General features: G+C 39.3%; 2 protein-coding genes across 2 annotated transcripts; both read left to right on the plus strand.

Moving 5' to 3' along the window:
- The first annotated feature begins 19,108 nt into the window (after positions 1–19,108).
- LOC127080966 (uncharacterized) lies at positions 19,109–19,960 on the plus strand. The gene has a single exon (XM_051021250.1). It carries the CDS (start codon positions 19,109–19,111, stop codon positions 19,958–19,960), a length of 852 nt encoding a protein of 283 aa, XP_050877207.1.
- A 105-nt stretch (positions 19,961–20,065) lies between these two features.
- Positions 20,066–21,382, plus strand: LOC127080967 (uncharacterized). The gene is made up of 2 exons (XM_051021251.1): positions 20,066–20,183; positions 20,406–21,382. The coding sequence occupies exons 1-2, from the start codon at positions 20,066–20,068 to the stop codon at positions 21,380–21,382; spliced, it is 1,095 nt and encodes a 364-aa protein (XP_050877208.1).
- Positions 21,383–72,089: the final 50,707 nt, after the last annotated feature.

Genomic DNA, 72,089 nt, shown 5'->3' on the forward strand with positions numbered 1-72,089 from the left:
TCCCCATTAAAACTGTACCACCATCTGTATTTTGGTAGGTAGTAAACCACTTCCTATTTGGGCACATATGGTGTGAAGCTTCTGAATCAAGCATCCATTTTCTAGAGATATCATGGTCTTGCTCTGAAACCGAGAAGCAATCATCCTCGCCATTTGAGACATAACTCGCCTCCTGCAAATCTTGTTGTTTACCCCTTGAGTTGTTTTCGTTGTTGGTATAATTTTTAAATAATACCCTCTTATTTGGACAATTTGCTTTAAAGTGCCCAAGCTCACCACATTTAAAAGCATGTTCTTTCCGCATGAGCTCTAGATTTTGATCTAGACTTGCCGCCCCTGCCCTTAGATCTTTCATTGTTCCTTCCCCTACTAGCAAATAACCCTTGTGCCTGTTCGTTATTTTCTCCACCATTACCAGACATCCCACTAGTAGCAATCTTTCGAAGATCATTCGCTAATAACGATGTTCTAGTCTCATCCATAGTTAGAGTATCACCCACAAGCATCAATGTTTGAACTAGATTTTCATACTTCTTGGTCAATGAAAGAAGCAACATAAGTGCTTGGTCTTTATCAAATTGTGGGAATAATTAGTCAAAACTAATTATGGCAAGATGCAACATTAGTAAGGAGCAATAATAGGAATAACATGACTTATATGTGTTTTGTAATATGCTTCAGTCATTTTATAGTATGTGGATTACTATATAAGATGAATCATTAGTTTGTATTAAAATCATCAACATACATAAAAATTCAATCTTTCTTCTTTATACACTTATATTTCTTCATACAAATTCATTGTTCATGTTATACTATTTTCTTGTTTAACTTTAAGAGAGTTGTATTCCATATTCGTCCAAAATTTGAATATTTCAAATTATGAACGAGGTGGAGAATTGTGGGAATAATTAGTCAAAACTAATTATGGCAAGATGCAACATTAGTAAGGAGCAATAATAGGAATAACATGGCTTATATGTGTTTTGTAATATGCTTCAGTCATTTTATAGTATGTGGATTACTATATAAGATGAATCATTAGTTTGTATTAAAATCATCAACATACATACTAATGATTCATCTTATATAGTAATCCACATACTATAAAATGACTGAAGCATATTACAAAACACATATAAGCCATGTTATTCCTATTATTACTCCTTATTAATGTTGCATCTTGCCATAATTAGTTTTGACTAATTATTCCCACAATTCTCCACCTCGTTCATAATTTGTAATATTCAAATTTTGGACGAATATGGAATACAACTCTCTTAAAGTTAAACAAGAAAATAGTATAACATGAACAATGAATTTGTATGAAGAGATATAAGTGTATAAAGTAGAAAGATTGAATTTGTATGTATGTTGATGATTTTAATACAAACTAATGATTCATCTTATATAGTAATCCACATACTATAAAATGACTGAAGCATATTACAAAACACATATAAGCCATGTTATTCCTATTATTGCTCCTTACTAATGTTGCATCTTGCCATAATTAGTTTTGACTAATTATTCCCACAATAATAGGAATAACATTAGTAAGGAGCAATAATAGGAATAACATGGCTTATATGTGTTTTGTAATATGCTTCAGTCATTTTATAGTATGTGGATTCCTATATAAGATGAATCATTAGTTTGTATTAAAATCATCAACATACATACAAATCAATCTTTCTTCTTTATACACTTATATCTCTTCATACAAATTCATTGTTCATGTTATACTATTTTCTTGTTTAACTTTAAGAGAGTTGTATTCCATATCATTATTAGAAGTCAAATTTCCGCTGCAACTCCAACAATTGGCATTAAAGCCTATAATGGCTTCTACTAGTGGAACCGTCAAGGTTGGGAAATATGAAATAGAGAAGTTCAATGGAAAAAGTGTTTTTTCTTATTAGAGGATGCAGATGAAAAATCTGCTTATATCACAAAAGTTGCATAAGGCGTTAGCGGGGAAAGAACAAAAACCTGTGAGTATGAAGGATGAGGATTGGGAAGATCTAGATCTTGAAGCACGGGCAGCGATAATCTTATGCCTTGAGAGGGATGTTGCTTTCTTGGTTAATGAAGAAGCAACAACTTCCGCCGTGTGGTCAAAGTTAGAGAATAATTTTATGACGAAAACTCTAACAAATAGGATCTACTTAAAATCTAAATTGTATACATGCAAGATGGAGGAAGGCACCTCAATCCGGGATTATTTTAATTGTAACACCCCTTTTTCTACCCCAAATTATTTAGCATATAATTAGAGTAAATAAGCACGCATATAAAGAAAAGGGCGTCACATCGACGTTTTCGAAACTTAAAACTTTCAAAAACCAACAATACACCTGGTCATTCAACATAACACATTTCATCATGAATATTCAAGCAATATGCGTTCGCAGCGGAAAACAAAGAATACTCATGTATTTCATAAAATGATTCATGTCCCATACCATGATCATCTCTCAATAATTACTCCAAACAAAATAAAACAATTAATGACATAAAGTATATCAAAATAAAATAGGAGTTCAATACCACTAATCTACCCAGTGTTACATGACCAGAGCATTGACTCATTACCTAATTTCAAACTAAATACGGAAACTCTCCAGCTATTCTTGAGCGAGCTACCGTCCACCTACTCCAGCAATACTACTCTGTAGTATCTGCACGATACCCATGTAAAGGTAACATTCAAACAGAAAGGGTGAGAATTCAAATCATCATGAAATAGCATAATAAGGCACAATGAATTAAAACACAATTTAAGAATTCATCACACTTGGTATAATCACGTCAATAATATTAACCAACAATCATCTCACATATTTCAAACGTACATCGCATCCACACCAATACATGCTTCAACATCCCAAGCTTAACACACGAAGACGTCGCTTCACAAACCAAACTCAAATCCCTAAATTGCTCCAACAATTCAAACTCTCGCATCATCAACATAGACATATGCAATGACTTCCTACTCAATGCATCGGCTACAACATTCGCCTTCCCAGGATGATAATTCAAACCAAAATCATAATCCTTCAAGAATTCCAACAATCTACTTTGCCTCATATTCAATTCTTTCTGATCGAACAAGTACTTCAAACTCTTGTGATCACTAAACACATCAAACCTCGATCCAAACAAGTAATGTCTCCAAAGCTTCAACACAAACACAACGGCGACCAACTCGTAGTGACCGTACCTTGTCCTAAAAGCAGTCTTCTGAATATCCTCAGCCTTTACACGAATCTGATGATACCCAGACCTCAAATCAATTTTGCTAAACACACAAGCTCCAACCAGCTGATCCATCAGATCGTCAATCCTCGGAAGTGGATACTTATTCTTAGTCGTCACTTTATTCAGTTGTCTATAATCAACACATAATCTCATAGAACCTTCTTTCTTCTTAACCAATAGCACAGGTGCACCCCACGGCGACACACTAGGACGAATAAACTTCTTCTCGAGTAAGTCTTCAAGTTGACTCTTCAACTCTTTCAACTTAGAAGCGGACATTCGATAGGGAGCCATCGATACAGGACTAGTTCCAGGAACTAAATCAATCGAAAACTCGATCTCTTGTTCCGGCGGTAAATCACTTATATCTTCCGGAAATACCTCCGCAAATTCACAAACTATTGGCAGTTCTTCGATCGTCCTCTTCTCCAGAATATCCAAAGTTGCCAACAACATAAACAACTCGGCACCATCTTGCACCGATTCATCAACTTGCTTAGCAGACACACACCAATCTTCCTTAGCATCAACCTCAGGAAAAATAATCGTTTTCTCGAAACAGTTGATATACACCCGGTTAACTTTTAACCAATTCATACCTAAAATCACGTCGAGTTGCTCTAACGGAAGACAAACTAAATCAATTCCAAAATCCCTACCAAATATACTCAACGGACAATTCAAACACACATAGGAAGTAGAAACAGAACCCATAGCAGGTGTATCAATAATCATACTTCTACGCATATCAGATAATATGAGATTCAGCCTCTTAGCACAATCCAAAGAAATGAAAGAATGTGTTGCACCGGTATCAATAATGGCAATCAAAGGTGTACCATTAATAAAGCACGTACCTTGGATTAGTCTATCATCGGTAGTGGTCTCCGCACCAGACAATGCAAACACTTTTCCCTTCAATTGCTCCTTCTTCGGCTTATCACATTGCGAACTAATGTGACCTTTCTCCCCACAGTTGAAACAAGTTACGTTCGAACCAACCCTACACTGGTTTGCTCTGTGACCCATCCTGCCACAATTGAAACACTTCCCAGAATCTCTACTACACTCCGTAGCACGATGGCCTTCCACACCACATTTGAAGCACTTAAGTGGAATAGAAGATACTCCCCCACTTGGCTTCTTGCCAACACTAGATTGTCTCCTCTTGTCATCATATGGTTTTCCCCGATCTTGGTTTTTCCCCTTCAGACTCTTGTAGACAGAAGCACTCTCCCTACTATCCTCGTCATAAATCCGGCTCTTGTTAACCAATTCTGTAAAACGAGTAATCTGTTGGTAACCAATGGCCTTCTAGATATCATGTCTCAAGCCATTCACAAACTTCAAACATTTAGATCTCTCAGCATTAGCAGTATTGTAATGAGGACAATACTTGATAAGCTCCTGAAATCTAGCAGCATAATCAGCAACGGTACCATTTCCTTGCTTCAATTCAAGGAACTCCACCTCTTTCTTCCCACGACAATCTTCTGGGAAATAGTTCTCCAAGAAGGTATCACGGAAAAGAGTCCAAGTAACTTCAATGTTGTCTTCTTCGAACCTCTAAAGAGTGTTATTCCACCAATCTTCAGCTTCCTTCTCAAGCATATGGGTACCAAACTGCACTTTCTGAGCATCAGTACAGTTCATGACTCTGAAGATCTTCTCAATTGCTTTCAGCCAAGCTTGAGCTTTCTCAGGTGCATGCTCACCCTCAAAGATAGGAGGATTGTTCCGCTGGAATCTCCCCAAAGCACGGAACTCATCATCATCTCCCTTTTGGTTACCGGCATTCGCATTCGCTTGATGGATCTGACCCATGGATTCCGCCAGCATCCTCAGCGCCTCAGCAATGGCATCGTCATTCCTGCCTGCAACCATTGTCCTAAACAACCCGTAACATCAAACAAACAGTATCGATTGTGTCAGATACACAAATCAAATACCACGGAAAACCTATTACTATTGACCAACTGGTCAACCAGGCTCTGATACCACTAATGTAACACCCCTTTTTCTACCCCAAATTATTTAGCATATAATCAGAGTAAATAAGCACGCATATAAAGAAAAGGGCGTCACATCGACGTTTTCGAAACTTAAAACTTTCAAAAACCAACAATACACCTGGTCATTCAACATAACACATTTCATCATGAATATTCAAGCAATATGCGTTCGCAGCGGAAAATAAAGAATACTCATGTATTTCATAAAATGATTCATGTCTCATACCATGATCATCTCTCAATAATTACTCCAAACAAAATAAAACAATTAATGACATAAAGTATATCAAAATAAAATAGGAGTTCAATACGACTAATCTACCCAATGTTACATGACCGGAGCATTGACTCATTACCTAATTTCAAACTAAATACGGAAACTCTCCAGCTATTCTTGAGCGAGCTACCGTCCACCTACTCCAGCAATACTACTCTGTAGTATCTGCACGATACCCATGTAAAGGTAACATTCAAACAGAAAGGGTGAGAATTCAAATCATCATGAAATAGCATAATAAGGCACAATGAATTAAAACACAATTTAAGAATTCATCACACTTGGTATAGTCACGTCAATAATATTAACCAACAATCATCTCACATATTTCAAACGTACATCGCATCCACACCAATACATGCATTCAATGACCACATAACTATAGACGACTCTATGCAAGACAATGTGACTCCATGCATGTGGTACCTCAATGTGAACTCAAAGTTTCACCGCTTTCCGATTCAATATCTAGAATCCAAGCCACGCTTCCGATCTGGACAAGACCAAAGCCCTACGTCTGTTTCCAATGAAGGATCACCGCTTAAAACTACGCCTAATCCTAATTAAGGATTAACGTCTGCTACGTCTGTTTCCAATGAAGGATCACCGCTTAATACTACGCCTGATTCCAAGTAAGAATCAACGTCTGCTCATGTGAACCCACAGTTTCACCACTTCCACAATGAAGTCAACTATGCTATGAATGAATGCACACATACCAACACATATGCAATTAAGACCATCTATACCGTCTTAACATTCCATATATCACCACGACTCACAATTGGTACATATACACATTCATCACCACACATCATTCATGATTACATATACACATCCATTACCATAAATCATTCACAATTCAATAATGGTATACATACATATTCATACAATATTTTATTCACCAATATATGCCAACCATCAAATAGGTACACATAGATTTCATTCCAAAACGCACACAACAATTAAATATCAATTTTTCAATATTATAACAGTGTTAACCGGTTAACGCCTTGGGCTAACCGGTTAACGCAAAACAGAATGCGCTCCTAGGAAAATTTTAACAGTGTTAACCGGTTAACGCCCTGGGTTAACCGGTTAACGCAAGACAGAATTCAATTTTTCATAAATTGTAACAGTGTTAACCGGTTAACGCCCTGGGTTAACCGGTTAACGCAAAATAGAAAGTTGTTCATGCGCTAACAACGAAACAGAATGCAGAATTCTCCGCATGTTTCATCGTTGGAGGACTTCCGGACCTCCGATTTCGATTCCGTAAAAAGCTACACGTTCAGAAAATTATGACTCATCCAATTATATATTCATTCACAGTTTTAGCATCATTTAATCATCACAATTCCAGAGTATTTATCAAACCTAATAATTCTAAAACCATGCCAATTAAGGATTTCAACCTAAAACATGTTCCTACCCATTGACCCAACATACTAATCCATAATAATAAGAATTTCCCCCCTTACCTTGTAAATCTGATGAAAACCCTGACTCCTCTTTACTTTTCCTCTCCTCTTTCTCTATTGCCTTCAGTGCTCAAGTAAATTCTAATTCTCACTTCCTTCACTCTTACTATTTATAATAGCATTCTAGTTGGGCTTAAATCATCTAATTTAATCACTAGGCCCGATAATACCTAATATTTAAATACTATATTTAAATTTAAATAATTAACCACTCACTATGCAACCAAGTTAATTAATCAATTCAATTATTTAATTATTTCTCCTATCCACTAGATAATGAATTAATACACCAATTAATTAATTAACACTCCACATAATTAAATTAAAATTATAATAATAATAGTATAATAATTCAATACTAAAAAAATGGGTTGTTACATTAACAAGTTTGATAGGATTATATCAGACTTGAAAGATATAGGAGTGAAGAAAGATTGAATTTGCATGTATGTTGATGATGTTAATACAAACTAATGATTCATCTTATATAGTAATCCACATACTATAAAATGACTGAAGCATATTACAAAACACATATAAGCCATGTTATTCCTATTATTGCTCCTTACTAATGTTGCATCTTGCCATAATTAGTTTTGACTAATTATTCCCACAGAAATTTTTGGTTGATAGTAGATAAGTAAACCGCTGTCTCTTTTATAGTAGATTATTTTGGATCGAATTGAATAAATAACTCATATGTTAATTCTTTCATTTTATCTCATTTTTTTAGTTTGTGATTTGTATATATTAATTTGATTGATTAATTATTAATTTGAATTGTTTAGTAATGATTCTGATTGTTCTTTGTCCCACACGTAAATTTTTTGGTGTGTCTTGAGCATTCTATTTTTCACAACAAGTGACACCTATCATGAGGAAAAAGTCTAAGTTTATAATTCAGTTCCGTGAGTTTTAAATGGGATATTAAGAAATTTTCTAGAGATAATAATTTTAGATTATCCCTTTTAACAAAGGCATCAAGTCCAACTTGCTATACCATAAAGTCCAACTACACTGGCATTCTGCATATAGTAATCATCATCGTATGAAATATCACATCTTCAAAACGTGTAACATATCCATCATGATGGAGTGTTAAGTCATATAAGTTCCAACATGCATACAAAGCATAAGCCATACTTGGTACCCTGTACGAAAGACCCTATTTCTTTCAAACACTCGTTTGTGTTGTCTCTACTTTTCCCGACATTCGTGTGTGTTAACCGTTTTTAACACTCGTCTGTGTTGACCTTTTTTCTAACACTAGTTTGTGTTGATCCTACACCATTCTGTTTTCAATACCCGCTTGTATTGATTTTCAACACACGTCCATATTGTTATTATCTTTTCAATACTCGTCCATTTTGATTTCCAACACTTGTCTGTGTTGACATTCTCTTTTCAATACTCGTTTGTATTGATTTCCAACACTCGTCCGTGTTGACATTCTCTTTTCGATACTCGTCCATATTGATTTTCAACACTCGTCTGTGTTGGTATTATCTTTTCAATATTCGTCCGTATTGATTTCTAACACTTCTCGTCAGTGTTAACATTCTCTTTTCAATACTCGTTCGTATTGATTTCCAACACTCGTTCATGTTGACATTCTATTTTTAATACCCGTCCGTATTGATTTACAACACTCATCTGTGTTGGCATTCTCTTTTCAATACCATTCGTATTGATTTCCAACACTCGTCTGTGTTGATCCTCTCTTTTCGATACTCGTCTATATTGATTTACAACACTCATCTGTATTGACATTCTCTTTTGGATACTCATCCGTATTGATTTCCAACACTCACCCATATTCACATTCTTTTTTCAATACCAGTCCATATTGATTTCCAACACTCGTTCATGCTAATCTTACCTTTTTCAATACTCGCCCGTATTGACTTTCGAAAGTCGTTTGTGTTAATCACTTTCCAACGCTTGTCCGTGTCAATTTATTTCCCCAACAAAACATTCCAGCCGATCCCCAACAAATGAACCTACAAAAGGTTTTACCTACCATTTCATATCCCCATAATACACTTAACTTACATTTCATCTACCACATTCTCAACGGACAAATTTTGGATGTTTTTGTATTTAATCCTCTTCTACCTCGAATTCCCAAAAAGTCATCGCCAATCGTGCATTCAGGTCCAAGATGATTAAATAGGGGCACCTGTCATACCAAAAAATTTTCCCTACCTCCTCATTCAATTCACCTAGTTTATAATTTTGTTCATTTGCAGACATTTGTCTATGTGATCATGAATTTAGGTCATTCATCGACATTTGCATATTGTAACAAACTTAGGTCAAAGGTTCAACAATAAAGAATTTACTTAGTTTAAGTGGATTTTTTGAGGCAGATATTATTTGGTAATTATTTGGGTTTATTTATCATATTGCTTATGGTGCTGATAATCTCTTTTCATGGATAGCTGTGAGATTGGAATGATTGTCACTTAATTTAGAGGTTTGCTTGGATTAAAGAAAATGGCAAAGTTGGAATAAAAGGAAGATTTCATTCATTTATTGAAAATTTACGGTACAATGCATATTTTTTAGATACAAATAAAAAGAATGGATTACAAGTAAATAGGGTAAAAAATTACATATTTTGGATACATGTGACTTTTATGTCAAACAATTGACTTTTTGGTCAACTGTTGACTTTTGTTGACTGTCGAACATTGACTCGATTTTGAATCCTGAATTTTCCTAGACCTATTATACAAGCATTTGATCAAAGGATTCATCATCATTCATCACAAATGACTTGTGTCATGATTATATGAAGTGCTAATTTTCAACAAATTTTATCTTTCATCAAATTTCACTTCCATGGCTTGTTCTTCACTTTCCAATGTTGCTTTAAGTTGATTTTTCCACCAAAATGTTCACTTTGCTACAAGAAAAAAGTAGGATCAAGTTAAACATTCATATCATGAAGTTGAATCATCCAAAAGTTATGGAAAAGTCATGGAAAACTTAAGAAAACTTAGAAAAATTATGCAATAAGTAGAAAGTTCAATACTTATTTTTTCAACACTTTCCAACATTATTTTAAGCCCAAAAATTCAGAATTTGATCTATGAGTTTACACCATTCAAAAGTGCTTATTTTTAACACAAAATCACTTTCCAAAAGCGCTTAAAGTCATTGACTAATTCATAAAAAATTCAAGGCAAAAGTGGTGAAAAACCAAAGGTAAAAGGATTAAATTCAAGTTAATTACTACTGATTCTTTGCTTTACATTCCAACTTGGTACTTTTCCAAAATCCAAACACCATTTGTCTCTAACCACCTATGCATCCACAAACCATTCACTTACCCAATTAACCATTAACTACCAAAACTACCAAACTAACACAATAACTTCCAAACAAACACAAATTCCAATTTCCATTTTCAATCAATTTTTCTTTCAATCCTAACTATTCTTAACAATTAATACAAGGGTTAAAATTGGTGATCTGCAACTAAAGGTTAAACTAAATTCCTACCATTGATAAATCTCTTACTTTGATCACAATCAAAGGATGATCATTCATTTACAAAGTCTATATAAACATGTCATTTGTCATAATTTTGAGGGAGTTAACTAACCTAACTTAGAAAAACTACCAAAACTAACATAATTCACCATTATTCTCTCAAATTCTCGCATAATTCTCTCTTTTCTTCACTCCCTCACCATCACCAAAGTTCATATTCATCACCATCTAGAACTTCACATTGAACTTCTGTGTTTGGTGGAACTTAGCCACAATCCAATTTCAACAAATTATCAATCAAGTATTCACACATTATCATTAATAATCATCATCCAAAGTTCATCAATTCAAGCATATTCATCAATATTCTATATTTAAGATTCATCTTCTACATTCATCATTTATATTCAACTATCATTATCAAGCAAAGATTAATGAGATTAAATGAACTTACTTTGAAGTTTTTTGGGTTTCTCTTTAGTAAATTCGATGACGATTCTTTGCAATAATAACAGGAGGAATCCTCCCCTCGGTTGGTAAGCCTTGAACTCCTTTCTGATTCGTTGCATATTTGTCGTTCTTGAAATTTCTTTGTCTTACTTGTGATGAATGAGTTAATTATGGTTCTCTTCTTCTTCTCCCTTCTTTTAATTTAATCATTCACCATAAAGAAAATTAATGAACTTCGATGCTAACCAACTACTCATGATCCAAAACAGCCACATGATTACTCATATCCTAAACAAACCGAAAGAAAAAAAAAGCCAAATCAATTCATGTCCATATCTAAAATTCCCTCCAAACCATAAACCATACCATACAATCTCATTCAAACTTAACAATGCCAAAAATTGCATCGGTATCAAGAGTCCAACCATAAACCATTTCCTAAAAACCAATTCAATTACCCTCACGTCACCATAACCATTACCGAATTCACCTTCATTTTCATTGTTTAATCTTTCTTCATTCAAAAATGCTCAAGCAATCATTGAATCATTTCAACGAAAATTTGATGTGCGGGTTGCAGAACGGCAAATACATTCAACAATTCACAAACCGTAAAATCAAGCACAAATCCAAACCGAAACTGAGTCATTCCAAACACAAAACAAAGTTCTGAATTGAATCAATTCTGAAACAATTCCAAACTGAACCGTAAAACCGAAGCAACGCAAAACCGAGCTGAACGGAAAGCAACTCTGAATCTCAAACATGATGCTGAATCAAAACCGAAAAAGCGTCGGTAGTATGGCTATGCGAATTGTCCAACAAAACTGCTGCCAAAATTATCTTAGAACCTTCTGTGGGGTTTAGAACCGCAACAGTAAAACCAACGGTAGGCCGTGATTTAGTTTCTACCAAGCTTGCCGATGCAGTTTGGAACATGGTTTCAAGAATATAAGTCTACTGTTCCCAACTTTCTACAAAGTGAAACATGTGACCACGATTGTTTTTCTTTATTCCATGTTATTGGTATCACACTCTTATTTTAATTATGACTTTTGTTTTACTTAATATAATATATTAATATAATATAATTACATTTCTAACTAATATTATATTAATTCTCTTTTTTAATATAATAACACTACATGTCAATTTTGGATTGTTAACTAAATTATGTTTAGAAAATGATTTTATACATATTAATCTAGTTTTGTAATAAAAATAGGATTTTAATTTTTTTCATTAATTAAGATTAATTTTCATAATTAGATTCAAGTAGGACTAGTTAGAAATTAAGGTTAACATGTTTAATTTCAATTTCTAATGTCATTGTTTTTCCTCATAATTTCATGTGCTTGTTGAATGATTCTTAGTATGATATTTTATTGGTTGATTAGTTGATCAAAGTCATTTTGATCAATTAATTACATGTTGTGAATTAGACTTGTTTTTGGACAACTTTAGAATAATTTGTATGCTCCCCTTAGGATTTTTATTCAATCAAGTGATCATAAGTCTCTTGATCATTTGATTGAATTAGACTTTTACATTTGCATTTACACGTAATCTACTAAGTCAAATTCTAATCCATTCATATTTAAGATCCTGAAGATAGAAGGACATCAAGAATTGATCATGCTGAGTTGCATCCATTCAAGCACACCTTGCTTCATCCTCTTCAAAACAAAAAGACTCTTATATCTTTCAAATACTTGTCAACTACGAGCCTTAAGTAGTGGAGAAGGAATAAGAGGGAGTATTCATATCCTTATTGTGAATATCTTTGGATACGGGGCGCCTGACCTAGTTGTTCAAAGTATCCACCTCCATTCATAGACTTTAGTGCAATCCAAATCAAATAATTGTCAAGTCTTATTTCCCATAGACAACAGTGCAACAATCAACATCTACAATACTTGTCTCTTTGGACCAAACACACATTTTCTTTGACATTCATACATTCTTTGGGTTAATCACCTTATGCTTAAACCCCCATCTCTGAATCAAACCCTTCTCATGCATTTCCCTGTAAAGTCTCGTGCTCTGACAACCTCATGCATTTCCCCGTGGAGCCATGTGCCATGGCAACCCTCATGCACTTCCCTGTGGAGCTCCATGCTCTAGGAACCCTTTTCTTGTAGGTCTTGATCTCCCTGGATCTAGACAAAATCCTACAAGTCTGCACTGGCAACACCATCTATTGGTTAACGCCACACTCTTTGGTCATATACAATGTCATATGGATACAAACAACACAATCCTGGTCCAAGTAATACTTCCACCACACCTCAACAACATTTTTATCATTTCACAACTCTTCTACACTTCAAGCAACTTTCTTTTCCCAATTCAAGCAACCTCTTTTTAATCCAATTCAAGCATCTCTTTTTAATTCAATTCAAGCAACTATTTATTTTCCTTTTCTCACACAACCCTTTTTCAAAACAACTTTCATAAAAGAACTGTTATAATCCGTTTCTTAGTAGCCAGACTAAAAGCTTAGAACATCCGAACAAGGATCAGAATCAACTAACGTCTACACACTTCTAAGATACGATTATAACTTTTCCCTAAAATCAACCAAAACATATGTAGTTTCTACCACAAACTACGAAGCTCTGATTTTTTCATTGCACTATGAGAATACGTAGGCACGAGGGTTCGAATCCTTGGTGAGCACACTAATTATAAACTTATTTTTTCCCCTTTCGCAAGTAACCTTTAGATGATAACACTCATCCGCGTAAAGAACAATCAAAATGGTTTTTGTTAAGTACAACATATGTGAGAGGTGTGAATACCTTCCCATTGCATAACCGAATTCTTGACCCTTTTTCTCTTTCCCTTGAGTTTTATCGATATTTTCCCTTTCCTTTTGGAATAAATAAAGTTTGGTAGCGGATCTTTTGTATCTTCGAGTGCGCGATGCGCTCAGATGTTTTTCGCGGCACGACATTGTCATGCTGATAAATTTAAAGGTAAATGTACTCAAGGTTTAAATGTTAAGTAAATGAAACGAGATGTAGTACTTGAAACACATTTCTATATATTGAATAATTTTAGTGTAGTTGAACCTTATATAGCTATACAAAAAAAAGTTATAAAGAACAAACATCCCCGAATGAATGGCAATTGGTTGTTGACACGACATAACAAGGAATTCATAAGTTGGTTTAATAATAGGATTTCTAATGATGATTTTGCATCCGAGACAGTTAAATGGTTGTCGTACATGCCAAAATTTACTATGATAACTTAGATGGCATATGACATTTCTAATTATTCTTTTTATACAAAAGCAAAAGATGATCGAAGTACAATGCAAAATATTGGGGTTATGGTTGAGGCCAAATCCATATATTTCTCTAGTTCAAAAGATAGAATCCTATTTTGGCAACCACCACATTCTACGGTGTCATTGAGGAGATTTTGGAGATTGATTATGTTACTTTCAAAGTGCATTTATTTAAATGCAGGTTGGTTCTCAATAACAATAACGTACAAACTAACGAGTTAGGATTCACACGGGTTAACCTTAGCAAGGAAACTTATAACATCAGACCATTCATCATGGCTACTCAAGCAAAACAAGTTTTTTATGTGACAGACCCTATGGACTTATCGAATAGATGGTCAATTATTCTCAAACGAAAACACATTCCTCATAGTGATGATGAAATTTTTGATATTTATTCCACTTATTCTTATGCAACACAAGTTCCTACTTCATATGAAGAAGTTGATAGAGATGATGTACATGCTATTTGTAACGATCATCAAGAGATTAGTCACCAAGACAATAAGATAGTATTATTTGATGTAATGATTTGTACATTGTAGGTTGTTTTGTTGCATTTTGGTTTTTAAATTCAAGACACCAAGAGACTAGTCACCAAGGCAACAAGATAATATTATTTGATGTAATGATTTGTACATCGTAGGTTGTTTTGTGCCATTTTGATTTTAATGTAATATGCAATTTTTGGTTTTTAATGGAATTGTGCCATTAATGTAATACAATTTTTGGTTCCTAATGGAATTGTGTCATTGATGTAATGCAATTTTTTGTCTAGTCCAATTCATAAATAAGTGTTTTATTGTTTCTGGTTTGATATGATTAAGAAATATTCTGGTTAAAAATTTGGGAATACTATAAAACTGAAAAATATATTTAAAAACAAACATATAATATCACAACGATTTTTAAATCAACCGTTGTTATACGTATAACGTTATCCATAGTAATAAAGCGCAAGAATGGCATTACAGGGTTTCAAACCCATAACCTATAAATTATTTCACAAAATGATTATTTTCTTTAACTGTTGTTATACGTAGCGCGCTACCTAACTTATAACCATGATCACTCGTCCGTTGTGGAAATCAACTTACATACAATCACACGCTACCTAACAACGGACGTGAAACCGTCATTATATGTGTTTTCCGTAGTAGTGAGGCAATTGTGTTGTGTAAGCTCGTGTCTATTTGTGCATATTTGTTGTATCTGGAATGTCTTTCTTCGTATATATAAAATATATCCTCACGCGTATTTCCTTCTTAGATGTTTATCTCATTGGTTTCTCTAGATTATCATTTATGTTGTTGGTTATCTTGCGTTTATGCTCATTAGCATTTATCTCTTTTTGATTTTGTTCAAGGGAGATAAGTTGTAACGTGAGTCTAGATTAGGTTTATGTGTTTTATGTTATTTATATTTTTGTGAAATGCTTCAAAGGGAGCACAAGAAAATGGAGGAAAACATTGATCACACTTTACTTCTGCTTAAAGTTAACTCATTTCTAATTACAAGCTTACCAAGCATAAAAAAGGGGGAGACTGAAGTTGCATGTCTCTCCTCATGGGTTAAATGTTTTGATTGCTTGTATTTTAGATTTTGGTTTTATTTATATCGTTATTGATTCTCCTCACTGATTTTTTATCTCATGGTTGATTTTAAAATATGTTTTTTTGCACGCATAAATCAAAGTGTTTGATTATAGTTTAATGCTTCAAGTCAATCTATTTAATTTTTGGATCAAGAACTATATTTGAGAATGGTTCAAGTAATGACAATGTAAGAATCTCCAAAAACACTTTAAATTTTTCAAAAATGAGATTCTGGAAGTGTGATTCAAATCACACTATTCACATGACTCAAATTAGGGTCACAAGGAGCTCAGCGACTGATTTTATGTTTTCATGATTCAAATCACAAGAATGTGTGATTCGAATCACAACACTTTGATTCATATCACAAGAATGTCATATTTGAATTACATTGAACTAAAAATTCCTTGTTTTGCCTATATAACTTTGATTCAAATCACCAAACTTCATGACTCGTATCATATGATTCAAACCATAGATGGTGTGACTCGAATCACACAAATGGGTTCTCATATGCTTTTGTTTCTTGATTTAAATCCTGTGATCTTTAGACTCAAATCATACGTCTTGCTTATGACTTGAATCATACACCATTTTTTACTCATTTTTATGCTAGACCTCCAACATATATAAAATCTTTTTCAATCAAAACCTCTCACAATGTTGGAAAATATACACTTCCACTATTAATTTGAAATTTCACAACACATTTGTTCACTCATTTTCAGAAATATTTTGAATCGGTTTTAAGTGTCCTTACAAATAATTTTTTTTATCTTCTAACTTATTATATTCCATTTTTATGTGGATCTAAATCTCATCTTTAGAGATTTGTGATTGTTGAGGAGATTTTGTTATTATGTCAATGTTTCTTTGAAGATTTTCTTGAGATCTCAAAGGTTTACAGTGTATGTGTGGTTGTGGATGGTTTTGACAAGTCCAACGAAAAAGAAGGAGGTTATTCTCTCCAAAATTACTTTGGTAGTGTTGTGTGGAAGACTATGGATAAAGTGGGAGTTCTTCTCAATCTTCAGACATACCAACACTTAAGATACCGATAGGATCTAGGAAAGATCGCTGCATAACAAAGACTTTGAAGCATAATTGTTGGGGCTGGAAGATTCAAGATGATTTCTAGTAAAGATTTCGCAAGGATTCAGTTTGGACACTATGTAAAAGTCAAGATAATTTTTTTTTATTTTTCAGCATTATTTGGATATTGAATTGTACTTAACATCGTGTAACTTGTCACAAACTATAGTGGAAGACCAAATTTTTTAATGGAAACTAATCAGTCTCCAATTCTACTTGTTTTCTGACACTCATTCGGCATAATTTCACGAAGTCTGTAACACATTAGTATACCTGTTTTGTCGTTCTATTTAGTAAATTAGATGTTTTGCATTGTTATTTCAATTTGTTGATTATATTTGGTTTGCATCGTTATACTCTATTTTATGTCTCTTTGTGGTAGTTTTACTGGTTTCATGTGTAAGCAAGAATACCAGAGGGATCACCAAGGGAATCAGATGTTCCGAACCCGTCGGAAGAGGAAATTGGACAACACAGTAATCCTGACACAGCCACCCGTGTTTCCCAACACGGCCCGTGTCAGGAGAGGAGAGTTAGGGCACTAAAACAGGGGGTTGACACGGGTGCCCGTATCAGATGACACGGCCCGTGTCAGTTGACACGGCCCGTGTCAGCCTCCCTGGAGGGGCGTGTCAAGGCCATGGATACCAGATAGCCAACACGGCCTGTCGTGTTGCCTGACATGGCCAGTGTTGGCTTGGACACCTCATTTTCCAGTTTTTGCTGTATTTTGGCACGACTGATCCCGGAGGGCATTTTGGACTTTTGCTACATAGAATTAGTGATCATGAACTATTTAGGGGATTTTTGAATATGGAGAAATGGGACTTTTTCACGATTATAGATTAGAGACGATAAAGATTGAAGCGGTCAAAAGCGACGAAGAACGGGGATCCTTCAAGAGCGGATGCGATTGAAGATCAACGGAATTCCCATACTTTTGTAATGTCTCATTTTTATTTTGTATCTTATTTGAATAATATGAGAGGCTAAACCCCACAATGCAAGGGGGGTGTCCCTGAATTGATCGTGTAATGACTCTTAAGTGATAATTTCATTAATATATGATGTTTGTTGTTAATTCCACTGTGCAATATTTGTAATGCTTTCTTTATTAGAAAAATTAAGATTCTTGTATGGTTAACAATTAGCAGGATTGCAATTGTTAAGGTTTTTATACAGTGAAACTATAGTAGATGTCACCTAGGGTTAGGGTTATGGTTACCGGTTTATTATTCATTAAATTGCAATTGATTGGTTTCATCATAATCGCCTAAGGACTTATAGGTTAGATTGAATGACCAAAGTTTTCCCTCTAAGGTCTTAGGGGGAAATAATCTTAAGATCTGGTAATTGAAACAATTATGATTATTAAGGAGATAAACACTCGAGGGTCATTACAGGAGATTTTCATACACCATCCTTGGAATATTATTATAAACTGTGAAAAGATTTGTTCTGTTTTACTTTCTCTTACAGTGACTTTTTACAAAACCCCAAGTATTAGTTTTGTTCAATTGAGTAACAATTTACACGTATATTACTGCGCAATCCTCGAGATCGATCTTTGGGAAACATCCTTATTATTACTACATCGGCAAAATAGTACACTTGCTATTTACTCGATAAAGTTTTTTGCGCCGTTGCCGAGGATTGCCAAATATAAAGTTTAAATTATCTCAATTGAAATTTTGTTGCTCTGCAACTCAAAGTTATTTTCCGTTATTTTAATAATTTATTTCGATTATATCAACTAATCTGTGTCTGATATTTGTATGCGAGGTAAAGCCTCAGCTGATTTTCCTTTTGACGCAGAAATCGAGAGAACCTTGCGGGCAAGACTCAGACAAGCTCGATTGGTTAGATTGGAATCAGACGAAGAACAACCTTCCATTCATTCAACTTCAGATTCAGGTTCCGAAAGAGAGATCGAAACAATGGTTGATGTTCCACCGCCACCAGAAAGACTATTGGGTGACTACGGAGGTGCAAATGCACCAACCGACAGATTAACCATTGTCAACAAACCAGTGAACGTGGCTAATTTCCAGTTGCATATGAGTACTATTAATCAGCTTGAAAGGAAGCGTTTTACTGGAAAAGTAAATGAAGATGCAAACAAGCATTTGTAGAGGTTTCCGACCATGAGCAACACTCTAAAAATTGATGGTCACACCGAAGAAGCTAAGAAATTGAGAATGTTCCAGTTCACCTTAGCGGAAGAATCCGGAGAATGGTTTTATTCTCTACCTGCCGGTAGCATCACATCTTGGGAAGAAATGGAAAAAGCCTTCCTGAATGACTATTTTCCAGCGTCGGTATTTCTACAAAAGAGGTATGAAATTCTGAATTTTAAGCAGAAGGACGGGGAAACTTTAGGAGACGCTTACAAGAGATTCAAGAGAGTCCTGGTCGCCTGTCCAACTCATAATATGGATTCAATCGAACAGATGCAGATGTTTGTGAATGGTCTCAAAATAAAGACCAAACAATTGATTGATACCGCAACTGGTGGCTCCACCAATTTTTCAACAGCCATCGGTATCAAGAAGATCATTGAAGCTATTGCTGCTAATGAGCACTTGGAGTTGTATGATAGATGTCAAAGAAAACCAGAAGGGGTTATAGATTTAAAGCTGGAAACTAATGAAATCCGTATCGAAGATACTCTAGCTACAGAAGTTGAGAAGAAGCTGAAGGCGATGAATATAGGTACCCAACAGGTGGCACAGGTCCAACCGGCTCCTACTATCTGTTGTGAAATTTATAATGCTCCGCACCAAACTGTATATTATTTTGCAACTCCTCAACAAGTGGAGGAAATCAAAATTTTGAAGCAGAACAATCCTTATTCCAACACGTACAATCCGGGTTGGAAGAATCATCTCAACTTCTCATGGAAAGACCAAAAAGGAACCGCTCCTCAACACGGTCAATACCAAACTCAATATCAACAACACCAACAACCACAACAAGCCCCTAAGAAAGCTGATTAGGAGATTGCCATTGAAAGAATGGAAGCTCATAATGTTCAATTTCAAGAAGAAACCCGGAACAATCAGAAAAACACCACAACATCCATAAAAAATCTTGAAGTCCAAATGGGTCAAATCGCTCAGCAATTAGCCTCGAGTTCTCAAGCACAAGGTGCTCTACCTAGTGCAACTATGACAAATCCTAGAGAGTATAATAATGTGAGCGTTGTCACAACAAGAAGTGGTAAATCTGATGAAGTAGTCGAGGAGGTGGATGAAGAGGAAGATCAATTGATCAAAGTGGATCTTGAGATCAAAGAAAATGAAGTTGTGAGGGAAGAAGTGATAACACCAAAACTAGTTGTGAAAGAAACAGTCATTGAGCCTAATCCGATTGGTAAGCTTCCCTTTCCCACCAGAAACAAGAAAAAGGGACAACATGAGAAAAACTTTGAAAAATTCTTAGAGTTGTTCAAGAAGCCTGAGATTAACATTCCGTTGTTGGAGGCACTTGAACAAATGCCTACTTATGCCAAGTTCATGCAGGACATCATTTCGAAGAGGCGTACCTCCGACACTAACCCAATTATTCTAACCGAAACTTGTAGTGCTATTTTGCAGGGTATGAAGATTCCAATAAAGAAGAAAGATCGAGGAGCCGTCACCATCCCTTGTACTATTGGAGATAGGTCATTCAACAAAGCTCTTATTGATTTAGGGGCTAGTGTGAGTCTCATGCCTTTTTCCATTTACAAGAAGCTTGGTATAGGGGTTGTGCAAGATACCAGAATGACACTCCAATTCGCAGATCATTCGGTCAAGAAACCATATGGTATTGTCGAAGATGTTTTGGTGAAAATCGACATGTTTGTAATTTCGGTGGATTTTGTAATTCTAGAAATGCCGGAAGATGAAGAGATCCCTCTCATTATTGGGAGACCGTTTTTAAAAACGGGAAGGTGCTTGATCAACATAGAAGAAGGGACCATGACGTTGAAGGTTTATGATGAGAAATTGAAGATCGATGTTCGAAATACCATGAGATACAAGGACAATATTTGTACCAGTCATACTATAGAGGTTCTGGATCATGTGATAACATATGATAGTCCTTTGAATGAACCACAGTCACCTTTAAAAAGAGTGTTAAGTTTGTCCATTTTTGATAGTGATAAAGAAATGGACAACGGGGAATCTCAAGTGCTAGCCTTGTTAGATGCACAACCTTCGCAGAAAGGATCTCGACCACACCGGTGGGAGGATTTACGCCTACCTCAATCTAGTGAGGAGGATGAAGAGCCAAAGAAGGGAACGAAGTTGAAACAACTTCCAGAGAATCTTAAATATGTCTTTCTCGATTCTGAAGGAAAATGTCCTGCTATCATAAACTCGAGCCTACAGAATATCCAAGAAGAAAAGCTCATCCAAGTCCTAAAAAAATAAAAAAATGTTATTGGGTGGGCAATTGAAGATTTGAAAGGTATTAGCCCTACTGTGTGCATGCATAAAATCCTCATGGAAGAAGACCACAAACCGGTAGTCCAACCACATAGAAGACTCAACCCAACAATGAAGGAGGTGGTTCGGAAAGAGGTGGTGAAATTGTTAGACGCAGGTCTTATATATCCTATTTCTGACAGCCCTTGGGTGAGCTCGGTGCATATTGTCCCTAAGAAAGGGGGGACCGCAGTAATAAGGAATGAAAAAAATGAGTTAATTCCTACTCGGACAATTACCGGGTGGCGTGTTTGCATTGACTATAGAAGGTTGAACACAACAACTAGGAAGGACAACTTCCCATTGCCATTTATTTACCAGATGTTGGAAAGGTTAGCTGGACATGATTACTACTATTTTTTAGATGGATACTCTGGGTATAATCAGATTGTAGTTGCTCCGGAAGACCAAGAAAAGACAGCACTCACATGCCCGTATGGTGTATTTGCATACCGAAGAATGCCATTCGGGTTGTGTAATGCTCCAGCCACCTTCCAACGGTGCATGACTTCCATCTTCGCCGACATGCTCGAAAAGCATATGGAAGTCTTCATGGATGACTTTTCGGTCTTTGGATCCTCATTTGATAATTGTTTAACTAATCTCTCTCTTGTTTTAGACAGGTGCCAGGAAACAAATTTAATTCTGAACTGGGAGAAGTGTCACTTCATGGTGCGAGAAAGGATAATATTGGGTCACAAAATTTCCTACAAGGGAATTGAAGTTGACCAAGCAAAAGTGGAAATGATATCTAAGCTCCCACCTCCTATTAATGAGAAGGGTATCAGGAGTTTCTTAGGACACACAAGTTTTTACCGCAGGTTCATAAGAGATTTCTCAAAAATCGCAAAACCACTGACCACTCTATTGGTTAAGGATAAGGCGTTTATGTTCAACAAGGAACGCACCATGGCCTTTGAGACATTGAAGAACAAGTTGATTTCAGCACCAATTGTTATTGCCCCAGATTGGTCTCTTTCGTTTGAGATCATGTGTGATGCTAGTGATATTACTGTAGTGGCAGTCCTAGGACAACAAAGAGAGAAGTTATTACATGTCATTTACTATGCTAGTCATGTGTTAAACCCTGCACAGATGAACTATGCAACTATTGAGAAATAGTTATTGGTCGTGGTTTATGCATTTGAAAAATTCAGGAAATACTTGTTAGGATCGAAGGTTATCGTTTATACTGACCATGTCGCTTTGAAATATTTGTTTGCTAAACAAGACTCTAAGTCGAGGCTTCTCAGGTGGATCTTACTCCTCTAAGAATTTGATGTAGAGATTAGGGACAAAAGGGGATATGAAAACACAGTGGCAGATCATTTATCCCAAATGTCACCAATTGAAGAAACAGAAGAAAAGAGACAGATAAAGGATGAGTTCGCTGATGAACACATCCTCATTGTTATCGATATCCCTTGGTTCCCAAACTACGCGAATTATTTGGTGGGGGGGTGTAATCCCTAACAATTTTGATTCTAACAAAAAGAAAAAGTTTGTTCATGATTGCAGGTTCTACTTGTGGGATGATCTATTCCTATACAAGAGAGGAGTGGATGGGCTGGTCAGAAGATGCATCCCGGAGGAGGAACAAAGGGATGCACTTAGAGCTTGTCATGACTCGGATTATAGAGGACACTTCAATGGTGACAGAACAACAGCTAAAGTTCTTCAGTCAGGTATATATTGGCCCACATTGTTCTAAGATGCTCAAGACATCGTCAAAGAATGCGACAAATGTCAAAGAATGGGGAATATTTCTAAGAGAAATCAAATGCCGCAAAACGCCATGCTGGAAGTTGAATTATTTGATGTTTGGGGAATAGACTTCATGGGGCCATTTCCCCTGTCATTTGGGAAGAATTACATCTTGGTAGCAGTAGACTACGTATCAAAGTGGTTGGAAGCGGTGGCATTGCCCACCAATGATTCTAAAGTGGTTGTGACCTTTCTGAAGAATAATATCTTTTCCAGATTTGGGGTGTCGAGAGCACTTATCAGCGATGAAGATACTTACTTTTTGAACAAACTAGTGTAGAATCTGCTGAAGAAATATAATGTTAAACACAAGATTGCCACTCCCTATTATTGTACCCCTAAATTTGCCCCCCCCTTCTCACCTATGCATCCAATCACTTGATCAGGAGATGACTTTCATACATTCATAACTCATCCACATGGATCATTCCTCATGGATTCAGAAGAAACTTGGGCCCATAAAGCTAGGGTTTACATAGACATCAAAGTCCAAAGGCATGGTCTAATTACATCATCAGCATAGGGGATGTTAAACCCTAATGAGGGTGGTGAAGGTTTGATTTCAACAAAGGTGTGGCCAGATAGTCTAGGGCCTTTAGAGCCCTAATTCCTCAAGGCATGACTTCATGGGGCTTCACCCAGGCCTTATCTTGGTCTCCAAAACCCTAATCAGAAGATGGGAATCAGATGAACTTGGTGGACTCATTGTGTACTCACGATCCTTCAATCTTTACCCTTTGTCTTTTTTTGCTTGGCCTAACCCTTCCTGGAGTATTGGTTTTGGTCCCAAGTCAATGATTCTATCCATATGGTTAGGGATATGCCTTTGGTCCTTATCATCTGACTATCCAAATTCCTTGTGCTTCAAGCCATTTGTTGGTCATGCCATTGGTACATGGACACTATGTCAAAACCCTAATCTTATGGTCTCATTTGATGGCTTTGTTCATGTATATTATCAGTCAAGTTATTTTTCAAAAGTTCAGGTCATAAAACAAAACAATTTGGAAACCAATTTCAAACCATTTGTTAATCCATTTCAATCCATTCCATGTCATTTTAAACCATTACATGTGATTCTACACAAGAAAATACAAAGTTTGACATTTTTGACCAATTGTTGACTTTGGTCAACTTTGACCAAAGTCAACCCAAATCCAGAAACCCTAAATTTCCCCCTAATCAATAATTCATTGTCTATTTACAAAGAAAACACCAAGAAAATGTATTTTTGATCATTTGTTGACCTTGGTCAACAGTTGACTTTTGGGTCAAATTTGACCAAACTCAACCCTCACTTGCTCTTGACTATCCAAACTTGGCATGGCCCTTTGCTTCAATGTGTTATCTAATCCTCATGTTTGTTGATGTTTTTTTTTGTTGCTTCCATTGCAAGCAATACATTTGGTGCACCATATCATTTTGGCTTTTGAACTATTGACTATTCGCCCTTGGCTTGCCCTTAATCAATGACCAATGAGTCATCTAACAGTCCAACCATTGTCCTTTGCTCATATCCCTTGGTTGAAATAAAACCTTACAATCAAACCATTGAAATGTGTGACCAAGCCCATAGGGACACATGACATGTTAGGCCTGCTGCTGCAGTAGCCAGTTCAATATCATGCTGCACCTTGCCTTGCTTGCAACCTGGTAGTAGTACCATAACCAGATGAACTTGCTCACACTTGCAGTTAATGGTGGTGATGGCTCATGGGAAATGCAACCTGGGAACTTTCCTGCAGCTACAAGCCTACACAACCAAATGCTGTCATGACATGCCAAGAATCACCAAAACAAACAAAGCAATCCACAAACCAACCTACAATGCTTGCTGTAGTTGAAACATCAATGTATCATGTCCATTTTGTGAGACTAAACCAAATTCTTCTAGTAATGTGCCATCCTGCAATCACCCGACCAACTTGCCAAGCATAATCACATGAAAACCTAATGCACAAACATGGTGGGAGTAAACCAAACCTTGAAACCTAACCTGATTTGAAATGCATGATTTACCTGTTGCAAAATGAGTGATGCAAACCCGAAAATTGCATTCCTGCTTCATAACACAACCAGGTTAACAATTCAACATCACTACCCATCAATGCATAAGCCATGAAGTGTTGTTGACTTACCATGAAGCTAAACCCCAAAACCTGTCTCCAACTCGGGCTGAACCATGCTCATAACAATTGAGACTCAACCTATATGCAATTGTTTGCAGCCAGATCCCACATAAAGCATTGGCAAAGGTCATGATCATATCTATAGAATGTGACTCTACTGCAATAAAACAACAGTGAGACATAAGGAACCATTAACAGAGTGAGTGCATCACCTTGATGCAGCAACAAGTTCAGCATGACAAGCATTTGAATTAACTCCTGAACACCACCACTCTCCAAGTACAAACTGAAATCCACGAACAGGGAAGCATCAGAAGCCATTCCGAATGAGCAAATCATCCCACTGCAGAACCCCTTTTGTTGCAGCATGAGTCAAATGGTAAAGGATACAAGGTAGCAATTTACAAGACTATATGCTACAACATGTCATGAACACAACAATTGGCAACAAACTGGTGCTTCAAAGTTGCATACAACCATTCACCATAAATAAACATCAAGTCAACTTGCAGCAAGGAAATGGTTGCAAACCTAAGGCAGCCTATGAATATGCAACAAACATGTCCTAACTTCATACCAAACTTGCAAGGGCCAAGCCAAACCTCCAAAGCCTGTGGCAAGAACAACAGTCATCAAGAGCCATCAATCCAAAAATAAAAACCAACCATACATTACATACCACAAACCTGGCCTGACCTATTTGACAAAGCCATACATCTAGCCACTTGAAACTCATCATAACAGGGATGATTCCTGCAGCAACAATTCCTGCACCCAATAATGCAACAAGTACCAAGTATGAGCCAACATTGCATAGCATATGGACCTAGCCAACTGAACTCATGACTGCTGTTACAAAGTCACCAAAATAAGACATACCCCAACGCCTGCAACAAGCCAAATGGAACAACACCAATGCATTGGGTTTGTAGTACTTGTCACCATGAGTTGTGATCGGTAAAATAGCAAGTGTACTATTTGCATCGATGTAGTAATAATATGGGAGTTATCCCGAGTATCGATCTCGAGGATTGCGTATTAAGTACAAACCTTTACAATAATTCAATTGAACAAAAGATCAAAGGGGTTTTGTTGGTTGTTTCCGAAATGATAATTACGAGAATAAATTACACAAAGCGTATAAAAAATCTTTTAATCGATATAAGAAAGCATGCTAGGGCAAGATGTATGAATTTCTTTATACCACACTACTTCCATATTATATAATATCTACGTTGCAATTTTTCAACGCCGATTCTCAAGAATTGTTTTCTCTAATTCCTTAGTCGAAAACCATTAACAGTCATTTTCCATCCTAATTCCTTAGCTATACAAAATGACGTTAAGAAATACTCAATTGTAACAAGAATTTACGGCTACAATGGTTTGATCCTTATTCCTAAGCGATTATACTGAAATATTATTATACAAAAAGCGATAAGGTGGTTTGTCCGACCCCAACCCTAACCATAGATCACAATTCTATTTGTCCGATAGAAAAAGCATTCAGAACTTTGTATAATAATTTGAATTATGAACAACGTTGATGATCATAAAAACATTGAAATATTGTTCATACATAAGCAATTCAGGGACACCCCCCTAGCATTGAGGGGTTTAGCTTCTCATAGTATTCAAAGAAAGGAAATTACAAAATAGAGACATTACAATTCTTTGGTGATGAAGGTTGATCTTCAATCTCTTCCGATCTTGAAAATCTCTTCTTCTCTAAACCCCTTGAAAGCTCTCTTCTCTTTTCTGTCTATTCTTCGTACCATCAAAAGTCCCTTTTCTCTTCACCAATAGCAGACTAAATAATTCCAAATCATCCAAAAGCATCGTGAAATACCAAGACTGCCCTCCGGAATTACAACGAGATTGGAAAGATAAAAATCAGCAAAAGGAGCGAATTGGACAACACGGGCCGTGTCAGCTGACACGGGCGCCCGTGTTGGCTCTATGTTTACTCTTTTCCTTCAGACTTTGCTAACACGGACACCCGTGTCAGCCCCCTGTTTTCTCCTGTCTTGCTTTCAACTTCTGCACAGGATGACACGGGCACCCGTGTCAGCCCCTTGTTTTCTGCTTTCTTGCTTTCAACTTCTGCACAGACTGACATGGGCCGGGTTAGCTGACACGGGCACCCGCGTCAGGCACTTGTTTTGTGCATATTTCTCTTTGCAAACCATTTTTTACTCTCGTTCTTCCCTTACGCATCTTTCGGGCTTATTGTTGGACCTGGAAACCAAATAGAACTACACATATACGCATAAAATACGACAAAAAGGGATGAACTTCTAATAAAACATAAAACAAGAAGGGAATTATGAAATGCGATAAAACTTAGGAAATCAACTAAAAGAAAGAACAAAGTGTTACCGATTCTTGAAGATTCATGCTGGATGGATGATGAAAACTAAGTGCAAATGGTGACCGATCACAACCCCAAACTTATCTCATTGCTTGTCCTCAAGTGATGTAAGAGACAACACAAAGGTCAACCATGGATTTTCTTCTTTCCACAATACAGCTGATGCTATTCGCAACTTATCTTCCTCCTTCCCGATTAAGCTTCTGGTTCACCCATTCGAACTGTCCACCGCATTACCATATTAGAGTGTTTCTTGACCTGCAAACTTCTTCACACCACTCACCAAATCTCTCGGGGTTAAAGTGTTTAGCACTCATAATATCAAGGTATGCAATATCAACTCTTAATTTTTGAATAAATTCTACGTTCACTACACAAACCAAATTCACACACTTTTAGAGGTCTTTCGGGTTGTAACTGGGCTTAGGTACGGTGGGGATAGACAAGGAAATGGACGACAAGGGTTTAAAACTCGGCATTCATGTTGTTGTTTTTCTTTGTGCACAAATTTTTTCATGGGGTGTTGTCCAACTTGACTCTTTTTTTTTCACTCAATTTTTTTTCTTTGAGTATCTCATTATGGCATGAGTCTTTGACTTAGGCAAGTGCTTTTATCTCATCTACATTTTTCATTTCTTTTCTTTTCTTTTCTTTTCGGTAGAAGTATATGTTTCCACAAACTTTTTTTCTTTTGTTGCACTTGCCCTTTTTCAATTTTTCTAAGGATCACCACCCCAAACTTATCTTTTTGCACAAATTTGGAACTACAACAGTCATGCCGAGCGAAGATAGAAAGTGTTTGGCTTATGGTTAACATAATGGTTTTCACAAACAAGGGGGCACACGCTCAACGAGGTTAACACTGGATAAATACAACATTACAGATGGCTAAAAAGGCTAAAGGGTGAAAATAAACAACGTGCCTCAGTGTGCGTCTTTGTATTGTGTTGTATCAGTAGAACTTACGCAAAATCAGGGAGATAAAGTCATACCTGAATGCACTCTTTTATGTTTGGTTTTGTTGAACTCTCACCATGTTGGATAAGCTTGCAGGCTCCAAACTACTCTTCATGACAAACAACTTCTTTTTTAGCTTGGGTCTACCATCCCTTATTTCGGTCTAGAGTCGCCAAGTTGCGTCCAACATTTTCTTTCTCAAGTGTATCAACTTCCAGGTTGCCTCGGGAGCAAATCCAAGATTGCATCTTTCCCTCACTGGTTACTAGTCCATCATTTATCCAGTAGAATCCACTTTGATATGTAACACATGGAAATAAAACAAACACACAAAAACAAAACAAACAAACACAACTTAAGCAAAATACAAAACAATAACCCCCCCCCCCCCCCCCCCCCCCACACACACACACACTTGAACCAAACATTATCCTCAATGTTCATTGTCAAGATAAGAGGGGTACTCACTGTAACACCCTTCTAAAATACCCCAAATGTTTAATTAAAATAACAACATATCAATCAGAGTAATATGCAATCAAGGGTGTCACACAATTATTTCACACCATTCATCATAATCTTTAGTCATGCTCATTATTTAACTCATAACATAAAGTATTGCACAATACGCAGCGGATAGAGATCAAATCGATCATTCAAAGCATGTAACATACTACATGTAAACTGGTTCGACAAACATCAACAACACAATTAAAATGTTCCCTCCCGATGTTACATCTATCAGAGCATGACCCACTAAGGAGACTACACTAGACTCCAAGCATTAACTTTTACTCAATCACTGCTCGCTACCTGAAAAATAGTTGTAAGGGTGAGTTCCTCAATCGATATAATAAGCCTTATAAGATATCATGTAATGCTAAGTAATTTAACTCATTTCATCACCCAAATCAGATTACACATTCAGCAACGGCAATATCAACTCAATCATAATCAACATCCACACAATGCATACTCATGCTCAATACCAACACAACACACGTATAACATTGGAATACATCCATTCATATTATACACTACACATATATTATGCAATGAGACTCCATGCATGCGGTACCGACTATTCGTGAACATATAGTTCAACTTCACCGACCAAATCCAGGTACGGCTACCAAGCTCACTAGTCCCACTCATTTGAGACCTAGTGACTCACATCACTAATTCCTCACCATGGGAATTAGCTACCACCCCAAGGGCCATGCTATGCACGCTAATTCACCTAGCATGCAAACATCAAAAACAGTCCAAATGACTAACATCACTAATTCCTCACCATGGGAATTAGCTACCACCATAAAGGCCACATTATGCATGCTAATCACCTAGCAATGCAACATCACAACAATAATCCACAATGGACCTATGCTCACACTCTAAGCCATAAAACAGTCCATTCACAACACATGCACAACATATACATTCACAACATTATGCATATTTTCACACATCATCAACACATGTATCACACATCATATCATGTCAAATAATTAAACACAGTATTAGCACACTCTACTAATACCTATACTGCTCAAAACAGCGGGAAATAATCCCTACTATATCACACACCGATATAGGCAACCATCAATTAGGCACACAACATGTTAAATAACAATTTTTTCACTCTGCAACAGTGTTAACCGGTTAACGCCCTGGGTTAACCGGTTAACGCAGCAAAAACACACTTTCTGGCAAAACGCAACAGTGTTAACCGGTTAACGCCCTGGGTTAACCGGTTAACGCAGACAAAACAGCAGTTTTTCACAATTTATAACAGTGTTAACCGGTTAACGCCCTGGGTTAACCGGTTAACGCAAGACAGAAAGCTGTTCCTGCGCTAACACAAAGCAGAATGCAGAATTCTCCGCATTTTCCGCCGTTGGAGGACTTCCGGACCTCCGATTCCAATTCCGTAAAAAGCTACACGTCCAGAAATTTACGACACACACCATTATCGATTCAATTACAGTTTTCACACAACTTATTCATCACAATTTCTCAGCATTCCAAATCCCAATTAGGGTCAATTCAACGGTTTATCACTACCCATTACATGCTAACCCATAATACCCATTAAACGACGATAAACCCCCCTTACCTGAGTTAATCCGGCAATTCTCTAATCTCCAAGCTTTTCCCTTCTCCAATCTTCTTCCTCTTGCTCTGCCTCTTTGCCCTTTCTCCACTTTCTCAATCGCTTCTCTGTTTCACGTGAAAACTTTCTTTTCCAAATGAGACTCTTTTTCCTTATTTCACACTTATATATTTTCCACTTTATATTATTATCCCAATAATAATAATAATTTAATAATTCCAAAAAATAATAATAATAATAATCCAATTATCTAATTAAATTAATAAATATATTATTAACTTAATTTAAATAATTATCCTATTATTATCGGGGTGTTACAACTCTCCCCCACTAAAAGAGTTTTCGTCCTCGAAAACATACCTCAAGCGAATAACTCCGGATAAGATTCCTTCATCTGACTCTCCAGTTCCCAAGTCACATTGCCACCTGCTGGTCCTCCCCAAGCTACCTTCACCAAGGCAATCTCTTTACCCCGCAACTGCTTCAACTCTCGATCCTCGATCCTCATAGGTGATGTTTCAACAGTCAGGTTATCTCTCACCTGTACATCATCTATTTGGACTACATGCGACGGATCATGAATGTACCTCCTCAACTGAGACACATGAAAAACCTCATGCAAATTCGCAAGCGACGGCGGTAAAGCGATACGATAGGCTACCTCCCCTATCCTCTCCAAAATCTGATAAGGCCCAATAAATCAAGGTGTCAACTTCTTCGACTTCAAAGCTCGACCAACTCCAGTTATCGGAGTAACACGGAGAAACACATGATCTCCCTCTTGGAACTCAAGTGACTTCCTCCTCTTGTCATGATAACTCTTCTGACGACTCTGAGCAATTCTCATCTTCTCCCGAATCATCTTAATCTTTTCCGTAGTTTGTTGAACAATCTCCGGTCCAACTACAACACTCTCACCGGACTCATACCAACACAAAGGTGTCCGATATCTCCTACCATACAAAGCTTCAAACGGTGCCATACCAATGCTCGAATGAAAACTATTGTTGTAGGTAAACTCAATCAAAGGCAAATAACAATCCCAAGCACCTCCCTTTTCCAAAACACAAGCCCTCAAAAGATCCTCTAGTGACTGAATCGTCCTCTCAGTCTGACCATCAGTCTGCGGATGATATGCAGAACTCAATCTCAGCTTAGTTCCCAACGCCCTCTGCAAACCTTCCCAGAACTTCGATGTAAATCTAGGATCTCTGTCTGAAACAATACTCGACGGAATACCATGCAAACTTACAATCTTCTCAATATACAACTCGGCTAATCTCTCTAACGGATAATCCATTCTGATCGGAATGAAATGAGCCGACTTTGTCAATCTATCCACAATCACCCAAATAGCTTCAAAATTCTTACTTGTCCTCGGTAAACCAGAAACAAAATCCATACTGATACTATCCCACTTCCACTCTGGAATAGCCAACGGTTGCATTAGCCCAGACGACTTCTGATGCTCAATCTTTGACTTCTGACAAGTCAAACAGGAATAAACAAAACTTGCAATTTCTCTTTTCATTCCCGGCCACCAAAATAACTTTTTCAAATCATGATACATCTTCGTAGCTCCAGGATGAATACTCAGGCCACTACGATGTCCTTCCTCCAGAATACTCTTCTTAAGTTCGGTAACATCCGGAATACACACCCGATTACCAAATTTCAAAACACCATTCTCATCAACTCTGAATTCACCACCTTGACCTTGATTCACTAAAGTCAACTTATCAACCAAAAGCATATCGGATTTCTGACCCTCTCTAATCTCATCCAGAATGCCACTCGTTAACTTTAACATTCCCAATTTAACACTATTGTGAGTACTCTCACACACCAAACTCAAGTCTCTAAACTGCTCAATCAAATCCAATTCCTTAACCATTAACATAGACATATGAAATGATTTCCGACTCAATGCATCAGCCACTACGTTTGCTTTACCCGGATGGTAATTCAAACCAAAGTCATAATCCTTCAAAAATTCTAACCATCTCCTCTGTCTCATATTCAGCTCTTTCTGATCAAACAAATACTTTAAACTTTTATGGTCACTGAAAACTTCAAATCTTGACCCGTACAAATAATGCCTCCATAACTTCAGAACAAATACCACAGCTGCCAACTCTAAATCGTGTGTCGGATAGTTCCTCTCATGAATCCTCAGCTGTCTCGAAGCATAAGCTATAACCTGCTTATTCTGCATCAAAACACCACCCAAACCCAATAATGAAGCATCACAGTAAACCTTAAATGATTCCGACGAACTCGGTAATATCAGAATAGGAGCAGTAGTTAACCTTCTCTTTAACTCTTGGAAACCTTCTTCACATTTTAAGTCCCAAACAAACGCTTGCCCCTTTCTAGTCAACATCGTCAACGGTAACGCCAACTTAGCAAATCCCTCAATGAATTTCCTATAATAACCTGCAAGTCCAAGAAAACTCCTTATCTCCGAAACTGACTTCGGAGCTTCCCACTTAGATACCGCTTCTATCTTAGAAGGATCAACAGCAACACCATCTCTTGAAATCACATGACCAAGAAAACTAACCTCTTCTAACCAAAATTCACACTTAGACAGCTTAGCAAATAACTTCTTTTGTCGTAGAACTCCTAAAACCACTCTCAAATGCTCAGCATGCTCTTCTTCAGATTTCGAATACACCAAAATATCGTCAATAAACACCACAACAAACTGATCTAGGTACGGATGGAAAATCCTATTCATATACTCCATAAACACTCCAGGCGCATTAGTCACACCAAAAGGCATTACAGAATACTCATAATGTCCATACCTCGTTCTGAAAGCAGTCTTCTGAATATCCTCAGTCTTCACACGTATCTGATGATACCCCGATCTCAAATCTATTTTGCTGAACACACTCGCACCAACTAACTGATCCATCAAATCATCAATCCTCGGCAAAGGATACCGATTCTTGATCGTCACTTTATTCAGTTGCCTGTAGTCCACACACAACCTCATAGTACCTTCTTTCTTCTTAACCAATAACACTGGTGCACCCCACGGTGACACACTCGGACGAATAAATTTCTTATCCAACAGATCTTCCAACTGACTCTTCAATTCAGTTAACTCAACAGCAGACATACGGTACGGAGCCATCGACATCGGCCTAGTACCAGGTACCAAATCAATCGAGAACTCAACTTCACGCTCTGGCGGTAATTCATTCACTTCTTCCGGAAACACATCAGGAAAATCACACACCACGGCTAGATCGCAAATCACCAGTTTATCTTTAGCCTCCAAAGTCGCTAACAGCATAAACAACTCTGCCCCATCTGCTACTGCCTCATTCACCTGCCTTGCTAATAGAAACAAACTCTTCCCTTCCTCAATCTCAGGAAAGATCACAGTCTTATCAAAACAGTTGATAGAAACCCGGTTAGACACCAACCAGTTCATACCCAAGATAACGTCAATCTGCACTAGTGGAAGACACACTAGGTCCATCCCAAAGTCTCTACCAAAAATACTCAAAGGACAATTCAAACAAACTGAAGTAGTAGTCACTGAACCCTTCGCAGGAGTATCAATCACCATACTTCCAAGCATCTCAGATATCTCTAACTTAAGTTTCACAGCACAATCCAAAGATATAAAGGAATGAGTCGCACCTGTGTCAATAATAGCTACAAGAGGAAAGCCATTAATATAACACGTACCTCGGATCAAACGATCATCTGCAGAAGTCTCGGAACCCGATAAAGCAAAGACCTTGCCTCCCGACTGGTTCTCTTTCTTCGGCTTAGGACACTGTGGACTGATGTGACCCACCTCTCCATAGTTGAAACAAGTCACAGTCTTCAACCGGCACTCTGCAGCCAAGTGACCACCTTTTCCACACTTAAAACACTTCTTCTCAGCACTGGTACACTCATGGAAACGATGTCCAGCCTGACCACATCTGTAACACTTAGCAGGAGCACTGGAGTCTCCCCCACTAGGCCTCTTCATCCCACTCTGCTTTTGAAAACCTTTGCCAGCTGCATACGGTTTTCCACGATCATTCTGATTCTTGCCTTTCCTATCAACCCTTTGCTGATAGCTCTCTGCTCTGGCTTTGGAATCCTGTTCAAAAATCCTGCAACAGTCAACCAAGTCAGAAAACACTCTGATCCGTTGGTATCCAATAGCCTGCTTGATCTCGGGACGCAACCCGTTCTCAAACTTCACACATTTCGAAAATTCCCCAGCAACCTCATTATAGGGAGTGTAATACTTTGACAGCTCTGTGAACTTAGCAGCATACTCAGTAACAGACCGATTGCCTTGCTTCAATTCTAAGAACTCTATCTCTTTCTTCCCTCTGACATCCTCTGGAAAGTACTTCCTCAGGAATCTCTCTCTGAACACAGCCCACGTGATCTCAGCATTCCCAGCAGATTCCAACTCAGTGCGAGTAGCAACCCACCAATCATCAGCCTCTTCTGACAGCATATGCGTACCGAACCTGACCTTCTGGTTATCGGCACACTCAGTCACTCGGAAGATTCTCTCTATCTCCTTCAACCACTTCTGAGCGCCATCTGGATCGTATGCTCCCTTGAACATTGGAGGATTGTTCTTCTGGAACTCACTCAGTTGACGAGCAGCTCCCATTCCCACAACATTCGGATTCCCTCCAAGTACTCCAGCTAGCATACCCAGAGCCTCAGCAATCGCAGCATCGTCTCTACCTCTTCCAGCCATCTCTATTCTGAAAACCCAACAAGCTAAAACAATAAGTACTGATAGGGTTGCACAACACCTATCACGTACAGGGAAACAGAATAATTATGACTCGACTCGACCAACCAGGCTCTGATACCACTAATGTAACACCCTTCTAAAATACCCCAAATGTTTAATTAAAATAACAACATATCAATCAGAGTAATATGCAATCAAGGGTGTCACACAATTATTTCACACCATTCATCATAATCTTTAGTCATGCTCATTATTTAACTCATAACATAAAGTATTGCACAATACGCAGCGGATAGAGATCAAATCGATCATTCAAAGCATGTAACATACTACATGTAAACTGGTTCGACAAACATCAACAACACAATTAAAATGTTCCCTCCCGATGTTACATCTATCAGAGCATGACCCACTAAGGAGACTACACTAGACTCCAAGCATTAACTTTTACTCAATCACTGCTCGCTACCTGAAAAATAGTTGTAAGGGTGAGTTCCTCAATCGATATAATAAGCCTTATAAGATATCATGTAATGCTAAGTAATTTAACTCATTTCATCACCCAAATCAGATTACACATTCAGCAACGGCAATATCAACTCAATCATAATCAACATCCACACAATGCATACTCATGCTCAATACCAACACAACACACGTATAACATTGGAATACATCCATTCATATTATACACTACACATATATTATGCAATGAGACTCCATGCATGCAGTACCGACTATTCGTGAACATATAGTTCAACTTCACCGACCAAATCCAGGTACGGCTACCAAGCTCACTAGTCCCACTCATTTGAGACCTAGTGACTCACATCACTAATTCCTCACCATGGGAATTAGCTACCACCCCAAGGGCCATGCTATGCACGCTAATTCACCTAGCATGCAAACATCAAAAACAGTCCAAATGACTAACATCACTAATTCCTCACCATGGGAATTAGCTACCACCATAAAGGCCACATTATGCATGCTAATCACCTAGCAATGCAACATCACAACAATAATCCACAATGGACCTATGCTCACACTCTAAGCCATAAAACAGTCCATTCACAACACATGCACAACATATACATTCACAACATTATGCATATTTTCACACATCATCAACACATGTATCACACATCATATCATGTCAAATAATTAAACACAGTATTAGCACACTCTACTAATACCTATACTGCTCAAAACAGCGGGAAATAATCCCTACTATATCACACACCGATATAGGCAACCATCAATTAGGCACACAACATGTTAAATAACAATTTTTCCACTTTGCAACAGTGTTAACCGGTTAACGCCCTGGGTTAACCGGTTAATGCAGCAAAAACACACTTTCTGGCAAAACGCAACAGTGTTAACCGGTTAACGCCCTGGGTTAACCGGTTAACGCAGACAAAACAGCAGTTTTTCACAATTTATAACAGTGTTAACCGGTTAACGCCCTGGGTTAACCGGTTAACGCAAGACAGAAAGCTGTTCCTGCGCTAACACAAAGCAGAATGCAGAATTCTCCGCATTTTCCGCCGTTGGAGGACTTCCGGACCTCCGATTCCAATTCCGTAAAAAGCTACACGTCCAGAAATTTACGACACACACCATTATCGATTCAATTACAGTTTTCACACAACTTATTCATCACAATTTCTCAGCATTCCAAATCCCAATTAGGGTCAATTCAACGGTTTATCACTACCCATTACATGCTAACCCATAATACCCATTAAACGACGATAAACCCCCCTTACCTGAGTTAATCCGGCAATTCTCTAATCTCCAAGCTTTTCCCTTCTCCAATCTTCTTCCTCTTGCTCTGCCTCTTTGCCCTTTCTCCACTTTCTCAATCGCTTCTCTGTTTCACGTGAAAACTTTCTTTTCCAAATGAGACTCTTTTTCCTTATTTCACACTTATATATTTTCCACTTTATATTATTATCCCAATAATAATAATAATTTAATAATTCCAAAAAATAATAATAATAATAATCCAATTATCTAATTAAATTAATAAATATATTATTAACTTAATTTAAATAATTATCCTATTATTATCGGGGTGTTACAACTCTCCCCCACTAAAAGAGTTTTCGTCCTCGAAAACATACCTCAAGCGAATAACTCCGGATAAGATTCCTTCATCTGACTCTCCAGTTCCCAAGTCACATTGCCACCTGCTGGTCCTCCCCAAGCTACCTTCACCAAGGCAATCTCTTTACCCCGCAACTGCTTCAACTCTCGATCCTCGATCCTCATAGGTGATGTTTCAACAGTCAGGTTATCTCTCACCTGTACATCATCTATTTGGACTACATGCGACGGATCATGAATGTACCTCCTCAACTGAGACACATGAAAAACCTCATGCAAATTCGCAAGCGACGGCGGTAAAGCGATACGATAGGCAACCTCCCCTATCCTCTCCAAAATCTGATAAGGCCCAATAAATCAAGGTGTCAACTTCTTCGACTTCAAAGCTCGACCAACTCCAGTTATCGGAGTAACACGGAGAAACACATGATCTCCCTCTTGGAACTCAAGTGACTTCCTCCTCTTGTCATGATAACTCTTCTGACGACTCTGAGCAATTCTCATCTTCTCCCGAATCATCTTAATCTTTTCCGTAGTTTGTTGAACAATCTCCGGTCCAACTACAGCACTCTCACCGGACTCATACCAACACAAAGGTGTCCGATATCTCCTACCATACAAAGCTTCAAACGGTGCCATACCAATGCTCGAATGAAAACTATTGTTGTAGGTAAACTCAATCAAAGGCAAATAACAATCCCAAGCACCTCCCTTTTCCAAAACACAAGCCCTCAAAAGATCCTCTAGTGATTGAATCGTCCTCTCAGTCTGACCATCAGTCTGCGGATGATATGCAGAACTCAATCTCAGCTTAGTTCCCAACGCCCTCTGCAAACCTTCCCAGAACTTCGATGTAAATCTAGGATCTCTGTCTGAAACAATACTCGACGGAATACCATGCAAACTTACAATCTTCTCAATATACAACTCGGCTAATCTCTCTAACGGATAATCCATTCTGATCAGAATGAAATGAGCCGACTTTGTCAATCTATCCACAATCACCCAAATAGCTTCAAAATTCTTACTTGTCCTCGGTAAACCAGAAACAAAATCCATACTGATACTATCCCACTTCCACTCTGGAATAGCCAACGGTTGCATTAGCCCAGACGGCTTCTGATGCTTAATCTTTGACTTCTGACAAGTCAAACAGGAATAAACAAAACTTGCAATTTCTCTTTTCATTCCCGGCCACCAAAATAACTTTTTCAAATCATGATACATCTTCGTAGCTCCAGGATGAATACTCAGGCCACTACGATGTCCTTCCTCCAGAATACTCTTCTTAAGTTCGGTAACATCCGGAATACACACCCGATTACCAAATTTCAAAACACCATTCTCATCAACTTTGAATTCACCACCTTGACCTTGATTCACTAAAGTCAACTTATCAACCAAAAGCATATCGGATTTCTGACCCTCTCTAATCTCATCCAGAATGCCACTCGTTAACTTTAACATTCCCAATTTAACACTATTGTGAGTACTCTCACACACCAAACTCAAGTCTCTAAACTGCTCAATCAAATCCAATTCCTTAACCATTAACATAGACATATGAAATGATTTCCGACTCAATGCATCAGCCACTACGTTTGCTTTACCCGGATGGTAATTCAAACCAAAGTCATAATCCTTCAAAAATTCTAACCATCTCCTCTGTCTCATATTCAGCTCTTTCTGATCAAACAAATACTTTAAACTTTTATGGTCACTGAAAACTTCAAATCTTGACCCGTACAAATAATGCCTCCATAACTTCAGAACAAATACCACAGCTGCCAACTCTAAATCGTGTGTCGGATAGTTCCTCTCATGAATCCTCAGCTGTCTCGAAGCATAAGCTATAACCTGCTTATTCTGCATCAAAACACCACCCAAACCCAATAATGAAGCATCACAGTAAACCTTAAATGATTCCGACGAACTCGGTAATATCAGAATAGGAGCAGTAGTTAACCTTCTCTTTAACTCTTGGAAACCTTCTTCACATTTTAAGTCCCAAACAAACGCTTGCCCCTTTCTAGTCAACATCGTCAACGGTAACGCCAACTTAGCAAATCCCTCAATGAATTTCCTATAATAACCTGCAAGTCCAAGAAAACTCCTTATCTCCGAAACTGACTTCGGAGCTTCCCACTTAGATACCGCTTCTATCTTAGAAGGATCAACAACAACACCATCTCTTGAAATCACATGACCAAGAAAACTAACCTCTTCTAACCAAAATTCACACTTAGACAGCTTAGCAAATAACTTCTTTTGTCGTAGAACTCCTAAAACCACTCTCAAATGCTCAGCATGCTCTTCTTCAGATTTCGAATACACCAAAATATCGTCAATAAACACCACAACAAACTGATCTAGGTACGGATGGAAAATCCTATTCATATACTCCATAAACACTCCAGGCGCATTAGTCACACCAAAAGGCATTACAGAATACTCATAATGTCCATACCTCGTTCTGAAAGCAGTCTTCTGAATATCCTCAGTCTTCACACGTATCTGATGATACCCCGATCTCAAATCTATTTTGCTGAACACACTCGCACCAACTAACTGATCCATCAAATCATCAATCCTCGGCAAAGGATACCGATTCTTGATCGTCACTTTATTCAGTTGCCTGTAGTCCACACACAACCTCATAGTACCTTCTTTCTTCTTAACCAATAACACTGGTGCACCCCACGGTGACACACTCGGACGAATAAATTTCTTATCCAACAGATCTTCCAACTGACTCTTCAATTCAGTTAACTCAACAGCAGACATACGGTACGGAGCCATCGACATCGGCCTAGTACCAGGTACCAAATCAATCGAGAACTCAACTTCACGCTCTGGCGGTAATTCATTCACTTCTTCCGGAAACACATCAGGAAAATCACACACCACGGCTAGATCGCAAATCACCAGTTTATCTTTAGCCTCCAAAGTCGCTAACAGCATAAACAACTCTGCCCCATCTGCTACTGCCTCATTCACCTGCCTTGCTAATAGAAACAAACTCTTCCCTTCCTCAATCTCAGGAAAGATCACAGTCTTATCAAAACAGTTGATAGAAACCCGGTTAGACACCAACCAGTTCATACCCAAGATAACGTCAATCTGCACTAGTGGAAGACACACTAGGTCCATCCCAAAGTCTCTACCAAAAATACTCAAAGGACAATTCAAACAAACTGAAGTAGTAGTCACTGAACCCTTCGCAGGAGTATCAATCACCATACTTCCAAGCATCTCAGATATCTCTAACTTAAGTTTCACAGCACAATCCAAAGATATAAAGGAATGAGTCGCACCTGTGTCAATAATAGCTACAAGAGGAAAGCCATTAATATAACACGTACCTCGGATCAAACGATCATCTGCAGAAGTCTCGGAACCCGATAAAGCAAAGACCTTGCCTCCCGACTGGTTCTCTTTCATCGGCTTAGGACACTGTGGACTGATGTGACCCACCTCTCCACAGTTGAAACAAGTCACAGTCTTCAACCGGCACTCTGCAGCCAAGTGACCACCTTTTCCACACTTAAAACACTTCTTCTCAGCACTGGTACACTCATGGAAACGATGTCCAGCCTGACCACATCTGTAACACTTAGCAGGAGCACTGGAGTCTCCCCCACTAGGCCTCTTCTTCCCACTCTGCTTCTGAAAACCTTTGCCAGCTGCATACGGTTTTCCACGATCATTCTGATTCTTGCCTTTCCTATCAACCCTTTGCTGATAGCTCTCTGCTCTGGCTTTGGAATCCTGTTCAAAAATCCTGCAACAGTCAACCAAGTCAGAAAACACTCTGATCCGTTGGTATCCAATAACCTGCTTGATCTCGGGACGCAACCCGTTCTCAAACTTCACACATTTCGAAAATTCCCCAGCAGCCTCATTATAGGGAGTGTAATACTTTGACAGCTCTGTGAACTTAGCAGCATACTCAGTAACAGACCGGTTGCCTTGCTTCAATTCTAAGAACTCTATCTCTTTCTTCCCTCTGACATCCTCTGGAAAGTACTTCCTCAGGAATCTCTCTCTGAACACAACCCACGTGATCTCAGCATTCCCAGCAGATTCCAACTCAGTGCGATTAGCAACCCACCAATCATCAGCCTCTTCTGACAGCATATGCGTACCGAACCTGACCTTCTGGTTATCGGCACACTCAGTCACTCGGAAGATTCTCTCTATCTCCTTCAACCACTTCTGAGCGCCATCTGGATCGTATGCTCCCTTGAACATTGGAGGATTGTTCTTCTGGAACTCACTCAGTTGACGAGCAGCTCCCATTCCCACAACATTCGGATTCCCTCCAAGTACTCCAGCTAGCATACCCAGAGCCTCAGCAATCGCAGCATCGTCTCTACCTCTTCCAGCCATCTCTATTCTGAAAACCCAACAAGCTAAAACAATAAGTACTGATAGGGTTACACAACACCTATCACGTACAGGGAAACAGAATAATTATGACTCGACTCGACCAACCAGGCTCTGATACCACTAATGTAACACCCTTCTAAAATACCCCAAATGTTTAATTAAAATAACAACATATCAATCAGAGTAATATGCAATCAAGGGTGTCACACAATTATTTCACACCATTCATCATAATCTTTAGTCATGCTCATTATTTAACTCATAACATAAAGTATTGCACAATACGCAGCGGATAGAGATCAAATCGATCATTCAAAGCATGTAACATACTACATGTAAACTGGTTCGACAAACATCAACAACACAATTAAAATGTTCCCTCCCGATGTTACATCTATCAGAGCATGACCCACTAAGGAGACTACACTAGACTCCAAGCATTAACTTTTACTCAATCACTGCTCGCTACCTGAAAAATAGTTGTAAGGGTGAGTTCCTCAATCGATATAATAAGCCTTATAAGATATCATGTAATGCTAAGTAATTTAACTCATTTCATCACCCAAATCAGATTACACATTCAGCAACGGCAATATCAACTCAATCATAATCAACATCCACACAATGCATACTCATGCTCAATACCAACACAACACACGTATAACATTGGAATACATCCATTCATATTATACACTACACATATATTATGCAATGAGACTCCATGCATGCAGTACCGACTATTCGTGAACATATAGTTCAACTTCACCGACCAAATCCAGGTACGGCTACCAAGCTCACTAGTCCCACTCATTTGAGACCTAGTGACTCACATCACTAATTCCTCACCATGGGAATTAGCTACCACCCCAAGGGCCATGCTATGCACGCTAATTCACCTAGCATGCAAACATCAAAAACAGTCCAAATGACTAACATCACTAATTCCTCACCATGGGAATTAGCTACCACCATAAAGGCCACATTATGCATGCTAATCACCTAGCAATGCAACATCACAACAATAATCCACAATGGACCTATGCTCACACTCTAAGCCATAAAACAGTCCATTCACAACACATGCACAACATATACATTCACAACATTATGCATATTTTCACACATCATCAACACATGTATCACACATCATATCATGTCAAATAATTAAACACAGTATTAGCACACTCTACTAATACCTATACTGCTCAAAACAGCGGGAAATAATCCCTACTATATCACACACCGATATAGGCAACCATCAATTAGGCACACAACATGTTAAATAACAATTTTTCCACTCTGCAACAGTGTTAACCGGTTAACGCCCTGGGTTAACCGGTTAACGCAGCAAAAACACACTTTCTGGCAAAAGGCAACAGTGTTAACCGGTTAACGCCCTGGGTTAACCGGTTAACGCAGACAAAACAGCAGTTTTTCACAATCTATAACAGTGTTAACCGGTTAACGCCCTGGGTTAACCGGTTAACGCAAGACAGAAAGCTGTTCCTGCGCTAACACAAAGCAGAATGCAGAATTCTCCGCATTTTCCGCCGTTAGAGGACTTCCGGACCTCCGATTCCAATTCCGTAAAAAGCTACACGTCCAGAAATTTACGACACACACCATTATCGATTCAATTACAGTTTTCACACAACTTATTCATCACAATTTCTCAGCATTCCAAATCCCAATTAGGGTCAATTCAACGGTTTATCACTACCCATTACATGCTAACCCATAATACCCATTAAACGACGATAAACCCCCCTTACCTGAGTTAATCCGGCAATTCTCTAATCTCCAAGCTTTTCCCTTCTCCAATCTTCTTCCTCTTGCTCTGCCTCTTTGCCCTTTCTCCACTTTCTCAATCGCTTTCACGTGAAAACTTTCTTTTCCAAATGAGACTCTTTTTCCTTATTTCACACTTATATATTTTCCACTTTATATTATTATCCCAATAATAATAATAATTTAATAATTCCAAAAAAAAATAATAATAATAATCCAATTATCTAATTAAATTAATAAATATATTATTAACTTAATTTAAATAATTATCCTATTATTATCGGGGTGTTACAACTCTCCCCCACTAAAAGAGTTTTCGTCCTCGAAAACATACCTCAAGCGAATAACTCCGGATAAGATTCCTTCATCTGACTCTCCAGTTCCCAAGTCACATTGCCACCTGCTGGTCCTCCCCAAGCTACCTTCACCAAGGCAATCTCTTTACCCCGCAACTGCTTCAACTCTCGATCCTCGATCCTCATAGGTGATGTTTCAACAGTCAGGTTATCTCTCACCTGTACATCATCTATTTGGACTACATGCGACGGATCATGAATGTACCTCCTCAACTGAGACACATGAAAAACCTCATGCAAATTCGCAAGCGACGGCGGTAAAGCGATACGATAGGCAACCTCCCTTATCCTCTCCAAAATCTGATAAGGCCCAATAAATCAAGGTGTCAACTTCTTCGACTTCAAAGCTCGACCAACTCCAGTTATCGGAGTAACACGGAGAAACACATGATCTCCCTCTTGGAACTCAAGTGACTTCCTCCTCTTGTCATGATAACTCTTCTGACGACTCTGAGCAATTCTCATCTTCTCCCGAATCATCTTAATCTTTTCCGTAGTTTGTTGAACAATCTCCGGTCCAACTACAACACTCTCACCGGACTCATACCAACACAAAGGTGTCCGATATCTCCTACCATACAAAGCTTCAAACGGTGCCATACCAATGCTCGAATGAAAACTATTGTTGTAGGTAAACTCAATCAAAGGCAAATAACAATCCCAAGCACCTCCCTTTTCCAAAACACAAGCCCTCAAAAGATCCTCTAGTGATTGAATCGTCCTCTCAGTCTGACCATCAGTCTGCGGATGATATGCAGAACTCAATCTCAGCTTAGTTCCCAACGCCCTCTGCAAACCTTCCCAGAACTTCGATGTAAATCTAGGATCTCTGTCTGAAACAATACTCGACGGAATACCATGCAAACTTACAATCTTCTCAATATACAACTCGGCTAATCTCTCTAACGGATAATCCATTCTGATCGGAATGAAATGAGCCGACTTTGTCAATCTATCCACAATCACCCAAATAGCTTCAAAATTCTTACTTGTCCTCGGTAAACCAGAAACAAAATCCATACTGATACTATCCCACTTCCACTCTGGAATAGCCAACGGTTGCATTAGCCCAGACGGCTTCTGATGCTTAATCTTTGACTTCTGACAAGTCAAACAGGAATAAACAAAACTTGCAATTTCTCTTTTCATTCCCGGCCACCAAAATAACTTTTTCAAATCATGATACATCTTCGTAGCTCCAGGATGAATACTCAGGCCACTACGATGTCCTTCCTCCAGAATACTCTTCTTAAGTTCGGTAACATCCGGAATACACACCCGATTACCAAATTTCAAAACACCATTCTCATCAACTTTGAATTCACCACCTTGACCTTGATTCACTAAAGTCAACTTATCAACCAAAAGCATATCAGATTTCTGACCCTCTCTAATCTCATCCAGAATGCCACTCGTTAACTTTAACATTCCCAATTTAACACTATTGTGAGTACTCTCACACACCAAACTCAAGTCTCTAAACTGCTCAATCAAATCCAATTCCTTAACCATTAACATAGACATATGAAATGATTTCCGACTCAATGCATCAGCCACTACGTTTGCTTTACCCGGATGGTAATTCAAACCAAAGTCATAATCCTTCAAAAATTCTAACCATCTCCTCTGTCTCATATTCAGCTCTTTCTGATCAAACAAATACTTTAAACTTTTATGGTCACTGAAAACTTCAAATCTTGACCCGTACAAATAATGCCTCCATAACTTCAGAACAAATACCACAGCTGCCAACTCTAAATCGTGTGTCGGATAGTTCCTCTCATGAATCCTCAGCTGTCTCGAAGCATAAGCTATAACCTGCTTATTCTGCATCAAAACACCACCCAAACCCAATAATGAAGCATCACAGTAAACCTTAAATGATTCCGACGAACTCGGTAATATCAGAATAGGAGCAGTAGTTAACCTTCTCTTTAACTCTTGGAAACCTTCTTCACATTTTAAGTCCCAAACAAACGCTTGCCCCTTTCTAGTCAACATCGTCAACGGTAACGCCAACTTAGCAAATCCCTCAATGAATTTCCTATAATAACCTGCAAGTCCAAGAAAACTCCTTATCTCCGAAACTGACTTCGGAGCTTCCCACTTAGATACCGCTTCTATCTTAGAAGGATCAACAGCAACACCATCTCTTGAAATCACATGACCAAGAAAACTAACCTCTTCTAACCAAAATTCACACTTAGACAGCTTAGCAAATAACTTCTTTTGTCGTAGAACTCCTAAAACCACTCTCAAATGCTCAGCATGCTCTTCTTCAGATTTCGAATACACCAAAATATCGTCAATAAACACCACAACAAACTGATCTAGGTACGGATGGAAAATCCTATTCATATACTCCATAAACACTCCAGGCGCATTAGTCACACCAAAAGGCATTACAGAATACTCATAATGTCCATACCTCGTTCTGAAAGCAGTCTTCTGAATATCCTCAGTCTTCACACGTATCTGATGATACCCCGATCTCAAATCTATTTTGCTGAACACACTCGCACCAACTAACTGATCCATCAAATCATCAATCCTCGGCAAAGGATACCGATTCTTGATCGTCACTTTATTCAGTTGCCTGTAGTCCACACACAACCTCATAGTACCTTCTTTCTTCTTAACCAATAACACTGGTGCACCCCACGGTGACACACTCGGACGAATAAATTTCTTATCCAACAGATCTTCCAACTGACTCTTCAATTCAGTTAACTCAACAGCAGACATACGGTACGGAGCCATCGACATCGGCCTAGTACCAGGTACCAAATCAATCGAGAACTCAACTTCACGCTCTGGCGGTAATTCATTCACTTCTTCCGGAAACACATCAGGAAAATCACACACCACGGCTAGATCGCAAATCACCAGTTTATCTTTAGCCTCCAAAGTCGCTAACAGCATAAACAACTCTGCCCCATCTGCTACTGCCTCATTCACCTGCCTTGCTAATAGAAACAAACTCTTCCCTTCCTCAATCTCAGGAAAGATCACAGTCTTATCAAAACAGTTGATAGAAACCCGGTTAGACACCAACCAGTTCATACCCAAGATAACGTCAATCTGCACTAGTGGAAGACACACTAGGTCCATCCCAAAGTCTCTACCAAAAATACTCAAAGGACAATTCAAACAAACTGAAGTAGTAGTCACTGAACCCTTCGCAGGAGTATCAATCACCATACTTCCAAGCATCTCAGATATCTCTAACTTAAGTTTCACAGCACAATCCAAAGATGTAAAGGAATGAGTCGCACCTGTGTCAATAATAGCTACAAGAGGAAAGCCATTAATATAACACGTACCTCGGATCAAACGATCATCTGCAGAAGTCTCGGAACCCGATAAAGCAAAGACCTTGCCTCCCGACTGGTTCTCTTTCTTCGGCTTAGGACACTGTGGACTGATGTGACCCACCTCTCCACAGTTGAAACAAGTCACAGTCTTCAACCGGCACTCTGCAGCCAAGTGACCACCTTTTCCACACTTAAAACACTTCTTCTCAGCACTGGTACACTCATGGAAACGATGTCCAGCCTGACCACATCTGTAACACTTAGCAGGAGCACTGGAGTCTCCCCCACTAGGCCTCTTCTTCCCACTCTGCTTCTGAAAACCTTTGCCAGCTGCATACGGTTTTCCACGATCATTCTGATTCTTGCCTTTCCTATCAACCCTTTGCTGATAGCTCTCTGCTCTGGCTTTGGAATCCTGTTCAAAAATCCTGCAACAGTCAACCAAGTCAGAAAACACTCTGATCCGTTGGTATCCAATAACCTGCTTGATCTCGGGACGCAACCCGTTCTCAAACTTCACACATTTCGAAAATTCCCCAGCAGCCTCATTATAGGGAGTGTAATACTTTGACAGCTCTGTGAACTTAGCAGCATACTCAGTAACAGACCGGTTGCCTTGCTTCAATTCTAAGAACTCTATCTCTTTCTTCCCTCTGACATCCTCTGGAAAGTACTTCCTCAGGAATCTCTCTCTGAACACAACCCACGTGATCTCAGCATTCCCAGCAGATTCCAACTCAGTGCGGGTAGCAACCCACCAATCATCAGCCTCTTCTGACAGCATATGCGTACCGAACCTGACCTTCTGGTTATCGGCACACTCAGTCACTCGGAAGATTCTCTCTATCTCCTTCAACCACTTCTGAGCGCCATCTGGATCGTATGCTCCCTTGAACATTGGAGGATTGTTCTTCTGGAACTCACTCAGTTGACGAGCAGCTCCAATTCCCACAACATTCGGATTCCCTCCAAGTACTCCAGCTAGCATACCCAGAGCCTCAGCAATCGCAGCATCGTCTCTACCTCTTCCAGCCATCTCTATTCTGAAAACCCAACAAGCTAAAACAATAAGTACTGATAGGGTTACACAACACCTATCACGTACAGGGAAACAGAATAATTATGACTCGACTCGACCAACCAGGCTCTGATACCACTAATGTAACACCCTTCTAAAATACCCCAAATGTTTAATTAAAATAACAACATATCAATCAGAGTAATATGCAATCAAGGGTGTCACACAATTATTTCACACCATTCATCATAATCTTTAGTCATGCTCATTATTTAACTCATAACATAAAGTATTGCACAATACGCAGCGGATAGAGATCAAATCGATCATTCAAAGCATGTAACATACTACATGTAAACTGGTTCGACAAACATCAACAACACAATTAAAATGTTCCCTCCCGATGTTACATCTATCAGAGCATGACCCACTAAGGAGACTACACTAGACTCCAAGCATTAACTTTTACTCAATCACTGCTCGCTACCTGAAAAATAGTTGTAAGGGTGAGTTCCTCAATCGATATAATAAGCCTTATAAGATATCATGTAATGCTAAGTAATTTAACTCATTTCATCACCCAAATCAGATTACACATTCAGCAACGGCAATATCAACTCAATCATAATCAACATCCACACAATGCATACTCATGCTCAATACCAACACAACACACGTATAACATTGGAATACATCCATTCATATTATACACTACACATATATTATGCAATGAGACTCCATGCATGCAGTACCGACTATTCGTGAACATATAGTTCAACTTCACCGACCAAATCCAGGTACGGCTACCAAGCTCACTAGTCCCACTCATTTGAGACCTAGTGACTCACATCACTAATTCCTCACCATGGGAATTAGCTACCACCCCAAGGGCCATGCTATGCACGCTAATTCACCTAGCATGCAAACATCAAAAACAGTCCAAATGACTAACATCACTAATTCCTCACCATGGGAATTAGCTACCACCATAAAGGCCACATTATGCATGCTAATCACCTAGCAATGCAACATCACAACAATAATCCACAATGGACCTATGCTCACACTCTAAGCCATAAAACAGTCCATTCACAACACATGCACAACATATACATTCACAACATTATGCATATTTTCACACATCATCAACACATGTATCACACATCATATCATGTCAAATAATTAAACACAGTATTAGCACACTCTACTAATACCTATACTGCTCAAAACAGCGGGAAATAATCCCTACTATATCACACACCGATATAGGCAACCATCAATTAGGCACACAACATGTTAAATAACAATTTTTCCACTCTGCAACAGTGTTAACCGGTTAACGCCCTGGGTTAACCGGTTAACGCAGCAAAAACACACTTTCTGGCAAAAGGCAACAGTGTTAACCGGTTAACGCCCTGGGTTAACCGGTTAACGCAGACAAAACAGCAGTTTTTCACAATTTATAACAGTGTTAACCGGTTAACGCCCTGGGTTAACCGGTTAACGCAAGACAGAAAGCTGTTCCTGCGCTAACACAAAGCAGAATGCAGAATTCTCCGCATTTTCCGCCGTTAGAGGACTTCCGGACCTCCGATTCCAATTCCGTAAAAAGCTACACGTCCAGAAATTTACGACACACACCATTATCGATTCAATTACAGTTTTCACACAACTTATTCATCACAATTTCTCAGCATTCCAAATCCCAATTAGGGTCAATTCAACGGTTTATCACTACCCATTACATGCTAACCCATAATACCCATTAAACGACGATAAACCCCCCTTACCTGAGTTAATCCGGCAATTCTCTAATCTCCAAGCTTTTCCCTTCTCCAATCTTCTTCCTCTTGCTCTGCCTCTTTGCCCTTTCTCCACTTTCTCAATCGCTTCTCTGTTTCACGTGAAAACTTTCTTTTCCAAATGAGACTCTTTTTCCTTATTTCACACTTATATATTTTCCACTTTATATTATTATCCCAATAATAATAATAATAATTTAATAATTCCAAAAAATAATAATAATAATAATCCAATTATCTAATTAAATTAATAAATATATTATTAACTTAATTTAAATAATTATCCTATTATTATCGGGGTGTTACACTCACAGTGTCTACTGAGGAGGTGGAGGAGGATACGGATAATGCCACATCATGCGTTGCATCATCGCATTCATCTCATCCAAAATCGTCCCTTGGCGGCGTTGTTCAACTCCGAACCTTGTGAGCTCCTCACCTTGCTTAGATTGCTCCGGGCGAAGGTGACCGATCTCATTTTGAATCCAACCCCATTGGTCTTGTGGCATGGAGTAGGACCCTGAAGCTTAGGTCGTTCCTTGTGGTTGTTGGTAAAACTGCTCCTCAGTGCTAGGTGCACCCTCCATATGCTCATCTGCAGGAAAGAAATCAAGAAAATCTTCGTCCCCCTCATCCAGGTCGGGACACTCATAAAGCCAGTTGACTTTGTTAGTAATACTAATGAAATCATAAGCGGGTAAAGCAAGAATATGAACTTTTTGGCATACAAGAGAATATTGATCTTGTTTTACCTGAAACATGCCTTGTTGAATCAACGCGGCCATGTCCAGTTTATTCTTACCTGGCACCTGCGGGGCTTCAGCAAGCGCAACACCAAACTCAAAATGGTTGGCAATCTGGGTGATCATTCCTCCAACCTAAATGTTGCCTGAAGTAGCGCGACCAACTCTACCTAGGTAGTCAGCTGCAAATGCTGCTACATTGATAGGTGTTTGTGCTGCCATACTATACATAAAGAAAAGCTCCCTTTGGGTGGCGACACCGGTGCTATCACCGCGACCGAACATGGTGTATGCCAAAGCCTTCTGAGCATACCTGAAACAAGGGTTATGGATACTCAATGCTTTTGCCCCCTTGGAGATATATTTAGCATTACCTGTTATAGTTGTCCAGAATTCCGTCAGAACAAAAGTATCGGGCACCGTTCTAGGGCATACTATTGGGAGTATTAGGATACTCCCCAATTCATCCACAGACAATTCCGGATTAGTATTAAACAAACGAAAACGTAAAGTACCATAGTAATCTTTCTCAGTTCCATTCTGTAGCACCTCAAATTTGCACCTCCCATTTGTATATACATTTCATTTTTAGGACATTAATATCACATTAACATTGCATTGTCATTACATAGTTCATTACATCTCATCAGGCAAGACTGGTTAGGAGATTCAACTGTGCAAGGCAACAAGGGCATTTTCCATGAGATCAAAGCCCTAGGGTGATTTCCATGAGCTCACATGACCCAAGTATCATTTTGAAGTGATTTGGCCAAGTGTTGAAGGCTCAGAACTTATCAGTGCATGACCAAATCATCTGAGGCCCACAAAAGTCAACAGAAGTCAACTGCAAGGTCAACTGTGGATTTGAAGGTGGGAGGTGGTTAGAGATGCTTCATTCATGTTCAAACAAGTCTCATTTGACATTTCAAACATCAACATTGAAGAATTTGAAGTCAGATCAAGACTTTCCAAAAATAGCAAGTGACCTATAATTTGAACTTTGCAAAAATGGAAAGGTTTTGGACCAACTTCAACTCAAGATTACATCATCAAGAAATCTTCAAATGAAATTTTGTCCAACATGAAAGTTGAAGATCTTTCTCTCCCATTTCCAAAAAGTCCAAGATCATGAATTTCTCATGTGTGGTTGAGGAGATATGGTTCAATCATGGCAGAGTGTGTTCAAAAGTTCAAATGAGCATAACTTTCAAACCAAAACTCCAAAATGAGTGGTTCTTTTTGCATTTTGATCCTTATAACATGTACTTTCCAAGAATACCATTACTTGACATGAATTTCATTTGCATAGGCATGTGCTCACTCATGAAGTTTTTGGAAGAAAATTGCATAACATCTTTTTGAATGATCATGAGCATACCAAACCAATTCACAAGTGTGCATGGACTCATTTTAAGGGAATTTTGGGCCAGAACTAGTACTGTTCACGTGCATGGCATGTATGGGAGGTGAAATTCTAATTTTGCACATAAACCACAAAATGGATTAATCTCATTTGCATTTGGCCTAAACAGTTCCTAAACATGATTAGTAGGAGGTATAAAGGGTTAATCATAACTGTTTTCCATCATTAGCACATTTTCAGGTCTAGAATCACAAAAATTCTCAAAATTTTCTCTCAAACTTTTTCCAAATTTCTTCAAACAAAAGCACTTTCCATTGGTTGATTCATGTTCATGAGGTGTTGTTGAGTAGAATTGGACGTGGATTCAGAGAAAATCGTGGCATATTGAGCTAGGTTCAAAGTGTGAAGCATCCATGGCAGTTGAAGATTAAGCTGGTTTCGTGCATCCTTGAGCTTCAATTTCATCATCATTCACCTCACTAAGAATATTGGAAGAGTTCTGGAGCATCACAAGCCTTGAAGCAAGCTGAATCCAGCTCTGTTCATCAAGAGGTCAGTTTTTCGACCTCTTTAATTCTCAAATTCATTATGCTAATTGTGTAAATCCTTGAATGGTGATAATTCTGGTACAAATTTGGAGTGATTTGGTGCTGTTTTGAGTTAGTTATGTTCAATTGAAATTTTGATGTCAAATCTTTTTCTCTTCGATCCGTGCTTGTGATGTTGTTTTTGCATGAATCTTTGTTTGATCCTTGATGTACATGGAAGGATGAGTTGAATGGCGTAGGTTTCATTAATTTCTGGACATATTTTTTGATATCTGGAAATTCCAGATGAAGATCTTCATGATCTTCATCGTCCATGCATGAAGTTCTTCGTTTCCAGTATTTGCTACAAATTGGCTAGGATTTAGCTACGAAAGTTGCATGTGTATGTTTGAAATTAGCTACGAAATGCAGAAGCGCGCCAGGCTAGGGTTTGAATATCAAAACGCTGTCGTTTGGCTTTGGCGCGCTTGGAATTCAAATGTGCACATGGTTCGAATCCGGTTGAAGGCATATTTCAAATTGCCTTGCCAATTATCCTTTTCCCTCCACATTTCATACCTTGGCTCCATTTTCATTTTCAAAATTTCTCCAAACTTCAAAAAATCATTTAAAAATGAAAATTAATCCAATTGATCTCCAATTTTTTGCATCATGATCCTCGTTCTGTCTACTTTTTTATGATCATTAAATTGCAAGTTGTGCCTGGCTTAAAATATGATTTGTCCTAGGGTGTTTGAATGCATATACATGTTTGACCTTGCCTTATTCCATTCATCATAAAATGCTCAAAAATGATCCAATCCTTCTGAAATTTTGTGTGTGGATTCTAGACATGTTGAGTGATGTTTTGGCTTTGATTTGAGATTTTTCCCATGATCCATCTCTGATTTATGATTATGCTAAGTTGGTGTGACAATTTGTGTCACACATTTAGTTGTCTGTTTTATGCTATGTGATTGCCATGCCTAATGATGTCCAATGCCTCTAATTTTTTGTGTGATGATCATGTTGTATGTCTTGTTTACTCATGAATTTTGCCAAGATTATTTGAGTCATTTTTGATTTAATGTGCATTTGTTGCTTCTGATGTCTCAATGTGATCACCATTTGCATGCCTTGCCATGTTTTGCTCATGAAATGAATATGATTAATGATTTTGATGTGGGACTTTTTGAGATTTGTTCTTGATTGAATGAAGATGATTCATGTTAAATTTCATGTTCTGTTTTGGATTTTTGACCCTCCTTTGACCCTAGGCTTTGACCTAGTGGTTTGTGGCTTACATGTGGGTTTTCATTTCAGGTTTAAGCTTCCAAGTCCATAGTTGATGATGCTTCCTCATTTGAGCATTGATGTTTGCTCTTGATTACTAACATTTGTGTGTTTTGTAGGTTGATGCTAACTCATTTGAGTTTGCCTTGTGGATTGCACATTGTGAACATTGTCTGTCTATTTAATGTTAACTGTTGTTTAGTTGTCTGTACAGTTGAACTGATTGGTTTAGATTTTTCACAGGTACCTAAGTTGCTTTGAGTTCTTTTGAACTTGCTTTGCTAGCTTGTGGTTTGCTTACCACTGAGGTATAACTCCTTTGACTTCATGTAGTCTGGAAGACCTGTCCTATTATGTGGGCAGACACGTGTCTGAAGCCCTCCTTAAGAGGCAATGCTTGTGAATGTTTAATTTTGTGCCAAGCAGGGAAAGACCTCTTAGGAGGCAATTGGCAGATAAAAGGGATGTGCAATCCATCCCCTGCTATTCAGTTGTGTCATTCACTTTTCTCACACACCATGTGTTGATGCATTGTGGATAATAACCCAAGATCATGTTGTGTCAGTCATATGTGGAGAAGAGTTCCTACATTCTGAACTCCCACACTTTCATTTATCTGAAGCTCTCCCAGGCCAGGGATAAGAGCTGCGAGGTCTTACCCTCACTTCCTATTTCATCTGCTTCACCCTAACTCTCAATGTTAGGGTTAAGAGCTAACAACACCCCATTCCAGTTGGCTTGTTTTTACAGCCTAACCTTGTATGAGCCCAATTGTTTGCATATAGTGTGTGTGCTTGTTCTTTGTGCTTGTATGTGTTTGCATGTGCTGTTTAGGATAGCTTGCTTCCTGTACAAGTTAGGATAGAAACCTCAACATAGGGATCGTATGCATGACAACTTCTAGGCTCGAGTCGTAGTCTCCCTAGTAGTTTGTGTCTCCCTTTGTATCTGGTTAGGATAGAAGTTCTTTCCCTGTTTAGGGGAACTACGTCGCTCTGATCCTCATACCAGATGAGGTACGTAGGCAGGAGATGAGCTGATCTCTCCGGGCGCCCTTTTCTTTTTCAACCCCTCTTGTGTGTGTTGGAGTCTGACGTAAGTCCAGCGATTGGCAGTCGGTTTCCTGTGTCTTGTTTGCTTGTTGGAGTCTGACATAAGTCCAGCGATTGGCAATTGGTTTCCTGTGTGTGTGTTTGTTGGTTCGGAGTCTGATGTAAGTCCAGCGATTGGCATTCGGTTTCCATGTTTGCCTGTTTGTGTGGAGTCTGACGTAAGTCCAGCGATTGGCAGTCGGTTTCCTGTGTGGGTTTTGTTCGGCGTGCGTTAGCCGAGCTACGAGTGCTCTGATTCCTCTCCGGTTAGAGAAGATACGTATGCATAGGATGCGACATCCTAGCGAGCACGTTTCCCCTGTCCCGAACTACGTCGACTCTGATGTCTGTGCTTGACAGACTACGTAGGCCCAGGATGCGATATCCTGCCGAGTCCCGTTTCTTCCGTCTTTCTGTGTTTGTTTCCAGTGTGTGTGCAGTGTTTGAGCAGTCTTTAGCAACCTTCTTTCTATTCTTTCTGAGCGTGGATCCCGTCGAGTACGACGGATGCGTAGGGGTGCTAATACCTTCCCTTCGCATAACCGACTCCCGATCCCATCTTTCTCTGGTCGCGAGACCATGTCTTCTCCAGGTTTACTTCGAGCGTTTCCTTTCCCTCCTTTGGGATAAATAACGCACGGTGGCGGATCTGTTGTTTCGTTTTCCCGCCGGTTTTTCGCGTAATGCGACACATTCCACCGGTTTTTCAATTTAAATTCAATGGTACTTAAAAATTCAAGAGTAATACGCGCAAAAGTTGGCGCTTCTAACTGCATGAATTCCAACATACCTAAGCTATGGAACATTCGGTGGATTTCAGCCTACAATCCTAATTCCTGCAAAATGCTATCACACATGTATCTAGTGGGTTTCAATTTTCTCTTAAGGTGAGCAGTATACCTTTTTTGGTGCTCTAAGTCTTCAAACATAATATCGTGCTCATTCGGAGTCCTTCTTGCCCTTTGACGTGGCCGGGATGATTCCGCCACGTTTGTGCTTCTGTCTACTCGGCGAGACATGTTATTACCCGCACACACAAATTAACTTGAAATTGAAAATAAAGATTAGGGAAAAATATTATCGTAGGAAGGTAGAGGATGGCAAATGGAGAAGCTTTTGTGAATGTGGTTGGGAGATTTGCTGGAGTTTTGAGGGGAAAGGTTGAAGCTTTTTGTGAAGCTTAAATGGAGGCTCTTAGGTTTTCTTGAGAGGAAGAGATATGAAGGTGAGAGAATAGGTAAGAAAAAGGGTTTATGAGGTGTGAATGAGTGATAAAAGGTAGTTAGTGGATGTAATTGGAGGTGGGCCCCAAGTCCAAACGGTCAAAACTTTCAAAAAAAATTGAAAACATGCTTGCTGACACGGGCGACCGTGTCAGCGCTCTTCCCCTCTCTCCCTTTTTTTTCTTCAAAACTGCTTCAGTAGGGCATGACACGGGCCGTGTCAGCTGACACGAACGACTGTGTCAGACCCATGGACAATTTTTTTTCATCTACACTCTCTTCCTGACACGAGCCGTGTCAGGCCCCTGTTTTTCTTTTTCTTTCATTATTCTTCTCAAGCTTCGTGTCGGGCTTCTGCTTCCGATTTTCCAGAGACTTTTTGCACATGAACTTTTGGATCCTCTAGCAAACATTGTTCAAACCTACAGGTCAATAACACACAACAAAACAAAGAAAATAATTAGACACAAAAGCGTGGGTTGCCTCCCACATAGCACTTCGTTTAAGATCGCCTGGCTCGACGGTTGTTCATCTTATCAGACAAGATGAACAACATCAATTTGACCAACTTCTTGCTCCACATTGTAAGGTTTTAACCTTTGGCCATTCACTTTAAAAATGTCCCCATTGGATTGATTTTTTATTTCAATTGCTCCATGGGGATATACCTTGTGTACCATAAACGGTCCCGACCATTTTGATCTCAGCTTTCCCGAGAACAACTTCATCCTCGAATTAAACAATAACACCATTTGTCCTTCACAAAATTCCTTCCTTTGGATCCTTCTATCATGCCATTTTTTGTTTGATCTTTGTAAATTTTGGCATTTTCATATGCTCGGTTCCTAAATTCTTCTAACTCATGGAGTTAAAGAATTCGGGACTCTCCCGCTTTCGAAAGATCCAAATTAAGGAATTTTGAAGCCCACAAAGCTTTGTGTTCAAGTTCTAAAGGTAAGTGACAGACCTTACCATATACCAATTGATAAATAGACATACTAATCGGTGTTTTGAACGCAGTTCGGTATGCCCAAAGCGCATCATCAAGCTTACTTGCCCAATCTTTGCGAGATGAGTTAACCGTCTTCTCCAGAATTTGTTTTAGCTGCCTATTCGACACTTTAACTTGACCACTTGTTTGCGGATGGTACGAAGTGGCTATACGATGTTTTACATTATACTTCAAGAGTAGCTTCTCCATTAGGTGATTTAAGAAATGAGTCCCCTCATCACTTATTGGAGCTCTTGGCACTCCAAACCTGACAAATATGTTCTCCTTTAGAAACTTGACTACCACTTTTGCATCATTCGTTGGTAGAGCAACTGCTTCTACCCATTTGGATACATAATCCACCGCCACCAAAAGATATTTCTTTCCAAATGAAGGTGGAAATGGTCCCATAAAGTCGATACATCAAACATCAAAGAGTTCAACTTCCAACATGGGGTTCTGAGGTATCTGATTTCTTTTCGAGATGTTACCCATCCTTTGACACTTATCGTACTCTTTAATTAATTGCTGAGCATCTTTGAAAAGTGTAGGCCAGTATAAGCCTGACTGGAGGACTTTGGCTGCGGTTCTATCACCACTAAAGTGTCCACCATAGTCAGAGTCATGACATGCTTTCAAGACATCTCTCTATTATTCTTCGGGAACACATCTTCTAACCAACCCGCCTACTCCTTTCTTGTACAAGAATGGGTCATCCCACAAGTAAAACCTGCAATCATGCACAAACTTTTTCCTTTTGTTAGAGTCAAATTCGATAGGGATCACCCCACCTACTAGATAGTTCGTGTAGTATGTGAACCATGGCAGTCCAATAACAGCAAGGATGTGTTCGTCAACAAAATCATCCTTTATTGGACGCTTTTCCTCATTCTTCTCTATAGGGGAAATCCGAGAGAGGTGATCGGCCACAGTATTTTCACACCCTCTTCTGTCACGAATTTCCACATCAAACTCTTGGAGGAGTAAGATCCATCTCAATAGTCTTGGCTTAGAGTCCTGCTTAGCAAATAAATACTTCAAGGCAACATGGTCAGTATAAACAATGACTCTAGAACCCAACAAATATTGCCTAAATTTATCGAAGGCATAGACTACCGCTAATAACTCCTTCTCGGTAGTCGCGTAGTTCATTTGTGCAGGGTTCAAAACATGACTAGCATAATATATGACATGCAACAGTTTATCTCTACGTTGCCCAAGTACTGCTCCTACTGCAATGTCACTCGCATCACACATGATCTCAAACGGTAGAGACCAATCTGGGGCAATGACAATTGGTGCCATCACCAATTTATTTTTTATAGTTTCAAATGCAACAACACACTCTTTATAAAAAATAAAAGCTTTGTCCTTAACCAAAAGGGTAGTTAAAAGTTTAGCTATCTTAGAAAAGTCTCTTATAAACCTGCGGTAGAAACCCGCATGCCCTAAGAAACTTCTTATACCTTTTTCGTTTATTGGAGGGGGCAACTTTGGTATTACCTCGATCTTGGCTTGATCCACTTCTATTCCCTTGTGGGAAATTTTGTGACCCAAGACTATGCCTTCTCGCACCATGAAGTGGCACTTCTCCCAGTTGAGGATCAAATTGGTCTGTTGGCATCTTTCTAAGACAAGGTAAAGGTTAGTCAAACAATTATCAAAAGAGAAACCAAATACCGAGAAGTCATCCATGAAGACCTCTGTCGCTCCCCAGGATTTCCCGAATCCAGGTACAAACGCGAAAAAGAGCGGCGAGGAAAAAAAAGAGTAGAGTCGCCAGCTATGTACTTTTATCCCAAGAGGAGGGAAAGGTAGTACTGCATAACCAGGAGGGAACAGATAAAACAAAGTCTCGAACCAAAGAAAACTGAGTAAGGGGGCCGGTTACGTGAAGGGAAGGTTATCGCACCCCTTCACGTCTATGGTACTCCACAGGATCCACGTTTGCTATTTATGTCTAAAGTGTGTATAAAAATCCTATATGCAATGCAAAAGAGAGAAAATCAAAGTAGGGAAAATAAAGAGTTATTGCTCGCACAGGCCCTACCCTGCTGCATACGTATCTCAAGAAGGATTGAGAATCAGAGCACCGTAGCTCGGCTAACCTATTTCTGTTTGTTTTGTGTTTTTTAGATGAACGACGTTACTACGCAATCTACCGGATGCTCGACCTTTGGAGACTTACTCACCTGTAGTAGAAGGAGTTAACGTGTCCTTAAGAAAAGATAATCAAAGAGTTTGTTTGTGTTTTAGGAATGCTCATGCAAAAAGGAAGTCCTAGACGAAGGAACCGTGCTACCTTAATTGACATGGAAACGAGGGACTGTACAAAGTCTAGCAATCCTATGGGGAGACGATCACACCACACAAAAACATATAGCATAGAATAAACACACCAACAAAGGGGCTCAAACATACAAGGGTAAGGCTTTAGTCAAGAGGGGTCATATCAACCTCGACAAACAAGCCGAACTGTACAAAGGTGGTTTGTAGCTCTTAACCACTAACATTGAGAGTTAGGGTGAAGCTGATCAAAGATGGAAATGAGGATGAGACCTCATGCTCTTAAACCTGGCCTGGGTGAGCTCAAATCAAAGAAACCGTGGGGATCCAGAAAGAGGGACCCTATTCCACTTGACTGACTCTATACAAAGATCTTGGGTACTTCTTCAAGAGCATCAGCACGTAGTGCGAGCATAATGAACGATGCACAGAATAACAGGGGATTGATTGCTAATCCCTTCTATCTGTCAATTGCCTCTTCACCTAGGAGGACTTATCAAGTAACATGCCTCAACAAGGAGGTCTTTGGCACAAATATAAACACTCACAATCAGAGCCTCATAAGGAGGACTTCAGCCAAATGCCTGCCAAAAAGGTGGCAGGACTTCCAGACTACATGGAGAAAAAGAGAGGCTACCTAAGTGGTGTACCAACCACACTCCAAAGCTTAAGCAAAAGCTAGCTAGCAACTAATGTACCTGTACAAAAGCCAAACAGTTAATATTGTATTCAGAAAACCAACAGACAACAGTGAAACTATTCAATATCTACACAATGCAAGTCACAAGTGCAAGCACTCAAGTGAGTTCATCACATCAATGGACCTACAACACAACAAGGGTTAGTAATCAAAGCAATTGGCATCTCAAGTAATGAGACCACACCAACCATCAAGGCTAAATGCTCAAACCTGAAACACAAAACACTATTAGTATGTGTACAAACCACCAGTACAAAGACTAGGTTCAAAAGCAAGTCAAATGACCAAAACAGAAGTTAATATTTCACATGATGCACATTCAAACAATCAAGATAAGGTCCTCAAAAGGACCAGCATCAATTCCAAAGGCAAATGCTTCAAACAATTCATGTCATGCAAAGGCAAACAAAGTGCACAAAGTTGGACATTCAAATTAGAAAATCCAAATCAAAACAGAAACACATCCAATGATCATGAAATTTTTATGTGAACTCAACATGTTATGAGCATACATCATGCAAAAAATTAGATCCAGAAGAGCTCAAATGATAGGTAAACAAAAATGCACAAATGCAATATTCAAAATGTGACACAACTTGTCACACTACATGTTCATGTGTCCAAAACAGTGATGGCATATGATACAAATTCCAAACCAAAGCCAAAAAATCATATCACATGTGAAGATCAAGCATGCAAAATTTTAGATCAATTGGATTAACCATGAGCATTTCACAAAGCATGTATCATGACATATCAATTTGACACCATATTCAATCAAAAAATACAAAGTAAAAATCCAGAAACAAACAAATCATGAAATAAATCCTATAAAAAACTAGACATTAAAACAAGATCAGGAAAAAAAATTGGGATCAATTTGGATTAATCTACTATTTTTGTGACTTTTTAAACATGAACAAATAATATGAAATAATATGGAATAATGAGGGAAAATGGAATTTGAATAAAAATCAGCAATGCACAAAGCCAGATTCGAACACACGCATGGCAGGTTAAATGATAATTCAGCAATTAAATTCAAAAGTATGCACAGGCTTGGATTCAAACACGCGCACAAGGGATAAACGAGAATCCAAAATGAAATTCAGAAAACTGCCACACCAGGGAATCGAACGCGCGCCAGGCAGGAGAAAACAAAATTCAAATAAAATTCAAAAGCGCATTGGCCAGGGATCGAACCCTTGCAAGCAAGGTTCCAAACACACTGAAGGACAAAACGCATCGTTTTGTCACGAAAACCCTAGCAGCACGCAGAGACGCCAGAACAGTGGTTCCGGTCGTCTTCTCCGGTGGGAATCCGGCGACCTTCATACGAAAATTTCCAGAAATTGGCAAATGATACGTGGTTCGAAAGATCTTTCAACGAGGAATCTGAATATCATGTTCATTTAACCTAAATCTCACTAACACGCACGGATCGAAGAGAAACATATTGGATCTCAAAACTTGAATTCAACATATCAGGCTCATTACTTAACCAAATCAAAATCTAATTATATCAGCATCATCAGCAAGACAAACTCTACAGGTTTATGGCAATAAAAAGGCAAAAAGAGATGATCGAATTTCACTTACTTGGAACTTGCAGTGATCAAAAACCGTGTCCTCAGCTGCTATGGAGCTCCAGATCTACTCCTCTATGCGTGCCTTGAAGCTTTGTGTGCAAAGAATCCACTGAAACCTCTTAGATCTAGCTGAATTTCAAGCTTCCATCAAGATGTTCATGCACTTGTTCTGCTCAAGATCTTGCTCAATTGCCACGAATAATGGATGAATCTTCCTCAGAATTCCACAAGGATCATGAATATGCAAAGAGATTCAAGGTTTGTGTGAAGAAAAATGAAAATTGAAGAGAGAGAATTAATGAAGGGAATGTGAAATTTGAGATCTGAAATTGTTCCTTTGAAAAACAGTTATGATTTAGCTTGTATACTCTTTGTTAATCATGCTGAAATCAAGATTAGGCTTTGGTTAATTGAGATTAGAGAGAGATGAGGTGAATTGCCAAATTGCCAAATGCACCTAGCATGCACATGTAGCACGTGAACAGTGCCATGCTGAGCTTCACTTCCACTTAAAGTCATTCAATAATCATGATGGGATTGGTATTTTGCTTGTATGATCATCCAATTTTGAGTTATCAAATTTCCCTCCAAAATGTACATGTATGGACAAGTGATCATGTGAGCTTCTTTCATGCAAGGCAATGATTCATTTGGAAAGTATTGGTCACAAGGAGCATTTGGCAAAAAGAGTGGACCAATTTGGAGTTTTGTAGCAAAAGTTATGTCACTTTGAACTTCCATGCACACTTTGTGATCATTTGGCCATAACTTCTCAACCATTCATCAGATGATCATGATATAGGACTTTTTGAAAAGAGGAAAGAAAGATATTCAACTTTCATGTTCACCAAAAGTCCATTTGAAGCTTCTTTGATGTTGGAAAGTCAAGTTGAATATGGACCGAAAACTTACCATTTTTGGAAACTTGAAATTACAGGTCACTTTCCATTTTGGGAAACTTTTGCAATGACTTAACAATCTTCAAGATAGATGTTTGACATGATGAATAGGCCTTGTTTGAACATGAATGGGATGCCTCAAATCATTTCCCACACCTCAAAGCCCTCAGTTGACTGCACAATTGATTATTTGGTCCTCAGATGACCTTGACATGCTTTGATGAACCTGAGCCTTTACCACTTGGGAATATTGCTTCAAAATGAACCCTAGCTCATATAAGCTCTTTATAGAATGATCATGTGGTCTCCTTTGCACAAAGGATTCTCTTGATGCCAATTCTTATTGATATGATGGAATGCAGTATGGAATGTTAAATGACTTGAAAAAAAATGAATGCATGAATGAGGAGGGCAAATTTGAGGTGCTACAGCTGCCCCTATTCAATCAACTGAGAACCTGAACGGATGAAAGCAACGACTATCAGACTTTCAAGGTAAACAGGGATTGAATACCAAAAGAACCGGAGAATTTGCACTCTGTAGGTGACGAATCAAGGAAAGCGGGGCCATTTACCGATGGCGGCTTCAAAACAAATTTGATATTTACCGATATGAAAGAAAGCGAGGCCATTTACCGATGGCGGCTTCAAAACAAGCTTGATATTTACCGATGTCAAAGAAAGCGAGGCCATTTACCGATGGCGGCTTCAAAACAGATTTTGATATTTACCGATATCAAAGAAAGCGAGGCCATTTACCAATGGCGGCTTCGAAACAGGCTTGATATTTACCGATATCAAGGAAAGCGAGGCCATTTACCGATGGCGGCTTTAAAACAAATTTGATATTTACCGATATAAAAGGAAGCGAGGCCATTTACCGATGGCGGCTTCAAAACAAGCTTGATATTTACCGATATCAAAGAAAGCGAGGCCATTTACCGATGGCGGCTTCGAAACAGGCTTGATATTTACTGATATCAAGGAAAGCGAGGCCATTTATCGATGACGGCTTTACTGGGGAGGAAAAAGATGTTTACAACTGGAACAAGACCAGAAGTTTACCGATGACTCTACTGAGGAACTAAAGAAAGCGCTTCACGACCAGACATTTACCGATGACTGGGACGGAACTCGATGTTTACCGACATCGAACAAAGACACTTATAAGTGAAACAAGACCAGACATTTTATGATGACTGGGAAGGAACTCGATGTTTACCGACATCGGAAGATGATGTTTACCGACATCGGAAGATGATGTTTACTGACACCAAAGAAAGCACTACACGACCAGACATATACCGATGACTGGGACGGAACTCGATGTTTACCGACATCGAACAAGGATGCACGACCAGACATTTACCGATGACTGGGAAGGAACTCGATGTTTACCGACATCGAACAAGGATGTTTATAAGTGAAACAAGACCAGACATTTACCAATGACTGGGAAGGAACTCGATGTTTACCGACATCGGAAGATGATGTTTACCGACACCAAAGAAAGCACTACACGACCAGATATTTACCGATGACTGGGACGGAACTCGATGTTTACCGACATCGAACAAGGATGTTTATAAGTGAAACAAGACCAGACATTTACCGATGACTGGGAAGGAATTCGATGTTTACCGACATAGAACAAAGGATACGCGACCAGACATTTACCGATGACTGGGAAGGAACTCGATGTTTACCGACATCGAACAAAGGATACACGACCAGACATTTACCGATGACTGGGAAGGAACTCGATGTTTACCTACATCGAACAATGATGTTTAAGTGAAACAAGACCAGACATTTACCGATGACTGGGAAGGAACTCGATGTTTACCGACATCGAACAATGATGTTTACAGACACCAAGGAAAGAACACACTTATGATACGAAACCATTTACCGATGGTCGATATTTACGGATAGTGAATCTGCTGGGGAATCTTAAACGACAAAACCATTCACCGATGGTTAACAAGCGACCGATGTTTACCGACATCGAACAATGATGTTTACCGACACCAAAGAAAGGAAAGGACACACACGGGTGTTGACAAAGCGATTTTTTTTTGTAGATATCATGAGAGGCATGCCATTTACTGATGGCCAACGATTGGAATTCGACGTTTACCGACATCGAAAGATGATGTTTACCGACACCAAAAAGACAGGACATTACGGGGATCAACACGACGCTTACCGGTATCGCAAGGATGACATCTACATATGTCAAAACAAGGCAGACACTTGCCGGGGACTAAACTGGGGAGAGAAACAAGCTTTCCTTTCACGGATTGGTGAGGAAATAAATCTCCCTGGGGATTATCGATCCTGAATGTTGCCAAGAGCAACCGCTGTAAATGTGCCATACAGATGTTGAAGAATGATCCGCCTCCACTGGGGATATGATCCAATCTGGTTTAACACATGTATGCATATGTTTGAGTTTTCTATGGCGTAATGCTCCACACGGAATGGAAATGCTACGCGATTCGAGAATGCAAATGCAAATGATGATTACTATATGCAAGATGCAAAGGGAGGAAAACTCCTGCTGGGAAAGCAAATGATCACTTTGCTGAGCACCCAATTCTGATTCGATCTTCCAACTCTGTGGGGACACACAATAATTCTGCTGGGAATACTTACTGATCTGACATTCTCGGAACGACAGAGAAACCAACTCAATTGGGGAGTCAATTGTTGGGAAAACACCAACCTCTCGACCATACTGGGGAATAGCACTACTGCTGGGGAAAGGATAATCCTCACTGGGGTCGACCTCCACTGAACCTGATCTGCTTGGGGATTTCACTGGGGAAAAACTACCAACGCACACCTCTGTTGGGGAAACAACAACCTTCAGGCCTGGCTACGGAGGAAACACCGACCTCGAACCTGCTGGGGAGGTAACAATGTCAAACCTGCTAGGGGAGACAACCAACCTCAGGTCTGGCTGCCGAGGAAACACCGATCTCGAATCCGCTGGGGAGGTACGGGATTTTTGACATGGAACACCTGTCGACTCGTCAAACACTGGCATTCACCATCCAACCACAGTGTCAACTTTCCACTTTTTAGAGTTCCTAGACTCATCCGGTCTCTTCTGATTCATCACCTTGTATTCTCGACTTCTCTCTACTTCAAGACAATCGATCTCCTCAGATACGGGCCAACTCTCTAGTCCTCAGACTTTGAAGAGTCTTCTTGATTAACTCTCTAGGATCGTCGCAATCCTTTCGCCGTCTTTTCACCATTCTTCTATCCCTCGTCCCTGATTGGACTTCAAAGGATTCTTTTGTCAAAAGGCTTCATATCACAACCTGCAAGTGAGTGAAAATAACCAATAACACCTGCAAAAGAGATCGTTAGATAAAACGTGCCCCAGGCGCGCCAAAATTTCAACACCTAGCTCACTCAACCTTCCGAATAAGATTTCCAGTTTTCAATCTTATAAACATGCATTGGAAGGGACCCCCATGTCTCAAAATGCAAAGATTCTTTATCAAAATAAACGGATGTTTTTGCAATCAAAGCGGTAATGAAAACAAAAACAAAATTATTTGACTGAATATGCATTTTATTGGTTGAACAAAAGTAATTCGTAACTGAGCAATACACAGGAAGCAATCCCTGAAAAGAGGTAATTGCGCACAAAAGGAAAATCTATCCTAATGGCAATGTGAACCCGTGATCTCATCGAGTTCCAACTCGGTTACACCCCATATGTCCTCAAGACTCTCTGTGCTTTCTGCCTTCTGAACAAAACGCTTCCGATCGATCCCTGCTGGGGATTATCCAGGTGTCTTAACCAAGGTACAAACGATCATGCTGGACGCAGTTGTTCGTTTCATTCCCTCTTTTGCCTGGACCGCCCTTCTGGGTTTTCAGTCCACCGGGATACCCTTTTTTGCCCAAGCCGCAAAAGGAATGTGGGATCCCTTCGGCGTAACCAAAACAGTACCAACTCCGCTACCAGTCACGTTAACGGCCCCATCAAACATCAGAATCCACTCGGATTCATGGTCAGGCCCCTCCTCTGGGATCGGTTCCTCACAATCTTTCGATTTGAGAAACGTGATGTCCTCATCAGGGAACTCAAACTTCATCGGTTGATAATCCTCAATGGGTTGCTGGGCGAGGTAATCAGACAATACACTCCCCTCTATTGCTTTTTGAGAGGTGTACTGAATATCGTATTCAGTCAAGATCATTTGCCATCTCGCAACCCGTCCGGTCAATGCTGGCTTCTCAAATATATACTTGATCAGATTCATCTTGGAAATCAATAAAGTGGTATGAACCAGCATATACTGTCTCGGTCGGCGAGCAACCCATGCCAAAGCACAACAAGTTTTCTCGAGCAGTGAATATCTTGTTTCACAATCGGTAAACTTTTTGCTAAGGTAGTAAATTGCATGCTCTTTTCGACCAGACTCGTCATGCTGCCCCAGTACACACCCCATAGACCCCTCGAGGACTATCAAGTACAGGATTAACGGTCGTCCCTCCACAGGAGGCAATAGAATCGGAGGCTCCTGCAAATATTCTTTTATTTTTCAAATGCCGGTTGGCAATCATCATTCCACCTGACCGTTTGATCTTTTCTCAACAACTTGAATATGGGTTCACACGTGGCTGTTAGATGAGATATGAACCGTGAAATGTAGTTCAATCTACCTAAGAAACCACGAACCTCCTTTTCTGTTCTCGGTTCAGGCATTTCTTGTATTGCCTTTACTTTAGCAGGATCAACCTCGATTCCTTTTTCGCTCACAATAAACCCCAACAACTTTCCGGACCGCACTCCAAAAGTGCACTTATTCGGATTCAACCTCAATTTGAATTGTCTCAACCGGTCAAACAGCTTGGCCAAGTCTACCAACTGCCCCTCTTCTGTTTGGGACTTCGCTATCATGTCATCAACATAGCATTCGATCTCATGATGAACCATATCATGAAACAAAGTCACCATAACTCTTTGATACGTGGCACCGGTGTTCTTGAGACCGAATGGCATCACCTTATAACAAAAAGTGCCCCACGGTGTGATGAACGTTGTTTTCTCCATATCATCTGGCGACATCTTAATTTGATTATAGCCAGAAAAGCAATCCATGAAGGAAAACACCGAGAATTGAGCTATATTATCTACCAACACATCGATGTAAGGTAATGGGAAATCATCTTTCGGGCTAGCTCTGTTCAAATCCCGGTAGTCCACACACATCCTCACCTTTCCATCCTTCTTTGGCACTGGCACAATGTTCGCGACCCGAGGCGGATAATTAGTGACAGCTAGGAAACCAGCATCCAACTGCTTTTGCATTTCCTCTTTAATTTTCATGGCCATCTCAGGTCGAGTTCTGCGCAATTTCTGCTTCACTGGAGGACAGTCTTCTCTCAATGGCAACCTGTGCACAACAATATCGGTATCCAACCCTGGCATATCCTGATAAGACCAGGCGAAGATATCAACATACTCTTTCAACAGTGCTATCATTCTGCTCTTGACATTCACCTCCAAAGCAGCCCCAACCTTTACTTCTTTTCTAACCTCCTCGGTGCCCAGATTAACAATCTCGACTTGCTCCTCGTGCGGTTGAATCACCTTCTCCTCTTACTTCAACAACCTGGCTAATTCTTCCGGCAGTTCACAATCTTCTTCGCCTTCTTCTTTGGCATGATAGATTGGATTGTCGAAGTCATATGAGGGTGTAACAGGGTTGTTATCAATGAGATCCGGAGAATGATCGCATCTGCATGAATGTTGATTCATGCATTGCTTTATGGTCAGAACGAGTCAAACGAAAAGGATGAAAAATGAAAATAAACATTGCCATTTTTGTTATTTTTAAACTGCAAAAATAAATGAAAAACAGGGAACACCGCTTTTAATGCGAAAAACATCCTTTTATTAATGATGCAAATAATGAAAAATGAAACATGAGGTGGCCCTTACAGTGAACCATTACGTTTCGGGCAAAACGTATGGCTTTCATGCAGACAGAATTGAAAAACAGAAATATTACTCTTCACGCAGAGTGACAGTGATGATCTTTTCGGCCTTCCAGTTCTGGATCTCCATTCCTGGTACGCACGGTTTTATCCACGAGTTCAGCTCGCAGTCACTGTCAATCTCTTCACCCACCGCACAGACGCGATCTGGATCCTCAGCAATTACATTCACCACCATCTGACCATGCGTCGGCATGGGATTAGCATTAACATTCGACGATGGTGCAAAATTGATGGCCTTGGAATCCACCAAGTCTTGACGACATGCTTAAAAGCTTTACAACCCTCAACATTATGTCCGGGGGCACTAGAATGGAACTCACACTTAGCATTCTCATCATAGTTGGCAGGCCTCTGATCTGGTTTTACCGGAGCCAACGTCCTTAGCTGAACCAACCCAAGATCCTTCAACTTCTTCAATAGAAAGGCATACGTCATGGGTGGCCTATCAAACTGGGTTTGTTGCGTCTGGTAAAGTATCTGTGCGGACGAGCTACGTGCAGAGGAATGATTCGGCGTGTGCGAGCAATGATTCCTAAGTCAATCAAACATGTTAGAAACTGACACCTGCAAAACAGAAGACAGGTTATTATGACTCACGCATGAATGCAATGTCTACCGTATGAGGAACATTCTGTTCTTTGATTCTGGCTTCATCGAGACGGATAATAATTTGACAATAACATTCTGACATCAGGATGTCTCTCAACCAGAATCTCAATCGAGAATGTATCCTGAGTATGGATAGACATGAGTTAGATACGAATGAATGCAAAATGGAATGATGCAGATGCATGAATGCAAATCACAATGCCATCCTCCAAGTCATCTGAACATCAACTGTACGGACATTCCAGTCTCTGGACTGATCACAACCATCTGAGGGACTGAGTAACCATAAATCCAACTCGGGAGTTCCAAAATAAACGGAACCGGAGGATACGTCACCATCATCATAGGTGAATCACTGACCATCTGGACAAGCAACCCCAAATTCAACCTGGGGATCCGAAATAAACGGAACCTGCTGATAAACACCACAGACAGAACTCCGGCGTGTCAGAAATAAATATCCATAAATCCGACTTAACCAAAGTCACCATCACAGAATCACCGACAGAACCTGTATCTGTAAGAATCAAACCCTCCCCTCACAGGTGAATTCTAATAAGGTCATCCTAAGGCGGATAATGGTCTCGACAATCGGACAAGATACTCAACGGGTTTGCCCTTTCGGGTGTGTCGTGCAGCTCTCATAAGATTGTCTAAACCAAAAATCCGAGAAAGAAAGGTCACCGAAGTCAACAACTCAAAAGTGGTAACCCAACCAAAGTGGAATAACTCCACCCGGAAGGACTCTCTCAAAAGAACCTCGTCAGGCTGTGGTATGTCACGTCTCCTCAATATGTTAATACCACATGTGAGGAAACATGAGACCACGCTAATCCTAGGTGTATACTCGGGCCTAGGTTTTAGCCCCACTCAGAACACCCCCCCCAAATCAGAGGAACCAACCTGTCCAGAATCCAGCACAATGATAATATGATGCATGCAAACACATATGCAAATATATACAATCACAACATAATAATCACAAATGCAATAAATAAAACCGTAAAAGCAACCAAAACTACTCTAAGGAGCGCTAGGATTGACTCGCTTAGGGAAGATGGACCAGCAAGAGGTCAACTTCTAGTCTCCCCAGCAGAGTCGCCAGCTGTCGCTCCCCAGGATTTCCCGAATCCAGGTACAAACACGAAAAAGAGCGGCGAGGAAAAAAAAACAGTAGAGTCGCCAGCTATGTACTTTTATCCTAAGAGGAGGGGAATGTAGTACTGCATAACCAGGAGAGAACGGATAAAACAAAGTCTCGAACCAAAGAAAACTGAGTAAGGGGGCCAGTTACGTGAAGGGAAGGTTATCGCACCCCTTCACGTGTGTGGTACTCCACAGGATCCACGTTTGCTATTTATCTCTAAAGTGTGTATAAAAATCCTATATGCAATGCAAAAGAGAGAAAATCAAAGTAGGGAAAATAAAGAGTTATTGCTCGCACATGCCCTACCCTGCTGCATATGTATCTCAAGAAGGATTGAGAATCAGAGCACCGTAGCTCGGCTAACCTTTTTTTGTTGTGTTGGTTTTGTGTGTGTGCATCACCCTTATTCCCGACTTAGGGATTTTGTTTGCGTGACAACTATTAGGCTCGAGTCTGATTCTCCCTATTAGTTTGTTGTTTTCTCCCCTGTTAAGGGGAACTACGTCGCCCTGATTCTCATACCAGATGAGATACGTAGGCAGGAGATTGAGCGAGATCTCTCCGGGCACCCTTTTGTTTTTCTTTTCTTTGTTGTGTGTGTGCCCACCCTTCATGCTGTTTCCTTGTGTGTTTGTTTGTTTGGAGTTGGATGTAAGTCCACGTATTGACATTCTGTTTCCTTGTTGGTTTTTGTTTGGAGTCGGATATAAGTCCATGTATTGGCATTCTGTTTCCTTTTGTTTGTTTTGTCAGGAGTTGGGTGTAAGTCCATGTATTGGCATTCCGTTTCCTGTTGCGTGTTTCTCTTGACGTCTCAGCGTCCCGTTTCGGTGTTTTGTTTCGGCGTGCGTTAGCCGAGCTACGAGTGCTCTGATTCTTCCTCTGGATAGAGAAGATACGTAGGCATAGGATGCGATGTCTTAGCGAGCATGTTCCCCATTTCCCCGAACTACGTCGACTCCGATGTTTGTTTCTGACAAACTATGTAGGCCCAGGATGCGACATCCTGCCGAGTCCACTTCCTCCGTCTCTTTCACCTGTTTTATCATTCCAGTTTGTGCAGTTTTTTGAGCAGTTTATTAGCAACCTTTTCCTATTCTTTTGAGCGTGGATCCCGTCGAGTACGGAGGACGTGAGGGGTGCTAATACCTTCCCCTTGCGTAACCGACTCTCGTACCTTGCAATCTCTGGTTATAAGACCATCCCTTTCCCTTTCTTAGGTTAGTACTGCGCTCCCTTTCCGTCAGAGGATGAATAACATCGGTGGCGGCTCTGTCTTTTTCCCGCCGGTTGTTTTTCGCATTGCGACAACCTCCAT

This window comes from Lathyrus oleraceus, chromosome 5, assembly GCF_024323335.1.
Source record: "Lathyrus oleraceus cultivar Zhongwan6 chromosome 5, CAAS_Psat_ZW6_1.0, whole genome shotgun sequence".
NCBI lineage: Eukaryota > Viridiplantae > Streptophyta > Magnoliopsida > Fabales > Fabaceae > Lathyrus > Lathyrus oleraceus.

What these genes read in the sequence shown, in the direction of transcription:
- LOC127080967 (XM_051021251.1), top strand. Translation starts at nt 20,066, where the DNA reads ATGGGTCAAATCGCTCAGCAATTAGCCTCGAGTTCTCAAGCACAAGGT. An exon ending in CGTTGTCACAACAAGAAGTG is followed by an intron (nt 20,184 to 20,405) that starts GTAAATCTGATG and finishes AAAAATTCTTAG; the next exon opens with AGTTGTTCAAGAAGCCTGAG.
- LOC127080966 (XM_051021250.1), top strand. Translation starts at nt 19,109, where the DNA reads ATGAGCAACACTCTAAAAATTGATGGTCACACCGAAGAAGCTAAGAAA.